Source organism: Rutidosis leptorrhynchoides, chromosome 4, assembly GCF_046630445.1.
Source record: "Rutidosis leptorrhynchoides isolate AG116_Rl617_1_P2 chromosome 4, CSIRO_AGI_Rlap_v1, whole genome shotgun sequence".
Lineage (NCBI taxonomy): Eukaryota > Viridiplantae > Streptophyta > Magnoliopsida > Asterales > Asteraceae > Rutidosis > Rutidosis leptorrhynchoides.
Window position 1 is genome coordinate 585,800,275 of NC_092336.1, and position 60,948 is coordinate 585,861,222.

The 60,948-nt window shown below is 33.7% G+C and overlaps 4 protein-coding genes and 1 pseudogene across 4 annotated transcripts; 4 read left to right on the top strand and 1 right to left on the bottom strand.

The window, feature by feature from the left end:
* Positions 1–1,560: 1,560 nt before the first annotated feature.
* On the top strand, positions 1,561–2,235 carry LOC139842872 (uncharacterized). Its single transcript, XM_071832973.1, has one exon. It carries the CDS (start codon positions 1,561–1,563, stop codon positions 2,233–2,235), a length of 675 nt encoding a protein of 224 aa, XP_071689074.1.
* Positions 2,236–4,457: 2,222 nt separating this feature from the next.
* On the top strand, positions 4,458–5,261 carry LOC139842873 (uncharacterized). The gene has a single exon (XM_071832974.1). It carries the CDS (start codon positions 4,458–4,460, stop codon positions 5,259–5,261), a length of 804 nt encoding a protein of 267 aa, XP_071689075.1.
* Positions 5,262–6,404: 1,143 nt separating this feature from the next.
* Positions 6,405–8,290, top strand: LOC139842874 (uncharacterized). The gene is made up of 5 exons (XM_071832975.1): positions 6,405–7,070; positions 7,181–7,297; positions 7,435–7,592; positions 7,670–7,868; positions 8,037–8,290. The coding sequence occupies exons 1-5, from the start codon at positions 6,405–6,407 to the stop codon at positions 8,190–8,192; spliced, it is 1,296 nt and encodes a 431-aa protein (XP_071689076.1). The 3' UTR covers positions 8,193–8,290.
* A 1,789-nt stretch (positions 8,291–10,079) lies between these two features.
* Positions 10,080–14,213, bottom strand: LOC139842875 (glutamate receptor 2.1-like; annotated as a pseudogene).
* Positions 14,214–49,809: 35,596 nt separating this feature from the next.
* Positions 49,810–53,029, top strand: LOC139845556 (sodium/calcium exchanger NCL2-like). The gene is made up of 9 exons (XM_071835815.1): positions 49,810–50,218; positions 50,351–50,563; positions 50,657–50,835; positions 50,929–51,074; positions 51,184–51,451; positions 51,539–51,684; positions 51,766–52,018; positions 52,250–52,525; positions 52,605–53,029. The coding sequence occupies exons 1-9, from the start codon at positions 49,825–49,827 to the stop codon at positions 52,839–52,841; spliced, it is 2,112 nt and encodes a 703-aa protein (XP_071691916.1). The 5' UTR covers positions 49,810–49,824; the 3' UTR covers positions 52,842–53,029.
* The last annotated feature ends 7,919 nt before the right edge of the window (positions 53,030–60,948 follow it).

Genomic DNA, 60,948 nt, shown 5'->3' on the forward strand with positions numbered 1-60,948 from the left:
ACAGTGGCCAAGTCTTACTTCCCGACGAAGTAAAAATCTGTGAAAGTGAGTTATAGTCCCACTTTTAAAATCTAATATTTTTGGGATGAGAATACATGCAGGTTTTATAAATGATTTACAAAATAGGCACAAGTACGTGAAACTACATTCTATGGTTGAATTATCGAAATCGAATATGCCCTTTTTATTAAGTCTGGTAATCTAAGAATTAGGGAACAGACACCCTAATTGACACGAATCCTAAAGATAGATCTATTGGGCCTAACAAACCCCATCCAAAGTACCGGATGCTTTAGTACTTCGAAATTTATATCATATCCGAAGGGTGTCCCGGAATGATGGGGATATTCTTATATATGCATCTTGTTAATGTCGGTTATCAGGTGTTCACCATATGAATGATTTTTATCTCTATGTATGGGATGTGTATTGAAATATGAAATCTTGTGGTCTATTATTATGATTTGATATATATAGGTTAAACCTATAACTCACCAACATTTTTTGTTGACGTTTAAAGCATGTTTATTCTCAGGTGAATACTAAGAGCTTCCGCTGTTGCATACTAAAATAAGGACAAGATTTGGAGTCCATGTTTGTATGATATTGTGTAAAAACTGCATTCAAGAAACTGATTTCGATGTAACATATTTGTATTGTAAACCATTATGTAATGGTCGTGTGTAAACAGGATATTTTAGATTATCATTATTTGATAATCTACGTAAAGCTTTTTAAACCTTTATTTATGAAATAAAGGTTATGGTTTGTTTTAAAAATGAATGCAGTCTTTGAAAAACGTCTCATATAGAGGTCAAAACCTCGCAACGAAATCAATTAATATGGCACGTTTTTAATCAATAAGAACGGGACATTTCATACATTCCACAAGCCCAAGCCCAACCATCAATTCTTCTCTACTTTCGGACGAACAAGAGACAATTAACAGTAACATTCCCATATCTGATACAAATCCAAATGTCATTCAATCACCTTTACAACCTCACCCTATATCCCCTATAAACCTTATGCCCGACCCACCTCAATCCAACACCGATACCACATCTTCCGACCCTTTCAATCTCGATGACCTTCTCCACATCACCAAGAACAAACCCAAAACCAAACAAAAGCTCATCTCTGGTTTTAAACCCAAATTGATCCCTAAAGAGAAAGAACATCCATTTAAGAGAAGTGTTAAAGATGACATATTGAAGGCCAACAACTCGTCTCGCATATCTACCGATGTCCCACTCCCTAACCCGAAAACCCGACCTAGATCAAACATGCTCTACATCAAACACCTAGCAAGAAGCGGTCAAAAATTACGATTCTCACAACTCTCAAAACGTAGCAAAACACCATCAATAAATGAGGATAACACTTCTGGGCACAACCGTGTTTCTGTCACTATTCCAGGACGATGCTACAACAAAAATTCATCGAGTTCCTCAATTGACAAAAGCATGGACACTAATGATTTTGGAAACAACATCGGTATCCAATGGAACTCTCGGTAATCTCACTCCTTTTCTTTCATTTTTTTATTATCATATTATAATGTGTACGATATCTCTTAACATTCGGGGACTTGGGCAAATGGGTAAAATTACATGGCTTAAACGAATTTGCAACAAAGAAAAACCGACAATACTTGGACTTCAAGAAACTAAAAGTGAACAAACGCAAGACAACATCATCGAATCATTCTGGGGAAACCCCGACTTCAAATTTGTCCAAAAAGACTCGGTTGGTGCATCGGGCGGAATCATCACAATATGGGACTGTAATACTTTCACCTTCGATCACGCTATTGAAGGTGAATTTTTCCTTGCAATTTGCGGTTCTTGGGTGGGTTATGATACTAAGATTGCTTTCATAAATGTCTACGGCCCACATTCCTCGTCCAAAAAGCTAAGACTTTGGTCTGAGTTATCCTCTCTCGTAAACTCTCTCACGATCCCTTTCATCATTTTCGGTGACTTCAACGAAGTCAGGAAAGCTTCCGAACGCATGAACTGTGAGTTTAATCAACAATGGGCCACTAACTTTAATAACTTCATTAACAACTTTGGACTAATAGACATCCCACTTGGCTGGAAAAAATTCACCAGAATCTGCATTAAAAGAATGAAATTCAGTAAACTAGATAGATTCCTCGTATCTGATGACATTTTAAAAATATGGCCAAACATTTCATCTAAAACCCTCGATCGTGATCTCTCCGACCACTGACCCATACTCCTTAGGAACACATACTTCAACTCCGGTCCCAAACCTATCCGTGTCTTTAACACTTGGCTTGATCTTAAAGACGCTGACTCGATCATCACTCGAGCCTAGTCATTACCTATAAATGGAACCCATCCTGACTGTATCTTCCGTAATAAGCTTAAAAACGTCAAATCTGAACTTAAGAAACATAGTGCTCAACTCGATAACCTTGATTCTCAAATTCTAGATCATTTAAATAATATTAACAAATGGGAAGCCCTAGCTGAATCTAGACCTCTATCCGAATCCGAGAAAAACAAATGGCTTGAAGATAAATTCTCACATCTCGAAAAAGAAAAAAAGAAAACAAACATGTTAAAACAAAAGTCAATAATTAAATGGGCCCTCGAAGGAGACGAAAACTCGAAATATTTTCATAACTTTATTAAAAAACGCAACAACAAAAACAATCTTCATGGTTTATCGATTAACGGAACTTGGATTGAAGATCCAAACATCATTAAACACGAAACCTATCTTCAATACAAAAATCTCTTTAAATCCAGTAATCTTAACATCCACTGTCCTCTTGATAATGCACCTCACGTAGATTATATCTCCTCGCAAGACAACCTCTTTTTAGAATCCGAATTCCTTGAAAACGAAATCAGGGATGCTATTCACGACTGCGATTGCTCGAAAGCACCTGGTCCTGACGGTTTCAACATGAAATTCTTCAAAAAATATTGGGATCTTATAAAACACGACCTTATCACAGCACTACATTGGTTCTGGTCCAATTCCGAAATTTCCAAAGGTTGTAATGCATCCTTCTTCACCTTAATACCCAAAAAATCTAACCCAATTGGCCTAAATGAATATCGCCCTATTTGCCTAATAGGGAGTTATTATAAAATTCTAACCAAAATCCTGTCCAACCGCCTCGCCAAAGTCATCCACAAGGTCATTGGGGCGGAGCAAACCGCTTTCCTCAAAGGTCGTAACATCTTAGATAGCGTGTTAATTGCAAACGAAATTATAGATGAACTTAAACGTAAAAAACGCAAAGGTTTGATCTTCAAAGTCGATTTCGAAAAAGCTTTTGACTGCATCGAATGGGATTTCCTATTTAACACCATGCATTAAATGGGATTTGGTCCTAAATGGATCAGTTTCATTCGTGCATGTCTTTCCTCCTCATCTATCTCCATTTTAATCAATGGTTCTCCTACGGTCGAATTCTTCCCCGAAAGAGGTATTCGCCAAGGGGACCCAATCTCGCCTTTCCTGTTCATTATTGTTGCTGAAGGCCTTAACATACTCACTAAACGGGCCTTATCTAGTGGTCATCTTCGTGGAATCAATGTTGGCAATGACAACATTTGCGTCACCCACCTTCAATACGCCGATGACACAATCTTTTTCGGGGAATGGAGTAAAAGAAATGCCAAACACATTTCCAAACTCCTCAAATGCTTTGAGAAAATTTCTGGACTCAAAGTCAATTTTCAAAAAAGCAAACTCTATGGTATCGGAATTCCTCCCCAAGAAATAGAAGAAATGGCCAATTATATTAATTGTTCCTCCGGTACTTTCCCCTTCACATACCTTGGTCTTCCCATTGGTGTGCCTTCATCCCACCCTTTCTCTTGGCAACCAATTGTGGAAAAGTTTGATAAACGACTTTCCGACTGGGCGGCCAAAGCAATCTCGTTCGGAGGACGACTTACCCTCATTAAATCTATTCTAAGTAGCATACCATTATATTATTTCTCCCTCTTCCATGCACCTTCTTCCATCCTTAAACTTCTTGAATCTAAAAGACGCAAATTTTTCTGGGGTGGGTCTTCAACAGAAAATAAAATTAATTGGATAAAATGGGATCAAATTTTACTACCTTATGATAAAGGAGGGTTAAATGTGGGTTCACTCTTCAGCAAAAACATCTCACTACTATGTAAATGGTGGTGGCGCTTCAAAAACGAGAAAAACGCACTTTGGGTTAAAATTATTACTAGTATTTATGGGGGGGAGGGGGGTTGGAATCTAACGTTTCTTGCAGGAATATTTCAGGTCGCACGGTTTGGAAAGAAATCATTAAAGCTGGAAAAATAGCGGATAGCGCGGGCGCCTCATTCTCTTCCTCCATCACAAAATGTCTCGGGAATGGTGTTTCTATCAAATTTTAGAATGACATTTGGTTCGGATCTGAACGATTTAGCACACTTTTCCACAGATTATACATGCTTGAAACAAACAAAGATGCCTCGATCGCTGAAAGAATTACACACCGCAATGGACTTTCTTACGGTAACTGGAGCTGGACAAGGGACCCAACTAGTCGGGCCACAAACGAAATCACAGAATTAAATAGCATAGTATCTTCTGTTTCGTTATCCGATAAACAAGATTCCTGGAAATACAATTTAGACTCCACAGGGATATTCACTACCAAGTCCTTGGCATCTCTGATCAACTCCCTTCGGTTTGGTAATAACGCGTTAAGCTTGTCAACGCCCCGTAACAAACTCCTACCGCAAAAAGTATATATCTTTATATGGAGAGCCATACAAAACAAGATCCCGGTCAGATTTGAAATAGACAAAAGGGGCATTGATCTCGATTCCACTTTATGCCCTTTGTGCGAATTGGAAGTTGAAACCACCGAACATATCCTGTGTTCGTGCCCCAATTCGGCACTCTTATGGAAACTTGTTCTTGATTGGTGGGCCCAAGATGTTTCTCTAATATCCAATCTTAACGAAGCCATCATCAACAATCAGCCATTCGCTCACAACATCCCCGGATCCTCAATTTGGCAAGCAACCAAATGGATTACATGCTACATAATCTGGAAACATAGGAATTTGAAAGTTTTCTCCAAAAAAACGTGGTCCCCGGCCTCGATCTTATCTGAAATACAAACACAAAGTTTTAGCTGGATTTCCAAAAGATCTTACAAAAAGAAAACAATCGAGTGGCACCAATGGCTAATCAACCCCTCCTTCTTTGTCGCGGATACCACACACCGTGTTGGGATTGGCTAATCTTCCGACTACTACCATATGCAGCCACGGATTCCATTTCTTCTATTGAGGGTTTGATTAATCGGGATAGTTTGTGTAACTTTGTTGGCGCTAGATCGTCACTGTTATCCTCTCTATTCTGGCTTGTTTCTTCAAGTTCTTATTCCCTCTTTAGTTTTTATGGTCTTCGTTTGATTTACTTGTAATATAATAGCCTCCTATAATTGTATTTCCGTTATAGATATATTTAGGGCCCTGTAACTCCTTTATTAATAATAATTAATTTTGCTTTTCAAATTTTTTTTTTTCATATTTGGCAATCTATCTGTTTTATCGATTTTAGTCATTATTTTCTTCTACTGTTTTTGGCAATAGACTTCATTTACTTACCAAAACTATACCTTTTTGATAATTATATGAATTAATGATTATTAAATATTAAATACTAATATTAGATTTTTAATAATTAATAGTATAGAAGTAAGTTATTATAATAGATTAATATTTATTTAATAAATATACATCATCAAACAAAACAAATTTTACATATTATCATTCTTTTCTTTCGTGTATATATATATATATATATATATATATATTTTGTTGAAGGTGGATATGAATATGAAAGTTGTCACCTTTTTACCTAGCTTCTATATATACACCAACAAGTAGTGCTATTATGAGTGTCCAAATGATATAATATTCGAAATTTATGGCGGATTTTGAGAGAGATTATAGATCTTAGTGAGCTACAAATGGAAGAGTTGAACTAGCAATTAAATTTGGAGTGTGGAGCGAGGATTTTGGCTACAAATTAGATAATTACTTTAAATTTTGCAAGTAATTACTTTATTACTTAAAAATTTTTGAATTTACCATCAAATTTTCTTTAACTAAATTTAATGAATTCCTGATTTTGATTTTGGTTTTTAATTTTCTCTCTCTACATTTATAGTATAGTTTTATTGTGATCATGTATCTATACATACATGTACATGTAATGTAATATAATCTGCCTTTAATGGTATGGTGATATTGTGTGATCTATACAATTAGATGCACATTTCGGTTTCATTTCAATGTGTAATCTTTTGGATTAAATACCAGTTTTGAAATTTATAAAAAAAGACTTCAATGTGATTTTTTAGATGGCAGTGACCACCCATGGCTCAAGAAGAACATACCTCTAGGTGTAGTAATAGTAGTAGCGGCGGCCCTGGTGGCGGTGGTGTTGGCGGCAGTAACGGTGGTGGTGGTAGTAGTAATCATAGGTCATCCAAGAAGTTGAAACACAAAAAGGTCCCACAAAGAGGTATGGGTGTGGCTCAACTTGAAAAGATTATATCTGAAGAACAACAAAAAAAAGATGTAAATGTTTTGACACCAAATTTATTTACTACTTCTAGTAATTCGGGTTCGAATATGGCTACTACCCCAAAAGTTCCAAACTTTAGGCAGCAGCCATCAGTTTCTTCATGTTCAATTCCATTGCCACCACCTTTGCCACCAAATCATCAACCTTTGGTTTCAAACAAATCTGATAATTCTGGCTCTGTTTTGAAACCAGCGAATTCGACTAGTGGTGGTGGTAATTGGTGTAGATTATGGAATGATAGTGATTATAGTTTTAATGGTGAAAAACATAATCAGAATCAGAATCAGAATCAGAATCAAAATTATCGGTTGGACCACTCTAGATACACAGGTGCAACCTTATCACCAAATCTTGGTGGTGTGCCATACGAATCCAGCGCACCGATATGGCCTCCTGCACCTAATCTAATGCTGCAAAGACCACAACTTTTTCAACAACCTATTTCTTCACCAATGGTAAATCTTTTTGGTTTTCTTGTTTTATCTTTGTCTATGTTATTAGATTTTGGTGGATTTTTTTAATTTAAAAGATGGGATTTTGAGATAAAGTTTGTAAATTCATGTAGGTGAATGTTTCAGCAGCAACTTCATCATCTTCTGTTGCGAATTTTCAGATCGAGCCCCCTTCAAACCAAAACCATTCAGGCAGTAACTTCCAGCCATTGTGGCTAGAGGAAGAAAAGGTGTCTTTTTCTCTTTTATATAACCTTTTGTGACGCGTTGTGTATTTTTTTTTTTATTTCGTTTGTTTATCATATTCATTTTGTATTAGTCCATGATTTTGGTTAGTACAACATTTTTTGATGGTGGTTAATGACAGGTGGTTGGCATGAAAAGGCCATACCCTTTTTCGTTAGAAAATGTGCCGGTTCCACCTTTTCACTGCAAGTTTCCGCCCATTTCAAGATCAGACGAATTAGCTTCTTTTAGCAATGGCGGTACTAGTACTACTATCGAGCCTGCATATCCAGTTTTCAGGTGAATATGTGCAATGATTTGTCTACTACGTACAAAGTTTCTGTTGTTTTAATGGTTTGAATTTGTGACTATTGCAGAGATACTTCTTCAAGCTCAGTCGTCAGACCCGATACTACAAAAAAAAGTTTCGTCAATGAAAACGAAGTTCTGACTCGAGATTTTCTCAAGTTAGCACCTCCTCAAGCATTGCAGCTGAATTCGAGTTCGAAAGAGACATTGCATCTTTCATCTTGTATAACAGAACAGACCCATTATGAAATTTTACCACCTCATAATGTGAGTTTTTTTTTTTTTTTTAAAATTGTATATATATTGTGATTGTGATTGTGATTGTGATGATACTATTTTATTGGTCTACATGTAATTTTGATTTGATGAATTTTTTATTGGTTGACGATTCGCCTTTTTTCATTTTTTTTTTTTTTTTTTTTGTATTTTCCGTAGGGTCAATCAAAAGATTCAACCCGTTTGACTGGAATAGGCGGGTCAAACCCGCAGTCCTTTCTTAGTTTCTTTCCAGCTGCGAAAACGCCAATGGTGCAGCCAGGAACCAGCAATGGTGAAGCAGGGGAAAGTGTTGATCTAAATTTAAAGCTATAGAAGGCTCTCTTTATTTATTGATGTCTTCTTTATATTAAGTTGGCAAGGTAGCTCTATTTTTAGTTATCTGCAAGTGATCATGTTAGAAATGTGATATTCAAAAGACACATAAAACATTGATTAAATTTTCCATCTTTTATTTACAATATATATGAATTTGGATGTTTAGTTAATTCAAGGGTGTGGTTGCATTTGGATATGCTTATTTTCAACTGATTGTATGTTTAAAAGGTTAATAGGTACCAAATGAGTGTTCACAGATTTAGCTATTATTGGCATGGCTTAGGGATGATTCATGAACGAATCGAACCAATATGGATTTTTACGATTTAGCGTAGATTCACTCATTTTGATTTACTGATATTCCTTTTCACCGTTGTTCATATCATGATTAAGACCTTTAGAGTGTTTAGGTTTTCGGTATTAGTGATGTCTGACCAAATCCACGGCCTGAATCCACTGCCACACAAACTCAAACCGCCTTTTAAATGCTTAAATGAGATTTGAGGTGTGCAAATTAATCACTTTTCGAAGTATCAAACTTTTAAAACTAGATTAATGTTGTTTGTATTTAGTTTCTTTATTTTGTAATTTTTGGTTCCAGTTTGACCCAATTCGGTATAGTGTTAGCCCAATGAACGCAGCTAATTGATTGTATGTTTGGTAAAACGAGATGGTAACTGGTTGCTAGTACCTCATAGCTGATGGTTGATAGATGTTAGTTTTTTAGACGTACTTAAGTGTTTGGCAGCTGGTAACTCGTAGTTTTTAGACGTGTTTAGGTGTTTGACAAAGTAACTAAAACTACTAAAAAAATGTAAACTGACATAAAGGCTAGAAGCTTTTTCTCAAATGCTAGTTCTTTTAACCAAAACAAGCGTTTTATTAAATAAGTGTTGTTTCATAAAAGTTAAAAGCTCCTTACCAAAACATAATCCGAATAGAAACTATAAAGAACGAGTAAATACAAATCTAAGGTATCAAACGCCCTTCGTGTTAACTTGAGGTTTAGTGATCTAACTAACTTGGTAAAAGGACTGAGGCCTGAGGGTACCACCATAACAAACTTATGCATGTGGGTCATGGTGCTTTTGTCATATATATAATTCTTGTCTTTATATATGTAGATATTGAGATCTTATCTTCACATTGTAATTCTAGATTGATGATGAAACATGTGACCCACCAACAACAAAAACATACTAGGAATTATTGTATGATGACAGCAGGATATCTTACAAATTGATTTGTTGTACAACCAAATTTGGAGAAACCTTTTATCCTAAGTTAGTATTAATTTCAAACTGGCAATTAACTTCAGTAAGGTATTATCATACAATTATAGAAAAGAATCAACAAACAAGGCTATCCCACATTCCAACTTTAATATAGTACCATATCTTTTCATAATTTTCATTAAATAGTGGACCTCTGATATATATGATACTAACAGTCTAATAAGGTAGGTTTATTTGAAATTACTAAAAAGATTGGAGAATCAGGTAATCAATCTGGGCCCTTAAGATTAAAAAAAGTACATAGTTCATTGTTTTTTATTTATTATTATTAACCTGGGTATCCAACATTTTTTTAAATAGGCTAATCCCAAGGCGACTACCCACTTTGCTAGCAACCCGGAGTCATTGCAGGCGAACATCCGTGGCCATGAGGGAGAATGTGGTTGCATGGAATCGAACCCTTGACCTCCACATTGGAAGGTCAGGGTCTTACGGTCTTACCACTTCACCACCACCCCCGTGGATACATGGTTCATTGTTACCGGTCCATATAACTAGATCATAGATTATAAGAACAACCCGTTAGATTCACCCAATTTGTACTAACGAGCCATAGAATATGAGTTGAAATCATCCATTAAGTTCATTCTCAATAACATTCTTCCCAATTAGACCCACTTTGATACAAACGGGTTGAAATTGCCACCTTAAAAACAGTACACACCACACAAGAAAAGAAGAATAATAGCACTTACTTGACTAGAACTTCTCTGTCAGGTTAACCATTGTTATTTACAAGTTTTCCAAGGGCACACATTTTCAAGTACTTTAACAATTCTAGATCATACATTCACACCTGATTATGCTTTACGAAATCAAGGTGTCTCTTTTGCAATGTCGATTTATAAACCTGCAAAACCATCACAAAATGATTTTAGTTCTTGACAGTCTCAGAAACAGTTTTAAAAAAAGATCATTTAGATAATTTGTGGTAGATAAATGCCGTTTTTGGATATTTCTTTTCCCCTTGAAGCGTTTAATTCCGCTTTGCAAACCTTACTAATCAGCTGTAAAATAGATTAGACCTCAAGAACAAGTCAAAACCAGCTAACCAAGTTTTAACCCCAATTAGATTCACTAGCTAGTCAGCATAATATTAATTGCCATAATATAAACTAATAATAATACTACATACATCTACAGATTAAGTATTACAAAGTATTTTGTATCTCGTATAGTCCTAAAATGATGTTATTTGCTTTCAGTATCAAAACCAAAATTATCTCTTTTTGCATGTTTTCAAACCATAATAATCTCTTTAAGACCTTCATATTTTCATAAGATCATCACAAAATAGCCTAGTGGTTAGGGTCCTGAGTTCGAGGTCTCAGGTTCAAATCTTGTTTAAAATGAATATTTTATGGTGGCCATAGAGTAATATTGCTGGTTGTGTACATCAGAGTATGAGGTCGGATTACTTGCCATACCGAGTAGCCCGAACAGGAAAAAAACCTTTTACCTTTTTACAAAATAATATTTTCTTGAGTCAAATTCTTACAAAAACAACCAAATCATTTCGAAAACCACACCAAGTCTTCCTTTTTTGTAAGAGTAGGTAACCAAAAAAAGCAGAGGGAAATAAAGTTAACAGCTTCAAGAAAAGCAGAGGAAAAATAACATTGTATTTATAATCAAATCAATTGATACTTCTGAACAAATTATACACCACAGAAGATATTATACATTCTTACAACTGAAAACCATATTCTTTGCATTACATTACACTGCAAAAGGCTGTTAGGGTCAGAAAATTTACAAATTTAATGCACCTGTGCAGCTCTCAGCAAATGCTATATCTTTATCACACCAAAAACTAAGTTACTTGCCTATTAGACTAGCATAATTACAAAGAATTTTATGTCAACCCACACGAGAAATACAAACCACCCAACTAACTACCTTCAAATTTTAGTTGCATTTTACATCTTCTGCAACTGTAAGTTAAGTCTATGACCAACCAAAACATGTCCAACATATAAACCCATATGTTCACTATTACTCTAAAACCAATTGGTGATAGAGGGGGTTCTTCTCATAAGCTTATAAGCATACATTTATTTTTCTTTCTACTTCCGATGTGGATTATGGTTTACATTTTATTTTTAACCAATTGTCTCCAATATACCTGATCTGATTCTTCCGCACACTGCAAATTCGTAAAGTACTCCGAAAAATAGCTTTTGCGTGTTTCTGCATAGCTCCTTACTCACATAAGAAAATTATTACTACTGTCAAGATGAACATGAGAAGTCATTGTATTGTGGTTGACCTTTTCTTTTAGATTACAATACACCAATGATTATATGCAACTTTTATGCTTAGGGACCTCAGCATACGTATGAAATTGTACAATTTGCGTTCTAAGAATAAACAAATAAAAAAACTTTTAACCCCACAAATTGGCTGTGCGCATTGGTGTCTTGTTACAAATCATCGGTGTCATCTCGAGTCAACTGATCGATGTTTCGAGTATGCCTAGCACTTTCCACATTGACAACTATGCTCGACGATTGACTTATTTTACGTTTCCAATCTTTGATAAAAGCCAATATCAATTTGGATAAATTTTTGTGTTCTTGATTAGAGCTTTTAAACTCTTTAATGCTGGTTACAATGTAGATAACAAGAGCAACAGTTGATGTACCTCCTGTTAAAACAAATAGTATCCAAAAGCTGTGAGGGCTAAGACTCTCTTCTTCATCCGGTGAAGATTCTTCGTCCACACACTTCTCAGATATAATGTATTTGTCTTCAATATCTTTAAGTTTTCCGCTTTCTGATATGTTCATCAGTGCCTTGTTTGCGTCTAAAAGTCCTGCAAACCCCTTACGAAATGCCTGCAGTTATGATACCAGATCGTGTTAAAATGTCAATAGACCTTACAGTCTTACTTATTCTCTAAAAAAGTCCCCAATTATTTTTTATTAAAAAAAAGACTCCAACTTATAAAAAAGGCTCCAATTTAATAAAAAAGACTCCAACATTATTATTATATAATAAGACTCCAAGTTAATGAAAAAGACTCCAACTTCAGTTTGATATGTATGACCATTTTAACTCCTTTTGGCTAAAGTTATTCTTCTTTATTCTGTTTTGACCCATACGGGTAAAGTTATATTTTTTAAGTCAAGCGACCCATTTTGAATACAGGAAAGTAGTTTTTGACCTGAAAAGTCAAACTGTATCTTGGTTATAAGGGATTTGGTTTTCGAGGACTTAAAATCCGAAGCCTCCAACTTTGAATGTCTCTCCGGTTCTGATAAAACTCTTGCAATATTGAGCTAAAAAGACTTTAGCTGAAGGCACTTCAAGAAAAATAGCAGCTATTTCACCACTGTTCAGACCCTCAGCATATCTATGGTTCGAATTATAGCTTTTGACAGTGGCATTTTTAAAACCGAGAACATCAATCAAATATTCATTTATAAACTATCCATTGCAATAACCTACAGTTGCATTCATGTTTCTAAGCATCTCAACACTGGTTATGGCTGGTTCCAGCCTTTGAGCCTTGAGCATGCTAGCCAAGCTAGCCGTGTAGCTTTGCGTGATGATTAGTGCCACAAATAGCCAAATCACTATTGCCATTCTTGATAAATTGCTATGGAGCTTGTCCCCTGCGAAAGAAATTAGAACATTAGTTTGACCCGTTTGAGATAAAACATAACCAATTAACTGAACTGAAATATGTATGTTACCTTTCAAAGTGAAGAGTGTGGTAAATCCAACCCAAATGATGATTCCGATTTGGGTTATACCGGACCCACGAAGATCTTCGTTATGCTTCCTCTCGATCAACCAAATAATAAAGCTGTTATAGGCTGTAATCACTCTCATCCGATTCTTCTTGATCATATGAACCATACTATGGAACGCGATCGTATTGCAGGTTTATTTTGCTCATCATTTCCTCAAATACCTTGATCGAGAATCCATCGATTACTGTTTCGTTTTTCTCGTTTTTTTCAAAACGCTCACGAACTGTTTAAACAGACTCAGCAGGAACTCCAACCCTCATCCGATTCTCCGAAGTTACGATAAGATTCCTTCGATGTCTTTGAGCGTACGTCGGCTGCACCGGCCACATAAACTGGCCCATATAATCCATTGAATGAGAATAAATAGTTACTCCATAAATGACATCATCATCAACCGTTTCAGAAAACCCTAACCCTTCGGTCCAGTACACACTGTGATATCCCTTTCCTATCGTGTACACAATCTCCACTATAGTCTCCTGAATTGGTTTCCATTTATAGAAGTTTTTCGGTAAGTTTATTTCTAATGATTTCATGGCATTATATCCTCGTACAGCGAAGATTCCGGGTTCATCCTGTTCTTCTTCAGGGTAGTCCGTAACAAACTTTGTACGAAATCTTTTATTAAAATCTTTGAAATCAGGGGTGTTTTCGGGGAAGTAGCTTTTGACTCCAACCATACCCTTTAACGAAGAAATCGTTGTGGAATTAACAGAAAGATCTGTGATTTCGTTAGTTGCGATCCATAGATACCCGTCTCCAGTCATTTCCATCTTCTTGGCTATTTGAAACAGACAAACTCCTAGTTCAAGAGTTGTATGAATCACAAACACTTTATGTTGTTGTTTCTTGAGTACCTCAATCTCTTCATCTAAGGAATACGAACAAGATGTAAGTGGTACGATATGAGTTAGCTCTAAATGTTTTTTTCGGAGGGCTCGAGAGAGATGAGATATGATTGATGATTAATGAAATTAGTCATGCAGTCAACTTCGGTCAATGTTGCTTCTAATCAGGTCCAAGGACTATTTCTGTCATTTGTTGATAGTTAGATTGTCCAGGGTTCATATTGTAATTTATATTAGTTAGAGGACCTGTATTGTATCTTATTTTCTGTTACGATCTGTTAGGGCTTGTTAGAGGTTGTTAGAGTAGCTGTTGATCAATTAGGGTTATATATATGTGATAGGGTTTTCTTTGTAGTCAATCAATTCAATTGAAATGATAATCAATCGTTTTCATATCTCAATTTGTTAAGCTTTTCATGGTATCAGAGCAATTAAGCTTAATCTGAGATCGATTGCTTATTCGTTTTCTTCAATTTTTACTTTGCTTCCGCATAATTCTCTGTTATCTTTCATGGATCCTCAACAAATTTTTCAAAATCCGCTCTATTTGCATCCGTCAGATGGACCTGGATCTCTGTGCGTTCAGGAGAAACTAACTGGAGCTCATAATTACCGTTCATGGCGCAGATCGATGGAGATTGCATTGTCCACAAAGAGAAAGCTTGGATTCGTCACAGGTACTGTTGCTAAATCTGTTGATGATCCAAATAAGGCTGAACTCTGGGATACATGTAATAATATGGTGATTAGTTGGATCATGAGTTCAGTTTTTGAGTCTATTGTTAAATCAATCATGTTTGTTGATACTGCATCTGCTATTTGGAGGCAATTAGAAAAGCGTTTTGCTTTGAGTAATGGATCTAGAAAGTACAAGCTACATAAGGAAACATATTCGTGTGAACAAAATGGACTATCTGTTAGTGAGCACTACACTAAAATGACATGTATTTGGGAAGAAATTGATTCAATGAGTGATTTGCCTAGGGTTGGTAATGTTACTCCTGAATTTGTGAATTTCATGAATGCCTTGAATCAACAGAAGGAAGAACAACACCTGTTTCAGTTTCTTAACGACTTAGATGAATAGTTTAGTGCATTGGGGAGTCAGATGCTTCTTATGAGTCCTCTTCCTAGTGTTGAAGTTGCTTGTTCAATGCTGCAACAAGAAGAATCACAAAGGGAGATGTTTACATCTGTTCAAAGTCATGAAATGACTGCTTTGTATAGTAAGTCAAGTACTGGTAACAATGGTGAGAATTGTAATCTCTGTGGCAACAAAGGGCATTCTCCTGATAAATGCTGGGTGAAAATTGGTTATCCACCTTGGCATTACAAAAGTAGACTTTCTACTAAACAGTCAAAAGGCAAATCTGCAAAGACTCATGTGCCAAGTTATAATGCTACTAAGAAGACTGCTGCTACTACACAGGGTAACAATGTTGTGTTCACCTCTGAGCAGTTTGAACAACTCTTGAAATGCTTACCTCAGATGACTCATAATGAAGCTAATGTTTCTGGCGCCTCTGATGATGAGCTAGAACATCACTTTGCTGCAGGTATTTTGTCTAAAAATACTTCTGAAAGTCAATGGGTACTTGATACAGGAGCTACTGATCACATAACTTCATTGATTAGTAATGTGGATAAGACTAAGTCTTTGGTTTACAAACCATACATAAGATTACCTAATGGTAATACATCTGAGATTTCACATATTGGTCAAGTGAAATTAAGTAATCAAATGGAGTTAAAAGATGTTCTTGTAGTACCATCTTTCAAAATGAGTCTTTTGTCTGTTTCAAAGTTAACTAAAGGCAGCAATTTTATAGTCATCTTCTATACATTGTTCTGTTTGATACAGGACTTGAGAACAATGAAGGTAATGTCATGACCCGTCCTAATCCATCTGGACGAATACATTACATTTGGTTACATCGCGAGGTACTTGACCTCTATATGATACATTTTACAAACATTGCATTCATTTTTAAAAGACAAACTTTCTTTACATCGACAGTTGACGGCATGCATACCATTTCATAATATATCCAACTATAATTGACTTAGTAATAATCTTGATGAACTCGACGACTCGAATGAAACGTCTTTTGAAATATGTCATGAATGACTCCAAGTAATATCTCTAATATGAGCAAATGCACAGCGAAAGATTTCTTTAATACCTGAGAATAAACATGCTTTCAAGTGTCAACCAAAAAGGTTGGTGAGTTCATTAGTTTATTATAAATAATCATTTCATAATTTTAATAGACCACAAGATTTCATATTTCCAATTCTCATAAACATACGTCCCATGCATAGAGACAAAAATCATTCATATGGATTGAACACCTGGTAACCGACCTTAACAAGATGCATATAGAATATCTCCATCATTCTGGGACTCCCTTCGGACATGATAAATTCGAAGTACTAAAGCATACGGTACTTTGGATAGGGCTTGTTGGGCCCAATAGATCTATCTTTAGGATTCGCGTCAATTAGGGTGTCTGTTCCCTAATTCTTAGATTACCAGACTAAAAAGGGGCATATTCGGTTTAATAATTCAACCATAGAATGTAGTTTCGATTACTTGTGTCTATTTTGTAAAACAGTTATAAAAGCAGCGCATGTATTCTCAGTCCCAAAAATATATATTGCGAAAGCATTTAAAAAGGGAGTAATGAAACTCACAATATTGTATTTTGTAGTAAAAATACATATTACGTCATAGAACACGCGTAGGGTTGGCCTCAGATTCACGAACCTATATCATTTGTATATATATATATATATATATATATATATATATATATATATATATATATATATATATATATATATATATATATATATATATATATATATATATATATATATATATATATATATATATATATATATATATATATATTAAAATATATAATGGAAATCACATAAGTCCATCTATTAGTTATATAGTATTTATATATTTAGTGTTGTAGTTTATATATAATTTGTATTAAATTCTATTATATATATTTTATTTGTATATTATGTCTTAAATTACATGTTGTATATGCATTTATTTTGTACATACATAATAGAAAGGTTAACATTTTTAATATATAATTATAGGTAATATTAATATAATTTTACTATAACTATATTTTTATATACAAAATTATTTATTTGTTATAATAATATAGTAATGATAATGATAATGAAATTTTTAAATAAAAAGGTAGTTTTAATAAAAATAAAATTTTTAATAATATTGATACTTTTATTAATTATGATATTGATAATAATAATAACTATAATAATAATAATTTTACTACTAATGATAATAATGATAATAATTTTTAATATTAATAATACTAATAATGATAATTATTTTAATAATGATAATATTAATAATTATACTTATTTTAATAATAATAATAGTGATAATAATATTTATAAACTTGATAGTAATAATAATTATAATAATAATAATAATAAAAATAATAATAATAATAATAATAATAATAATAACAATAATAATAATAATAATAATAATAATAATAATAATAATAATAAAACTACCTTTGAAGTAACAATCTTTTCTAAAAAAAATAAACGCCACTGCCAAGGCTCGAACTCGAGACCTCTCATTCAATAGTTTCCTTCAAAACCACTAACCACTCTTTGCTATCTGATTTAATTCGCCCATTAATTTATTTAGTCTATCAATGTCACAGCCTTCTTCTAAACCCATCTACATCTTCGTAATCATAATCATCCTAATAACGTTTATCATCATCAACTATTATCATACTCAATTCTAATCATAATCATAATCATAATCTTTATGATTTCATCATCATCAACATCACAATATATATAATCATCGTGACATGTCTATTATCACCATCATAATCACTTCATCACTATCTTAATATCATCATACCATATTGTGATTAATTTTATATCAACTACATCATCGTTATCATTCATATTTATACCTGGTTCACTATCATTACACCCATTGTCATTACCATATCATCATAATCAAGTTATTATGAGCATATGTACCCATTTCATCATTCATCATCAGTTTATTCGACCCAAAAGAGAAATGGGATATGGTGTCCCATCTTCTTAAAACGATAACTAAATCTCGACCCTAAGACTATAATTGGCCCCACGACCCAATTAGCAGCCTACATAAATTCGGTCCATCTATTTGATTCTCATGTCTTATTTTAGTTCAATCGATAAGGAAAAGAGAGTGGGTCATGCCAATAATTTCAGTTTAATAAAGGAAATATAATCCACCTTTTTAATTTTATAATCCCAATTGCCTATTCAATATGTCAGCAGGAATAAAGGGTGGGTATTACGGTTCCTCTCATCATACTTTACAGCTCTTATAAACACCATGCTTCATTATCATAATATACGAATCTTATTTTAATAGAAGGAACAGAAAAACGCTGCAGTAGCACATCGTTTTAATGTCTGCAAATGGTTCTGACCAAACATCAGTAACAACAAGATGGATTCAGTTTTTGGAGCTTGTTCGATCAGGATTTGCGAGTAGTAGCAGGTTCACTCGAATGATGATGGTGGTTAATGATGATGGCAGGTCGACGGTGAGGTTATGTTAGTGGTGTTCTAATGGATTCATGATGATGAGGTTGTGGTAGTTTATAAGTGGAAACAGAAAAAAAGAAAAAAATAAAAATAAGATGATGGTGTTTGTGTGACGGTTATGGTTTAATGGTTTGCATAGAGATGGTGGCCACGAGCCCTTGTACTTATGAGTTAATAACGTACCTAACAGAAACACTTGAGGAGAAATTATATGAGCATGATGATGGTAGTTTCGAACACAAGAAGGTGATTTAAATGGGTTAGACGAAGAAGATAAAGAAAGAATTATAGAGAGAGAACTGATGAGAGAGAAGTGATTGCATCGAGATTTCGTGGTGTTGAGTTAATCCGAATAGCAACGATAATGATGATAGTTTATGGTTGGTAGTGTGGTGTTTCATCCGGGTGTAGCAAGAATGATCAAAATATGGTAGTTTATTTGACTAATGCCGATTAACATGATAGCAGTAGATTGGCAATGATGATAAATTGGCGATGGTGTTGTGGTTATGGTTAAGTGGTTATTCCAAAGAGGTTTGGGTTTTGGAATGCTTGTTTGAAACAGAAAACGAAACAATAGTTTGCAAGTGGTGATGATAAGTAAAAACATAAAACATGGATTTAAGCATGCATACCATGATGTTGTCGATGGAAGGTGGCTGTAGATAGTGGTTGCGGAGGTGAGCCAAGGTGGCCGGTTGTGGTGTCGAAGAATGTAAATGCCTAAGTATATGTATAATAAGGTATACATATATATATTCCATAGATGGAGATATAGATTGGATATGATATATAGAATTTGATTAGATAGGATCTCCAATCACCAACAGTGAATCACAATCATAATTCATATCACGGGTGTAATAATCTATCAATTGGTGTCTCATTCAATTTTAAATCACATAAAGTAAAATTTAATACTATATTAATAATAATATAATAATAATTATATATTAATTAAATATAAATAAGAAAAGGAAAACGTGAGATAAGGATGATTCCTTAGATAAATACTGCCGACGGTTTTAATGGGAATTGCTTCGTACACCGTTATTAATCAGTGGCGGATAAAAGTTTGCACAAAAAATTCCCAAATTTTTAAATTAACTATATTTATTTATTTTGATTATTATGATATAAAATTCGATCATTAATTTATTAAATAAAAATTACATCAACTGTCCCTCTCATTTATGGGTGAAATGTAAAAAGTGTTAAAACTTAACAAATAGTTCCTAAATACATTTTTAATAAGCCTAAAATTTATAGAACTCATTTTCGTATCACCGTTTATTTTAAAATTACATAAGTTTGAAATTTAACTTGCTTAATATCAATCAAAAAATCAAACGAGTATTACAATCATTTAATATTTTTTTTTATATATACTTTATTTATATATATATATATATATATATATATATATATGTTTTAAATAATAATTATCATATTTTTATTTTATTTTGCATAAATAAATCTTATTATCAACAACATATAATATTTCAAATTATATTTACAATTATTATTTATATATATATACACATATCTATTTACAAATTATTGTTCGTGAATCGTCGAGAATGGTCGAAAGTCAATTGAATATATGAAACAGTTCAAAATTTTTGAGACTCTACATTACAAACTTTGCTTATCGTGTCGAAAACATATAAAGATTAAGTTTAAATTTGGTCGGAAATTTCCGGGTTGTCACAGTACCTACTCGTTAAAGAAATTTCGTCCCGAAATTTGATTGGGATGGTCATGGCTAACAATAAAAATGTTTTTCATGACTAATATGAGTTGTTAAATAGAGTTTTATCACTATTGAATAATATAGATAAAACGATTTAATCACTCGAAGCGTACGAATGAAGCTATCTCTATATAGTGAATTGAGATAGACAAGTTTCATCATAACTTTTGACTAGTCATGGTTGAATTCCGAAATTCAAGAGATTTAAAAGAAAATCTTGGAAATCTATAAGATCTGATTCTTCGAGATTTAAGGAAATTAGGATCTCTTTAATTAAATGCGATGATCTGTCCCGATTACTACGTCTGATATTTCCATTATAAATTTACCTTTTCCGTTCCATTAGTTTTCACCACTTCTATACTCAACTCCCAAATTCAAAAGATTTTGAAAATGCTTAATCCAGTTCTGATCCTTGTCCTTATCCTTACTATCGCAACAATCATTCTCCTTTTCCAACTTCCACTGGAGGAATCTATTTTCTTCTACTTCGCTCTTGGGGTTATAGTATTTTTAATTCTCCCGTGTCTTTATGTTGAGATAAATATTGACATACACGGTTTGTAATTTATGTGTTGTTGTTAGGCTCTATATTCTCCCTTATATTTCAGAGTTCTTTGTCTTTTTATTCTCTTCTCGACTCTAAGTCAGGCGAATAATGGTCCAGAATTCGTAGATATAGAGTTTCGAATGATTATAATGTTCTAAGCAGGAAGGAACGTAATAGCATGATTTGATTTGGTAAATTACCAGAATCACAGAGGATAGAACTATCAAGAATATATTTTCTTGCTATGTTCAGAGGTTAAGTAGAATGAAAGAGTTATGTAACATGGTACATGATGACGGTAGTATCTGTGAATCATCATGTTTCATTAGAACTTCCAGCATAACTTGCTGTAATATAATCACGTTGGCCAAGCGTCATTATATTATACTAACTCATGCTCAAATTCTTAACACTTCTCCAGAATTCATTCTTAATTTATATTTAGATTTTACAGAATATTGAAAACTAAAACAGTTTCCAATATGATGTAATATAGATAGTACGATGAGGTATGTAATTTCGGATGAGAATATTTATGAAAATATCTTCAGAAATATCGAAGATATTTATGATGATATTTTGGAATTTAAAAGTTCGAAGGTTGATGAAGAAAAATTTTCCGCAAGATTTTAATGTGACTTCGGAGCAAGATATTCTCTAAAGATTTCATCGGATCCAGAATTACCTGGATTCTTTGAATATAGTGTATGATCCTTGTATTTGTCCTTGGTCTCCTTCATGGTTTGGTCAATCCGTTTTTCAGTACCAAATTTTCTATCGAGCGTTCCCAACACTCCATTCTTTATTATCAAACTTTTGGCCGTTTAGACCATCTACAATTTTGCTGTTTCTTCTGCGTTTAATGCTACCGTATTTGAATCATCGATTATCAATCCGAGGTGGTTTCAAGAGAATTGTGTTTTTAGATAATTAAACGCTGATGGTAATATGGTGAAATATAAAAGATTCCCCGGTAACAATGACGAAAGGTAAACTTATATATCAAGGTTATAATAAGGCTTATTCGGTTGAAAGTCGAAGATGATTTGCTGGAGCTGTGACAAAATTGGTTACTTTGGAAAGGGATTGCAAAGTAATTTTCGGTAATAACAACGCTCAAGGAATTAGCACAGCTACGTATTAAACGTTTACTCAGTTTTCGAGAGTTTTCAAGTGCATATCTATATGCATAAATCTTTTTTTTTCCATAGATGAAGTGCGGTTGGTTCATCCTTTCGATTGAGGTGTTTCCAAGAATCATGAAAGGTTTGAACGCAGATTGGAACTGTCAATATACACATGAGATTTAAGATGAAATCAAGTGGCAAACTTGACGAAATATTTAACTGTATTAGATGTAATTTATTTACTATCTTTTAAGTGAAAATGTGTTGTAATTAATATTTCCAACTCTTTTAATACTTTTTAATTGTCCATAATAGTAGTCCATGTGATGACCCGGAAATTTCTGACCAAATTTAAACTTAATCTTTGTATGATTAACATTTTCGACACGATAAGCAAAGTCTGTAAAACTGAATCTCAAAATTTTTGAACTACTTTTATATATTTAAATACCCTTCGGTTATTTTCGACGATTCGAGAACAATTATATGTAAATAGATACATATATACTATAACATGAAAAGGTAACAATGTATTAATTGTTTGATACCGTACATTAAACTTATTGGTTTAAATATCTATTTGAATGTATATGATAAGTTGAAATATTTATTATTAAAATTTATTTATAAATAACTTCCAATGTGTATTTAAAAAAAACTGATTTATATATATTAAAAAGATATATACATATATATAATTTCAAGTTATTTAGTAAACGATAGTAACATTTCAAATTGCTACAGTACCCAAAATGCTACAGTGTTTTTGAAAATCACTATTTGCTACAGTGAAATTGACTTTGCTACAGTAAATTGCTACAGTAAAAATTGACTTTGCTACAGTAACTTTGCTACAGTGGTATATTTTATGGATGATTTAAGACTATATTTTGACAAAGGTACGATTCACGAAACGTAAAGTACAAGTTTTCTCAGCGTACGAAAGGGCGTTCGAAAAACCGGAACCGGGACATAAGTCGAGTGACAACGTACGACTTATCGGAACAAAAATTACAAGTCAACTATGCACGTGAATTTAATATAATATATAATTAATTAATTTAAATTATATATATTATATTTATATTTATTTTATATTATGTCGACAAGCTAGGAGCCAAAATAATGTGAGCTGTCCCTGGTCCTCATGCGAGTCGCATGGCCAGAAGGCCATTTCCATGCGAGTCGCATGACTCCAGATTTCAGGCCACATCTATAAATTTCAGTGTTTTCGCTCGATTTAAATCACACACATACACAAATATATATATACTCCGTAATATTATTTATTATTTATTATTATTATTATTATTATTATTATTATTAAGATTATTATTAATCTTATTATTTTTTTTTTATTATTATTATTAGTGTTATTATTTTTGCGATACAAAAATAATAATGTACAAAAAAATATTACGACGGAGTGATGTCCAAGTAATTTTCAAAACGAGTTTTCGAGCGAGCTAGAGCTAAGGAAAATATGGGTTATTGCCAAGGAAATTATGGGTAATGTTCGGGGGTATTTTTGTGAATCAAACCTCGTGTTTATCATCTCCGATGCATCTACGTGCTTTCCTGCAATATTGTATATCAATATTAAACTGTGAGTTTCATTGATCCCTTTTTATACATATTTTTGGGCTGAGAATACATGCGACTGTTTATAAATACTGAAAATACTAGATTTATATGCGTGAGTTTCATTTGCTCCCTTTTATATATATTTTTGGGACTGAGAATACATGCGCTGTTTTATAAAATGAATACAAAAACTAAAACTGATATGCGTGAGTTTCATAAGATCCCTTTTTCTCTTTACATTTTTGGGCTGAGAATACATGCGCAGTTTTATAAACTGTTTTACTAAATGGATACAAATACTAAAACTGATTTTGTGTGAGTTTCATATGATCCCTTTTACTCAATATATTTTTGGGCTGAGAATATATGCGACTGTTTATAAATACTGAAAATACCAGATTTATATGCGTAAGTTTCATTGATCCCTTTTTAATTGCTTTTGCAATATATATTTTTGGGCAGAGAATACATGCACTTTATTTTAAACGCAATGGATACAAGTACATACTAAATTCTACACTGAGTTTGAACCGAAAATCCCTTAGCTTTGGTAACTAGTAACTGCCAGTTATAAGAACTGGTGGGCGCGAGTAGTAGTATATGGATCCATAGGGCTTGATATCCCCGTCCGAGCTAGAGCACTAGCCTTTTAACGGACGTATGCTATTTGAGAAGCGTACACGTTGGTTTGCGTGTATTATTAAGATGATTATACAAAGGGTACAAATTATATAAGCATTAAAGTTTAGTTACCAGGGTGCTCAATTTTGTAGAACCGATTGATAAACGTTTCGGATGAAACAACTGAAATCTTGTGATCTACCTTTTATGTAAAACCTATTGATAACGTTTTAAATAAAACAACTGAACTTTTGTAATCCACATTGATATACGGATTATGTGTAATATTAAAACTATGAACTCACCAACCTTTGTGTTGACACTTGAAGCATGTTTATTCTCAGGATTCTAGAAGTCTTCCGCTGTTTGCTTAGATGTTAGACAAGCTATGTGCATGGAGTCTTGCATGACATATTTTTCAAGGAAACGTTGCATTCACCAAATCATCACCATGTATCTTATTTTGACTGCATGGTCAATGGAAGTACTGTTGTAAACTATTATTTATGGTGATTGTCTATATGTAGAAATCATTAGATGTCGAAAACCTTTGATTTAAATATTCATTTATGGTGTGCCTTTTCAAAAGAATGCAATGTTTACAAAACGTATCATAGAGGTCAAATACCTCGCAATGAAATCAATGAATGACGTGTTCGTCCATATGGATTTGGACCGATCGTCACAGTCCAATAGTCCAATAGTTCAACCAAAACTAGTATTCTATAAGGATATAGTCATATAGGAACAGTTAGCTAAGAACAGTCAGCTAGGATTTAGTTAGTATAGGTTTAAATTTTACGTAGTTAATTAATTGGTTACTAATAAATTTTATTTTGTTCATTATTTTCTTCATTATGCCACTTGTCAAATCTTGACTTGAATTCTGATCGGTCAAAATCCGAATATGAAATTGAACAAAAATGGTTATTCTGCGATTAACGGATACGTATACTGGTGGATGCAAGTAGGATAGTAAATGGACGTTGAATCAGATTTGAAGAATGTACAATGTAACTTATTAATGTGAAATCTTAAATATTCCTCAGGTATTACCTACCCGTTAAAATATTTTCATCATTAACAGTTTGTACGAAAGAAATTTTAAATCACAATCTTTATGAAAATATATATACATATATATTTTATTCAGATGTAACTCATGGATTTAATGAGTTAATATGATATTAATCTCCTTTGCTTTTCGGTTTGAGCTAGAATAAGTAATCTCTAAAACTATTAGGAACCACATATTCTTTACATAATATTTCTTCAATGAATTTATGGATCAATACTTCATCGTTCATTGTTGTTGGTACTCCTTGGTATCTATGGTGCGTATGATGTTGATGTTCGAGGTATAGATTGTGATGTCGAGACGTGTGATGCGAATGTTGTTGTTGACGGTGGTGATGGTACTGTTAGTGTTGCTGATGGTAGTACTGTTTATGCTGCTGGTGCTGTCGGTACTGCCGATGGTGACGGTGCTGATGTTGATGGCGCTTGTGGTGCTTGTGATGTTTGTAAATCACGCACCATTCTTGTCAGGGTTTCTATCCTTCCATCTATCATTTCTATCCGCCCACTCATCTGATTCGATAGATCTTGATTATCAATTCGAAGTTCCCTAACTTCTTCTAATATTCCCCTTCGATTGGTATTTGGAAGTAGAGGTTGAATATTTTCTGAGATTGCAGTAATGCGTCCTTCGAGGCGGGATATTTTGGCAAGAAGGGTGAAAACAGTGTTGCGCATAGGTTCACTGGTGAGTACATCATTTTCTTCGATGTTAGGTGGTAAGTTTGGTTCACGGTAGGGTTCGCCTTCTTCATTTCTCCATCGATTGAGTAAGTCTCGGACCCACCCCCATCTCCTCCAGAAAGAAAAATAGCTGAATGGTTGAGGCACTTCTTGTTCATTGACTTCGGTGTCTGCTTCAATATACTTCTCGAAATCCCTTCCAGAACTAATGGAATCCAAGCTAGGTATAGGATCCATCTTACACGATCAGTTAGAAGATTTTTGATATAAAATGATTTTCAAATATCGGATGATATTCTAATTACATAGAATACCTAATACCTATATATAGTACAGGAGGTCCCGTAGATTGCGGAGGAAATTAAGGAAACGTGTCAGACAAGGTCTAAGGTGATTGGATATGAATTTGTCTGTACACCATCTATGCAATAATTGTAATAAGACGTGTCGAGACTGAAAACGATGGATAGATATTTTTCTACAAAGAATGATAAGCAAAAATTTTAACATGCAGACCAGGTTCAAGTCTAGACTCATTAATATAACCTACAACTACTAGGTCGAAGTCCAGACTCATTAATGCATCCTAACTAACACTAATGCAAGACCTGGTTCGCTAAGACCACCGCTCTGATACCACATGTCGTGACCCGTCCTAATCCATCTGGACGAATACATTACATTTGGTTACATCGCGATGTACTTGACCTCTATATGATACATTTTACAAACATTGCATTCATTTTTAAAAGACAAACTTTCATTACATCGACAGTTGACGGCATGCATACCATTTCATAATATATCCAACTATAATTGACTTAGTAATAATCTTGATGAACTCAACGACTCGAATGCAACGACTTTTGAAATATGTCATGAATGACTCCAAGTAATATCTCTAATATGAGCAAATGCACAGCGGAAGATTTCTGTAATACCTGAGAATAAACATGCTTTCAAGTGTCAACCAAAAAGGTTGTTGAGTTCATTAGTTTATTATAAATAATCATTTCATAATTTTAATAGACCACAAGATTTCATATTTTCAATTCTCATAAACATACGTCCCATGCATAGAGACAAAAAACATTCATATGGATTGAACACCTGGTAACCGACCTTAAAAAGATGCATATAGAATATCCCTATCATTCCGGGACTCCCTTCGAACATGATAAATTCGAAGTACTAAAGCATCCGGTACTTTGGATGTGGCTTGTTGGGCCCAATAGATCTATCTTTAGGATTCGCGTCAATTAGGGTGTCTGTTCCCTAATTCTTAGATTACCAGACTAAAAAGGGGCATATTCAGTTTAATAATTCAACCATAGAATGTAGTTTCGATTACTTGTGTCTATTTCGTAAAACAGTTATAAAAGCAGCGCATGTATTCTCAGTCCCAAAAATATATATTGCAAAAGCATTTAAAAAGGGAGTAATAAAACTCACAATATTGTATTTTGTAGTAAAAATACATATTACGTCATAGAACACGCGTAGAGTTGGCCTCAGATTCACGAACCTATATCATTTGTGTGTGTATATATATATATATATATATATATATATATATATATATATATATATATATATATATATATATATATATTAAAATATATAATGGAAATCAAATAAGTCCATCTATTAGTTATATAGTATTTATATATTTAGTGTTGTAGTTTATATATAATTTGTATTAAATTCTAATATATATATATATATATATATATATATATATATATATATATATATATATATATATATATATATATATATATATATTTTATTTGTATATTATGTCTTAAATTACATGTTGTATATGCATTCATTTTGTACATACATAATAGAAAGGTTAACATTTTTAATATATAATTATAGGTAATATTAATATAATTTTACTATAACTATATTTTTATATACAAAATTATTTATTTGTTATAATAATATAGTAATGATAATGATAATGAAATTTTTAAATAAAAAGGTAGTTTTAATAAAAATAAAATTTTTAATAATAATGATACTTTTATTAATTATGATATTGATAATAATAATAACTATAATAATAATAATTTTACTACTAATGATAATAATGATAATAATTTTTAACATTAATAATACTAATAATGATAATTATTTTAATAATGATAATATTAATAATTATACTTATTTTAATAATAATAATAATGATAATAATATTTATAAACTTGATAGTAATAATAATAATAATAATAATAATAATAATAATAATAATAATAATAATAATAATAATAATAGTAGTAGTAGTAATAATAAAACTACCTTTGAAGTAACAAGCTTTTCTAAAAAAATATACGCCACTGCCAAGGCTCGAACTCGAGACCTCTCGTTCAATAGTTTCCTTCAAAACCACTAACCACTCTTTGCTATATGATTTAATTCGCCCATTAATTTATTTAGTCTATCAATGTCACAGCCTTCTTCTAAACATATCTACATCTTCGTAATCATAATCATCCTAATAACTTTTATCATCATCAACTATTATCATACTCAATTCTAATCATAATCATAATCATAATCTTTATGATTTCATCATCATCAACATCACAATATATATAATCATCGTGACATGTCTATTATCACCATCATAATCACTTCATCATTATCTTAATATCATCATACCATATTGTGATTAATTTTATATCAACTACATCATCGTTATCATTCATATTTATACCCGGTTCACTATCATTACACCCATTGTCATTACCATATCATCATAATCATGTTATTATGAGCATATGTACCCATTTCATTATTCATCATCAATTTATTCGACCCAAAAGAGAAATGGGATATGGTGTCCCAATTTCTTAAAACGATAACTAAATCTCGACCCTAAGACTATAATTAGTCCCACGACCCAATTAGCAGCCTACATAAATTCGGTCCATCTATTTGATTCTTATGTCTTATTTTAGTTCAATCGATAAGGATAAGAGAGTGGGTCATGCCAATAATTTCGGTTCAATAAAGGAAATATAATCCACCTTTTAAATTTTATAATCCCAATTGCCTATTCAATATGTCAGCAGGAATAAAGGGTGGGTATTACGGTTCCTCTCATCATACTTTACAGCTCTTATAAACACCATGCTTCATTATCATAATATACGAATCTTATTTTAATAGAAGGAACAGAAAAACGCTGCAGTAGCACATCGTTTTAATGTCTGCAAATGGTTCTGACCAAACATCAGTAACAACATGATGGATTCAGTTTTTGGAGCCTGTTCGATCAGGATTTGCGAGTAGTAGCAGGTTCACTCGAATGATGATGGTGGTTAATGATGATGGCGGGTCGACGGTGAGGTTATGTTAGTGGTGTTCTAATGGATTCATGATGATGAGGTTGTGGTAGTTTATAAGTGGAAACAGAAAAAAACAAAGAAACATAAGATGATGGTGTTTGTGTGACGGTTATGGTTTAATGGTTTGCATAGAGATGGTGGCCACGAGCCATTGTACTTATGAGTTAATAACGTACCTAACAGAAACACTTGAGGAGAAATTCTATGAGCATGATGATGGTAGTTTCGAACACAAGAAGGTGATTTAAATGGGTTAGACGAAGAAGATAAAGAAAGAATTATAGAGAGAGAACTGATGAGAGATAGGTGATTGCATCGAGATTTCGTGGTGTTGAGTTAATCCGAATAGCAGCGATTGATACTTTGGCTTCTTTTCCAGGCCGAAACGTTTGGTCAAGAATGGCACCAATTGTAGCGATCCCTGTCTGATGTTCGATATCTGGGACCGCTAAACATGTTGCTTGCAGAAGTAAACATGTGAACAAGAAACCAATAAAAGAAAGAATCAGGTAACTATTAAACTTGTGCATATGAGTTGGATTCTGTTTTATTCTTTTCATTGATTGATTTGATACCTTAAAAGTTAATGTATTTTTATAATACTCTGATATGTAACCAAAAGTCTAACACCTGTTGAACTTGCGGGCATAGCCCAACGGTTCCCTCCATATAGTTTGTGTCATGGGATAGGGAGAGGTCATGGGTTCGATCCTTAGGGATGACATGATTTTCTTTAAACCAATTGAACACCAATAATGGTGGTATATATTGACCCTATAGGGAGGTTTTACCGGATTCGTTCACGAACCCCTACCCGGAACCACTGCCCAAATGGATGTGTTCCCGGGTACCGTCGATCGGGTTCGGGTTTCCGCCCGAACGTGTGTGTTACGTGCAAATGATAAAGGTCGTTGAAAGAAATGATCAAATGATTCCAAAAAAATCGCCGTTCAAAAAAGAAAAAAAAGTCTACCACCTGTCACACATTCACACGTTTTGTGGAAAACTAATATGCAAGAATTTTCAACTAGCTTATATTGTGTGTGCCATTTATATGAAAAGCCTTGAGGTATAAGTATACTGGTAAGCATGATCCACAGTCCTTTTTTTTTTCTCTTTCATTTAATCAATGATTTTAATTTTAATGAAGTGTAAACGGTATTGGATAAGATATAAAAAAGATTCTAGAGGGAAATATTCAAACCTTTGCAAATTCTGACTTTGCAAGGTTTTTATGGTCACTTGTGTCATTTTCAGTATTGACATTGTCAAAAATCAACCTGCAGCAGCAATCATCCTAATTCCTAAATGGTTTTAAATTATTATCTTTTACACCTAAAGATACTGTAAAAGGGTGGTTAAGATAAAAATAAGACCCATATGCAATATTCATATACTAGATACTATAAATAAGTATTGTTGGGGATCAAAATAATTACTGATTCTAGATAGGATAATAACTAAAAAGGAATTTATTTTATACAAACCGGGCCCCTAGTTCAACTCCACAATATAAGAAAATCGATAGAAAATACGTTTTATTCTCAAACTTTATAACAAAATTACACGTATTTATTATTATTTTTTTCAAAATACATCATGTGTTCACACGAACTCATAAATTTTTGTGTGAACTCAGAAAATAGGTTCAGAATAAAAAAAAAATCTAAACTTGCAGTGATAATATATATTACCTAACTGAAACGGTTGTTATTCGAGACTGTTCTGTAACATCCCGCATTTTTCCGTTAAATTATTTTAACGCCCGTCTTTTTCTTTTTAAATAATACCCTTCATATCTAGATTCGTATCCTTTGTTAAGAAACATTTTAAATATTCTCGTTATCGGATTTTTAATATCTCCCGTACTTCCGTGTAATTTAAAATAATTCGTTTGGTCAATTCACGCACCCGCAACCGAACGCGAGGGACTAGTTTCGCCATTGGAGCAAAGATGTGACTAGCTTGACTAGTCAACACCCACCTCCCCATTTTCCTTTTCATTTTCATTTCCATTTTCTTTCTATACTTTCCAATTTTCTCTCAAACACCACTACAAAGAATCATCATCTAAATTCGGATTTGGAAGCTTCAACCAAAACAAAATACATATTTGGAATCCTCTCTTCATCCTCTTCAATTTGATACCAACCTCATCTCATTTGGGTAACTTTCTAAAATCACTAATTTTATGTGTTCTTGAGATTTTTGAGTTATAAAGTTGTTAATTAGTGTCTATGGCTCATTGTGATGTCGTGTATGTAATTTGTATGCTCGATTCGTTGTTTTTGGTGTAACTAGTTCAATATGAAAATTACTTGCTAAATCCTTGATTTTGGATGATCAAATGTTGTTAGATTGTTAAAGTGCATGTTTTAAAAAGTGTTACTAGTATCATTAGCTTCGTTTTGATGTATAGGTTGATTAAGGAAACTCCAAGAACATGATTAATGATTTTGTGAACTTGGATTAGGGTTTGATGATCTTTACATGAACTTTTGATGCGTCAAATGCTATGAGATATTGTTGTTAAGTGTTTTGTTGCAATGTGTGTTTGATTACCTTCGAAACGGCATAACATACATGTAAATTGGTTGCCCGAATCATAAAATGCGTTTTTGGAACTTGAACTTTGATTATGAATGTTTAATTGTGGTTTTTGGTTGTTATAAGTGGAAGTTTGATTGATGATATGTGTTTAGTTGCATTCCTCGTCAAAATACCTTTCCAACGATGTATGATAGGCGTTATAAGTGTTTGCGGGTCAAGAGTTGTGTTAGAATTGGTTTTGGCTCGTGCATAGTTTGAAAGACAGAAAAATAGCTGAACTACAGGTCGCGCGGCGCGCACCCTACCCCGCGCGGCGCGCCAAATGGCCTGGACAGATTCTGACCTCCATGTCCCTTTTAACGTGAAATGTTTGACTAGCTACCGACCTCCGATTCACATGAAACTTGTTTTAATATACTTGTATATGAATAATTAGCATGGAAAATTTGTCCGGGACCCGACCCGAACATGTTGACTTTTTCGTTGACTTTGACCCGACCAAGTTTGACTTTTTGTCAAACTTAACCAATTAATTATGCAATCTTTCTAACATGATTCTATACTTGTATCTTGCATGAAACTTGACAATTTGCTTCACATGCTACATAATCGAGTCGTGTCGAGCCATAGGACTAATTGAACATCTTTGACCCTTCGTGACTATCGTTATTGATACAACCTAATTGTTTAGGTCGAGACTAGCATTGTTCTTTGCACGTTTACTTGTTGAAGTACTATTTCACTCTTGCAATCAAAGGTGAGATCATAGTCCCACTTTTACTCTTTTTGAACTTATATTTGGGATGAGAAAACATAAACGATTCTTTTGAACTAAGTTGTAACGACCCGTCAAAATCGCTATTGACGCGGCACGTTAATCATTGATTCCACAGTGAGGTTTTGACCTCTATATGATACGTTTTGATAAAATATTGCATTCATTAAAATAAGTGACTTTCTAAACATAGAAAGTTATAAACATGTGGGCGAGTGCTTAGGTATAAGCCAAACCCCGAAATACATAAGTCTTTAATTTACAGGTTGACATCACAGTCCAATTATTTATTACACAACGCAGTTTTATTTTGAATGCAATAAACTTTGTACAAAGCATGAGAGACTCCATGCAGGCAACAAGCACATCACAGCGGAAGCATTCTAAGGACCTGAGAATAAAACATGCTAAAAAGTCAACACGAATGTTGGTGAGTTATAGGTTTAATTGCTCGAGTCATAAACATATATAAAGATAGACCACAAGATTTCATCAAAAGTTTATCAATAGATTCTACGTAACAGAGCACCCTGGTAACTAAACTTAACGCTATAGTGATAATTACCCCATTCGTTTTAATACACGCAAACCAACGTGTCTTAAACTCAAATAACATACGTCCGTTAAAAGGCTAGCGCTCTAGCTCGGACGGGGATGTCAAGCCCTATGGATCCATATACAATTATTCGCGCCCACCAGTCCATATCCTATGTACTGGCAGCTACTAGTTACCAAAGCTAAGGGATTTTCGGTTTAACTCAGTGTAGAATTTAGTATGTACTTGTGTCTTATCGCGTTTAAAATAAATTGCATGTATTCTCAGCCCAAAAATATTTAAAGTATTTAAAAAGGGATCTATAACTCACAGTTCAATATTGCGATTCAATATTGTAGGCAAATTGCGTAGACGTAATGATGGTAGACGACTGTATGGTTGGTCTTGGATTCAAGAACAATACCCCGAACAATACCCAATATTTCCTTATTTTAAAACGGTTTGAAACCCGAATTAAAAATACCCTCGAATATACTTTATTATTATTAAACTTAAAATTAAAATTATAATTATAATTATAATTATAAAATTTACGTACATAAATTTTTATGAAATATTTCGTCGAGCAAAACTGACCTTTTATAGTACTTTTCGATTTACTGTAGCTCATGCGATCGCATGAGTTTTCAGTGTTTTTGCCATGCGATCGCATGGCCGCCCTTTCTGTTTATGTTTGCTAGTTCGTCGACATCAAATAGTGTTTACTGTAGCAAATAGTGGTACTGTAGCAAATAGTGTTTTACTGTAGCAATAGTGTTTACTGTAGCAAATAGTGTTTTACTGTAGCAAATAGTGTTTACTGTAGCAAATAGTGTTTTACTGTAGCACATCACGGTTTCACTGTAGCACTGTAGCAAAATACGGTTTCACTGTAGCAAATAATGATTTTCAAAAACACTGTAGCATTTTGAGAAATGTGGCAATTTGAAAACACTGTAACAAATTAGTGTTTAACTGGTTCATCTTAGACGCTTTAGTTAACTTATCTAAATATCAATTGAATTAATAAACGAATGTTACTATCGTTTATTATATATATGTATATATCTTTTTAATATACATAAATCAGTTTTTAAATACACATTGGAAGTTATTTATAAATAAATTTTAATAATAAATATTTCAATTTATCATATACATTCAAATAGATATTTAAACCAATAAGTTTAATGTACGGTATCAAACAATTAATACATTGTTACCTTTTCATGTTATAGTATATATGTATCTATTTACATATAATTGTTCGCGAATCGTCGAAAACAACCGAAGGGTATTTAAATATATAAAAGTAATTCAAAAATTTTGAGATTCAGTTTTACAGACTTTGCTTATCGTGTCGAAAATGTTAATCATACAAAGATTAAGTTTAAATTTAGTCGAAATTTCTGGGTCATCACATAAGTGAACACAAGAACGGGAAAACAAACATTCTACATACGAGTTTAGAACAAAAAGCCTCAATTCGATTATCATTAGTTACACTTGACGGGTGTAAGCGAGAACTTATGTTATATGGCCATATGGGTTGACAACCCTCATCTTTGACGATTCGCTACCGTCTACGGATGAAATATATTTTCGAGAATCAGTGTTTGTTCTAGCACTATGGATGGGGTATACAATGGATGGAATGTTAAGCTTTGATAATTGGGTGCTCGTGAATATTAACTTTTAGAATGTATTACTATTATTTCAACTTTGCAAACCTTGTGGTTCGACTTACTTACTTTTACTCACTTACTTACTTAAACCTATGATTTCACCAACGTTTTCGTTGACAGATTTCTATGTTTTTCTCAGGTCTTGCACGATATGTGATACATGCTTCCGCTCACTATTTGATACTTGCATTGGATTTCGAGTATACATGCATTACTTGGAGCGTCTTTTGACTTTACTTTAAACCGTGTCGCCTAGATTTCAAATGTACTTATAACCTTGTAACTTAACTTTTGGTTGAACAATTCTTGTAAACTTTGAAAACAATCTTTATTTTGAAATGAGGGTGACATATTTTGGTCAAACATTGTCATAAAGACTTATGACCAGGTAATGGGACCCACGTAGTCGACGCCGTCACTTGACGATTTGTCGGGGTCGCTACAAGTGGTATCAGAGCTTTGGTTGTAGGGATTTAGAGTTCATTTGTGTTCACCCCGAGTCATAGGGTACATAGGTGAATCTAGACTACAACCGGCATATAGACTGAAGTAGGAATTACTTGACTATTTGTGCATTTATACTCGAACTCTTCTATCATATCTAACTCGTATTCGATCTTGATCTTACGTTGATAAATTTTGTTGATGCGCCACCTTGACTTTATGAAGTAATGTTAAATGCACATGAGAATCAGGGTAATATAATTTCCGGGATTATATTACGGTGATTCACATGGACGTTCCGACACTATGACATAGAGAATTTAAGGCGAGTCAAGGAAAATTTTCTCTTTATCCTTATTCCATACTCCGGTTAGTATTGTTGAAAATACTAACCAACGATATTCTTGTGTCATGAAGGAACAATGGCTCACCAAGGTCAACACAATACTCCTCTCGAAACTCTAGAACAAGCTCTTCAACGAATGATAACCACCGCCGTGGGTACGGCCGTGGCAGATCACTTTTCCAACAACACCAATCGTGGAGCCGGTAATTCAAGCGAAGGTTGCTCCTACAAGAACTTCATGAAGTACAACCCTCCCACTTTCGATGGAACCGGAGGACCGGTTGTTCTCACCCGATGGTTTGAACAAATGAAGACCGTTTTTAACATAAGCGGTTGTCGAGACCAAGATAAGGTCAAGTTTTCCACCCTCACTTTCACCGGCATTGTTCTCTCGTGGTGGAACAGGTACGTACAATCGGTGGGTATTTATGAAGCCCACACACTCTCATGGACCGAATTAAGAGAAAGAATGATCACCGAATATTTTCTGCGCGACGAGACTCGAAGGCTCGAACAGGGTCTAAGGAATTTAAAAACGGTCGGGAATGACCTCGAAACTTATAATCAACGGTTCACCGAACTAGTCTCAATGTGTCCAAATCTCATGACTCCCGAATCCCTAAGAGTCGAACTTTACATGGATGGCCTCCCTAAGAGCATTCAACACGGGGTAATGGCATCCCAACCCACTAACATACAAGAGGCTTTAACCAAGGCCCGCCAAACTTTAGGAACGGCGAATGAAATGGAAGCACCGGCACCAATGGTCGAGAACCACCCGAGTAACAACAAAAGAAAATGGGAAGCCTCCCAATCAAGCAACCGCAACAATAACAACTTCACCAAAGAGCCCTTTTTCCCCGGCGACAAGAAGGGGTATGCCGGAAAACTACCTTTTTGTAACGAATGCCACAAGCATCACTTTGAAGGATGTGGCAGGTTTCGCCACCGGCGCCAAGGAAGTGGTCACATCGACAAACATTGTGGAAGTGCCACCCCCGTCCCTCGAAAGGGACCCAACACACAAAAGTCGGTCACTTGCTACGCATGTGGCCAAACGGGTCATTTTAGGAATGAATGGCCAAATAAGAAAATCAACCCCAACGCACGCCGTTAAACTTTCAACATCAACGCCTAGGATGCCCGAGACGACGATGGACTAGTCACGGGTATGTTTCTTCTCGAAATTCTCACGTTTCATGTTTATTCGATTCGGTTACCGTTAGACGTTTTATAAACAAGGCTCTGACTCATACTCTTTGCGCTTCACCTTTTTCCCCTAGACACTACTTAGGCAATTTAAGTGACTAACGAAAAATATTGTGTGCCTATAAATTTTATTGGAGGATATACGTTAAGACTTTTGACTTGACACCTATAGAACTAGGGAGCTCGGAACCTATTCGTTAAAAAGAAAATGTTTCCCCATCATCTTGTATAGATTATTGTGAACTGAGTAATTTTCGGTTGGAAACCGATACCCTCTCCCTCGCATCCATGACCTCATGATTTCTTGCATGAATCCCGTGTGTATTCCAAAACGACCTCCGTTCCGGTTATCATCAATTGGGGGTTAAGGGAGACGATGTCTCCTAAGCCATCTTCCGAACTCGTAACGTTAGTTGTAAATCTCTCTTAGTACCGTCGATTTATTTAGGACTCCGTCCGTATTCATGAACCTCCTAAACCACGTATGCAACTTATCTAGACAAATCTGTTATCGTATTTATGGATGACATCTTAACTTATTTAAGTAAAGAAGGAAAACGAACAACATCACCACCTTACGCTCGAACTTTTGAGAAAAGAGCAACTCTATACCAAATTCTCCGAGTGAGAATTTCTGTTGAACGAAGTCCAATTTTCTAGACCATGATGTTAATGGTCAAGGCATTACAATCAATCTCGAAATCAAGCCACATGTAATCAGGAAACTCTACCAACTCGGACTTGTATTCGTAAAAAAAATCTTAGATCTCGTCTGTTATTACCAAAGATTCATTTCTGACTTTTCTCGTGTTACACGACTTTTAAACTCGTTAACTCACTAAGGAAAACTTTAAACCTCTCCGTGTTCGCACCTTGAGCGTGATTCTTCACACCAACATTTCTAGTTAAAAATCGTATAGCAACAGATGGAACTCAAACATGGAAATATTTCTACTTGAACGCCGAAAGGCATACTCTCTCGACTCAAAAATCAACATAACTAAAATTCGTTATTTTGCACGAAGAATTCGAATACTAAATTGTGGATCCAATCAATTTCTCGTCATCCCGTACCACACTACCTACCTCTGTTATTTCACCATCATCGTCTGATATTACTGGAATTTAAGATAACACACAATCCAACGATACTTCACCCTTCTTTGACTTAACGCCCTTGTGTTCCTGATAATCGGTCAACTATTGTTCAACCCCGAACTATACAACTACGTGTACTACCTCGTTTCTCTTTCAGACTTCAACTTTTGACAACTAGAGGCACGTTATGGCAACCTCGAGATGTAAGCTCATCCTATTCTAGGTCCTCATTTCACTCCTATCTTTATCGCTCGCATTTCCGTTTAAGGAAACTCCTTGTAACATTTCTCCATGGATAGAGAAACTCCTTATATTACATTAGTATTCGCCACGAGGGTGAATAGTCCTAACGAACATTTTTCGAACCCAAACTGACTTGTTCAAACATATCTTAAGAGATTCTACACCAACACGGTGTATCTTCGTCATTTATCCTGTATCGAAATACTCGTTTCACTTCTAGTGTTACAAGAAACCTTGGGAACCCGCTTAGACACATGTACCGCGTATCTCCCACAACCGACGAACCGAGCAAACGTACGATTCAATCTTGGAAAGACATGTTACAGACTGGTATTGTCACCTTCAGTAGTTCCTCTTACAACGACAGCTATCACTCGTATATTAACGCAGCGCTTTCCGAAACCCTATATGACCGCTAATGTCATACCCCTGTTCATTTAACCAAAGCATCAACCACCGAAATCTGAACTCCATCAAGAAACAACAATTGAGATCGTTCAAGTCCGAGAAGGGCTCGAGACAACCCATTGTCGCCAGAAGAGTTATGCCGAACTTAGATGAAAACCTCACCAAACACAGTGTGTGACCGCGTAGTATTGAGAAACCGCACTTTGGAAAGGTGTAATTCATTTTGGGAAATCGAGGAAGGTTATATCCGCAATATTGAACCTTTTGAAACCTTGGGGCGTATTGGAACCGCTTCCTATCGTTTAGAACTTCCGACTCAATTAAGTTTCCGTTTACCCTACATTTCGTGTAACAAACTTAGAAACGTGTCCTGTGGAACAGGAACGTGCAATTCTTCTAAATGCACCAACTATTGAAGACAAACTTCTCTTCATAGGAAAACCAGTTGAAACCGGGGATCGTAAAAATCCAAATTCATGAGAACACTCAAGGACGTACCTTCACTTATTCATAGCATTGACATCTCCGGTCTCGAGTGAGAGGCATCGATTATTATTTTCCAACTAAATTTCGGGACGAAATTTCTTTTGAGGTGTGGATAATGTAACATCCCGCATTTTTCCGTTAAATTATTTTAACGCCCGTCTTTTTCTTTTTAAATAATACCCTTCATATCTAGATTCGTATCCTTTGTTAAGTAACATTTTAAATATTCTCGTTATCGGATTTTTAATATCTCCCGTACTTCCGTGTAATTTAAAATAATTCGTTTGGTCAATTCACGCACCCGCAACCGAACGCGAGGGACTAGTTTCGCCATTGGAGCAAAGATGTGACTAGCTTGACTAGTCAACACCCACCTCCCCATTTTCCTTTTCATTTTCATTTCCATTTTCTTTCTATACTTTCCAATTTTCTCTCAAACACCACTACAAAGAATCATCATCTAAATTCGGATTTGGAAGCTTCAACCAAAACAAAATACATATTTGGAATCCTCTCTTCATCCTCTTCAATTTGATACCAACCTCATCTCATTTGGGTAACTTTCTAAAATCACTAATTTTATGTGTTCTTGAGATTTTTGAGTTATAAAGTTGTTAATTAGTGTCTATGGCTCATTGTGATGTCGTGTATGTAATTTGTATGCTCGATTCGTTGTTTTTGGTGTAACTAGTTCAATATGAAAATTACTTGCTAAATCCTTGATTTTGGATGATCAAATGTTGTTAGATTGTTAAAGTGCATGTTTTAAAAAGTGTTACTAGTATCATTAGCTTCGTTTTGATGTATAGGTTGATTAAGGAAACTCCAAGAACATGATTAATGATTTTGTGAACTTGGATTAGGGTTTGATGAGCTTTACATGAACTTTTGATGCGTCAAATGCTATGAGATATTGTTGTTAAGTGTTTTGTTGCAATGTGTGTTTGATTACCTTCGAAACGGCATAACATACATGTAAATTGGTTGCCCGAATCATAAAATGCGTTTTTGGAACTTGAACTTTGATTATGAATGTTTAATTGTGGTTTTTGGTTGTTATAAGTGGAAGTTTGATTGATGATATGTGTTTAGTTGCATTCCTCGTCAAAATACCTTTCCAACGATGTATGATAGGCGTTATAAGTGTTTGCGGGTCAAGAGTTGTGTTAGAATTGGTTTTGGCTCGTGCATAGTTTGAAAGACAGAAAAATAGCTGAACTACAGGTCGCGCGGCGCGCACCCTACCCCGCGCGGCGCGCCAAATGGCCTGGACAGATTCTGACCTCCATGTCCCTTTTAACGTGAAATGTTTGACTAGCTACCGACCTCCGATTCACATGAAACTTGTTTTAATATACTTGTATATGAATAATTAGCATGGAAAATTTGTCCGGGACCCGACCCGAACATGTTGACTTTGACCCGACCAAGTTTGACTTTTTGTCAAACTTAACCAATTAATTATGCAATCTTTCTAACATGATTCTATACTTGTATCTTGCATGAAACTTGACAATTTGCTTCACATGCTACATAATCGAGTCGTGTCGAGCCATAGGACTAATTGAACATCTTTGACCCTTCGTGACTATCGTTATTGATACAACCTAATTGTTTAGGTCGAGACTAGCATTGTTCTTTGCACGTTTACTTGTTGAAGTACTATTTCACTCTTGCAATCAAAGGTGAGATCATAGTCCCACTTTTACTCTTTTTGAACTTATATTTGGGATGAGAAAACATAAACGATTCTTTTGAACTAAGTTGTAACGACCCGTCAAAATCGCTATTGACGCGGCACGTTAATCATTGATTCCACAGTGAGGTTTTGACCTCTATATGATAGGTTTTGATAAAATATTGCATTCATTAAAATAAGTGACTTTCTAAACATAGAAAGTTATAAACATGTGGGCGAGTGCTTAGGTATAAGCAAAACCCCGAAATACATAAGTCTTTAATTTACAGGTTGACATCACAGTCCAATTATTTATTACACAACGCAGTTTTATTTTGAATGCAATAAACTTTGTACAAAGCATGAGAGACTCCATGCAGGCAACAAGCACATCACAGCGGAAGCATTCTAAGGACCTGAGAATAAAACATGCTAAAAAGTCAACACGAATGTTGGTGAGTTATAGGTTTAATTGCTCGAGTCATAAACATATATAAAGATAGACCACAAGATTTCATCAAAAGTTTATCAATAGATTCTACGTAACAGAGCACCCTGGTAACTAAACTTAACGCTATAGTGATAATTACCCCATTCGTTTTAATACACGCAAACCAACGTGTCTTAAACTCAAATAACATACGTCCGTTAAAAGGCTAGCGCTCTAGCTCGGACGGGGATGTCAAGCCCTATGGATCCATATACAATTATTCGCGCCCACCAGTCCATATCCTATGTACTGGCAGCTACTAGTTACCAAAGCTAAGGGATTTTCGGTTTAACTCAGTGTAGAATTTAGTATGTACTTGTGTCTTATCGCGTTTAAAATAAATTGCATGTATTCTCAGCCCAAAAATATTTAAAGTATTTAAAAAGGGATCTATAACTCACAGTTCAATATTGCGATTCAATATTGTAGGCAAATTGCGTAGACGTAATGATGGTAGACGACTGTATGGTTGGTCTTGGATTCAAGAACAATACCCCGAACAATACCCAATATTTCCTTATTCCATACTCCGGTTAGTATTGTTGAAAATACTAACCAACGATATTCTTGTGTCATGAAGGAACAATGGCTCACCAAGGTCAACACAATACTCCTCTCGAAACTCTAGAACAAGCTCTTCAACGAATGATAACCACCGCCGTGGGTACGGCCGTGGCAGATCACTTTTCCAACAATACCAATCGTGGAGCCGGTAATTCAAGCGAAGGTTGCTCCTACAAGAACTTCATGAAGTACAACCCTCCCACTTTCGATGGAACCGGAGGACCGGTTGTTCTCACCCGATGGTTTGAACAAATGAAGACCGTTTTTAACATAAGCGGTTGTCGAGACCAAGATAAGGTCAAGTTTTCCACCCTCACTTTCACCGGCTTTGCTCTCTCGTGGTGGAACAGGTACGTACAATCGGTGGGTATTGATGAAGCCCACACACTCTCATGGACCGAATTAAGAGAAAGAATGATCACCGAATATTTTCTGCGCGACGAGACTCGAAGGCTCGAACAGGGTCTAAGGAATTTAAAAACGGTCGGGAATGACCTCGAAACTTATAATCAACGGTTCACCGAACTAGTCTCAATGTGTCCATTATTACCCGCGGGTTTACCCGTGGGTCACGGGTATCCGCGAGTCACGGGCATGGGCGAAATATTTTTACCCGCGGGCGGGTAAAGGATCTCAACAAGCAAAAAAACAACCCGACAGGCGGGTCGCGGGTATATAGAATTCGTGCCCGTTACCCGCGGGCGCCATCCCTAACCATGCTTCCATATTGCAAGGATAACCGATGTAGACGCTTCCTAGACGACAACTTCAAGATCCTCATCTTCATGCCGTTGACATTATCTCCCAAGAGACAAAACTTGCATCTTCATCGAACATTGTCAAGACCCGACAATCATTGTCATAATAGACAATCATAACTCTAAACAGAATTATCATACCCCGCCATAAAGAGTATCACACTTAGAATATCACATTCCAAGCATTTCACCTCGACACATGTTGTATAACCAGCTGAACAGTTATGGTGCAACTTCCTGTTTGGCTTTCCCTGAAAGTTTCATCAGCTACAACATCAGTTTTCACCACACAACCTGCACTAATGCCAAACCAGTGCCCATGTGCAATTGTGGAACCGCTAACGAACATCCCTTTCCATGGCGGCGCGGACACACCATGAGGATGACGTAACTTCAGAAGAATTCGTCACTCTCCGTAACGACGGAGAAAATGTTAGCATCTTTGGAGCCATTTGCCGGATTAGCTCCACCTGGACAATTGACCCTTACATGCTCAGTCTTCCCGCACTTCCAGCATGTCAGATTCTTTCTAGAGTTTCTCTTCTGCATATCCGAACACAACAGTACTGTGACGATCGCTCCAAATCCATATGGACGAACACGTCATTCATTGATTTCATTGCGAGGTATTTGACCTCTATGTGATACATTTTGTAACATTGTATTCGTTTGAAAAGGTATTTCATAAATGAATATATAAATTCCAGGTTTTTAACATCTGATGATTTCTACGTATAGACAATCACCATTTAATGGTTTACAATAATACATCTGTTGACAATACAGTCAAAATAAGATACATGGTAATGGTTTGGTGAATGCAAGTTTCTTGTATATAGCATGTATGACTCCAAGCACATATCTTGTATCACGTATAAGCAAACAGCGGAAGACTTCTAGAATCCTGAGAATAAACATGCTTCAAGTGTCAACACAAAGGTTGGTGAGTTCATAGTTTTAATATTACACATAATCCGTATATCAATGTGGATTACAAAAGTTCAGTTGTTTTATTCAAAACGTTTATCAATAGGTTTTACATAAAAGGTGGATCACAAGATTTCAGTTGTTTCATCCGAAACGTTTATCAATCGGTTCTACAAAATTGAGCACCCTGGTAACTAAACTTTAATGCTTATATTATTTGTACCCTTTGTATAATCATCTTAATAATACACGCAAACCAACGTGTACGCTTCTCAAATAGCATACGTCCGTTAAAAGGCTAGCGCTCTAGCTCGGACGGGGATATCAAGCCCTATGGATCCATATACCACTACTCGCGCCCACCAGTTCTTATAACTGGCAGTTACTAGTTACCAAAGCTAAGGGATTTTCGGTTCAAACTCAGTGTAGAATTTAGTATGTACTTGTATCCATTGCGTTTAAAATAAAGTGCATATATTCTCAGCCCAAAAATATATTGAGTAAAAGGGATCATATGAAACTCACACTTTATAATTATTGTAAAACAGTTATTAAAGCATTTGCATGTATTCTCAGCCCAAAAATGTAAAGGGTAAAAGGGATCATATGAAACTCACACATATAAATATTGTATATACAATATTGTAGGAAAGCACGTAGACGCATCGGAGATGATAAACACGAGGTTTGATTCACAAAAATACCCCCGAACATTACCCATAATTTCCTTGGCAACCCATATTTTCCTTAGCTCTAGCTCGCTCGGAAACTTGTTTTGAAAATTACTTGGACAGCACTCCGTCGTAATATTTTATGTACATTATTATTTTTGTATCGCAAAAATAATAATACTAATAATAAAAATAATAAGATTAATAATAATCTTATTAATAATAATAATAATAATAATAAATAATTAAAATAAATACGGAGTAATATGTATATTTGTGTATGTTTTTTTTTTCTTTCTTTACTCGGCAGAAAATGTTGCAATTTATAGAACCTGGCCTGAAATCTGGAGTCATGCGACTCGCATGGAAATGGCCTTCTGGCCATGCGACTCGCATGAGGACCAGGGACAGCTCACATTGTTTTGGCTCCTAGCTTGTCGACATAATATAAAATAAATAAAAATATATAAATAATTAATATAATTATTTATATATTATATTTTATTCTTGTGCATAGTAGACTAGATATTTTTGGTCCGTTGCGTCGGGCGTTTCTTCTTGACTCGGGTCCCGGTTCCGGATTTTCAGACGTCCTTGCGTACTATTTTATATCGTGTACTTTGCGTTCCGCAACTTGTACTCTTGTCATTTTTAGACGTTCTTCATCAATAATTTGAACCTTTTTAATTGTATCTTGTACATTTGAGCATTTTGGACCTTTCCGTCTTCAATTCTTCGTTTTCGCCTTTTGTCTTCGCACTTATTAAATATAAACGAATATTACTTGAATATGGAACAATTACAACTAAAATCCTGTCTTTCTTGGGGAATAATGCTATGAAATATATGTTCCTTTTTAGCCTTATCAATAGCCTTAAATTATCCCTTAATTATATCACTCAAAGTGTATCTTAAACTTTCGAGTGTTTTGGTCATTTACTTCTATAAATCATCGTCTCGCTATTTGTTAAAATACATTTTTATAATAGCGTTTTACTGTAGCAAAGTTACTGTAGCAAAGTCAATTTCACTGTAGCAAATAGTGATTTTCGAAAACACTGTAGCATTTTGAGTAATGTGGCAATTTGAAAACACTGTAACAAATTAGTGTTTAACTGGTTCATCTTAAACGCTTTAGTTAACTTATCTAAATATCAATTGAATCAATAAACGAATGTTACTATCGTTTACTAAATAACTTGAAATCATATATATTCAAATAGATATATAAACCAATAAGTTTAATGTACGGTATCATGCAATTAAAACTTTGTTACGTTTTCAAGTTATAGTATATATATGTATCTGTTTACATATAATGGTTCGCGAATCGTTGAGAACAACCGAAGGGTAATTGAATAGTTCAAAATTTTGAGATTCAACTTCATAGGCTTTGCTTATCGTGTCGAAGTCATTAATCATTTAAGATTAAGTTTAAATTTAGTCGAAATTTCCGGGTCATCACAGTACCTACCCGTTAAAGAAATTTCGTCCCGAAATTTGAGTGAGGTCGTCATGGCTAACAATAAAAATGTTTTCATGACGAATATGTGTTGATAAATAGAATTTTTATCACCGTTGAATAATATGGATAAAACAATCCAATTACTCGAAGCGTATGAGAGAAGTTATCGTAATAGAGTGAAATGGAGAATAGAGATTCGTCTTATCTCTTGACGTAGTAACGTTTGATTTCCGGAATTCAAGGAAATTAAAAGAAAATCTTTGAAATATATACAGGATTTGATTCACCGGGATTTAAGGAAATTAGGATCCACTTTAATTAAATGTGGTAACCTGCCCTGGCTACTTTGTCCGGTATTTCCATTATAAATTGACTTCTTCCGTTTCATAATATTCACCACCCTTAAAACTTTCTTCCCCAATTAATACATTAAAAAAAAATTGTGAAAATGCTCAATCCAGTTCTGGTTCTTGACCTAATATTGACGTTTGCCACAATCATCCTTCTTTTCCAGCTCCCACCAGAAGAATCTGTTTATTTCTATTATGCTCTAGGGATTGTTGTATTTATCATTCTCCCGTGTCTTTATATTGCTATACGCATTGATATACACGGTTTATAATTTCAGGTTTGTTATCGGGCTTTATATCTCCCCTTATATTTTAATGTCCCTACTCCTGTCTTCTATAATCATTGTCATTCACAGTTAATACTCCCTCCTATTTGCTGCGATTTATACTCCAATTTCTATTTCGGAGCTTTGTCCCTTCGTTTCTTCTTCTTGCGATTAGGCATCTCTTGTAATGGTCCAGAATTCGTAGGTATAGAGTTTTGGATGGACATAGTTATTGTTCTGAGAAGGTAATCGTAATGGCACGATCTTGATTTGTCAAATTACCAAATTATCCGGAAAAGACCGAATCATCAAGAAAAATATTTTCTTGATATGTTTAGAGGTTAAAAGAGTTATGTAACATGGTTCATGATGAGGGTGGGATCTGTGAACCTTTATCACGTTCCATTAGAAACTCAGCATGACTTACTGTAATATAATCACGTTGATCAAGTGTCATTATATTATATTAACTCATGCTTCAGTTCTCAACACTACTTCAAAACATCCATTTTTTTTTTTTTTTTGAATTTTTCAGATTTTAGAAACTAAAATAGTTTCTTTTATGATGTAACACAGATAGCGTGAAGAGATAAATAATTTCGGATGATAATAGTTATGAAGATATCTTCAGAAATATCGAAGATATTTATAATGAAAGATATGATAATATCTTAGAATTTCTAATATCGAAGGATGATGAAGAATATGTTCCGCAAGAATTTGAAATAAGTAAGGAGCAAGATATTCGCTAAATATTTCATCAAATTTTACTGTAGCAATTCACTGTAGCAAAGGCAATTTCACTGTAGCAAATAGTGATTTTCGAAAACACTGTAGCATTTTGAGTAATGTGGCAATTTGAAAACACTGTAACAAATTAGTGTTTAACTGGTTCATCTTAAACGCTTTAGTTAACTTATCTAAATATCAATTGAATCAATAAACGAATGTTACTATCGTTTACTAAATAACTTGAAATCATATATATTCAAATAGATATATAAACCAATAAGTTTAATGTACGGTATCATGCAATTAAAACTTTGTTACGTTTTCAAGTTATAGTATATATATGTATCTGTTTACATATAATGGTTCGCGAATCGTTGAGAACAACCGAAGGGTAATTGAATAGTTCAAAATTTTGAGATTCAACTTCATAGGCTTTGCTTATCGTGTCGAAGTCATTAATCATTTAAGATTAAGTTTAAATTTAGTCGAAATTTCCGGGTCATCACAAGTACAGTAGCTTCTGATGACGAGACTCCGTTACCTTCCAATCTTTTCTCCTCGGATAGGAGCTTGCTAGTAACATCTTCAAACTTCAACGTTTCTTTCCCGTACATTAGAATAGGTTTCATGTGCTCATAGGATGATGATAAAGATAATATCAACCTCAAAGCTTTATCTTCATCATCCGTTTTAACTCCAATAGCCTCCAGTTCCGAAACAATACCGTTAAGAATACTTAGATGATCTGAAATCTTTGAACCCCCATCCATACGCAGAGTATGAAATTGTTCTTTAAGACACAACCGATTTGAGATGCCTTTGCCCTGGTACAACTGCTCTAGGTTAACCCAAAGCTCCTTTGCCGTTGATAACCCGTGCACATTTGCAAGCACGTTCTTTGCAAGACACAAATGAATCGCACTTGCTGCCCTCAAATCCATATCATCTCATTCTTCTTCATCGAACTTACTGCTAGAATCACTGCCAGGAACAAGGGTGGGTTTACCCTTAAATGCCTTGTGTAAACCAGACTGAATCAACACATCCTTGACTTGAACCTTCCATAAGCCAAAATTGATCCTCCCATCAAATTTCTCTACATCAAACCTCATTGGACTGAACTTCGACATCGTATCCGTATCCTATAAACAACACTTTCTCTGATTTTGCTCACGTTTCGACTGGCCGACAGATGTAGTGGAGTGGCGCACAGGATCCGTTAAATTGGAAAATCCAACACCCGGTCCACTACAAATTCTAGACGCCACTTACTCCGAATCAGAAATAATATTGTCTAACCAGATACCCTATACGATCAATAGAACTAGTTTCTAATGTGGACGATCCACTCTCGTGGCAACCACAGAGCATACTCCGACTCCTATAACCGAGACCCTCGTCAAACCTGACGCTCTGATACCAGTTGTTGAGAAATTACGGTCTCACTAATTCCCACCACCCAGTCCAACAATAATAGTAAAGAAATAAAAACAATACACAACACAAGATTTAACATGAAAACTCCAAAATAGGAGAAAAACAACCGGCCCCCAAAGAGAGAGATACACTATATCACAAATTGTTACAATGATATAGACGACTCTCTTAAGCCAACTACACTCTTCAAAATATTTAACTAATACAACTCTCAAACAAGGGTAAGAAAGAAAGAAATAATCAAATACTTAAAGTGTATTGATTGGTGCAATTTGAAATGAAGACTTAACCCCTCTTTTATAACCAAACAAGTCCCCTCCAACTTTTTCCACCCACCTATGTGGGATAACATCCTTCACAAATACTATGCAACCATATCTAATTTTTCTAACCAAAACTATATCCAACACATATCTCGCCGCAAAAAGCCGTACGGCCCGCCGCAAAAGACCTATTGCGGCGATGTCTCGTCGCAAAAGGCCTTCGTCGTCTGTCCTCTTTTTTCTAGTAGTGAACATACTATTTATTTTTTCCAAGTCATCATTTTATCTAATTGGGAAAGGGATTATTCTATCATCATCATCATCATCATCAAGGTAACAAGTTCTTGAATGTTTCTTATAGTGCCACTTGATTATTTGCTATCGTTTACGGCTTCGAATTAGAAATACCGTTGCCAAGTTGAAAAGTAAATCATTCACGTTTTAATTAGATTAGATAATCATATCAATATTATGGAACTTTAAATCAACTCTTTTCGCCAACTACAACTCCTAGTTGGCTAGATGATGGAAACAATGTGACTATAATCAACGAATGTAATTGTTTACGTCATTTTCTTCATCTAAATCGCGATTTCTTGAGATCTTCCTATAAAGAAAAGCGGGTATAATTCAAGGAGCAGTTTTGAAATTTCAAATAATGCAGAGTACATTGACAGTTGTAGTTTTATACTATAAGACAAGCTGAATTATTTAACAAATATATCATGCAATAAAATTACAAAATGTCATTTTTCACAGCTTGCTCAATTAAAAGATTACAAAAAATGGAGTATTAAACTTGTAAACCACGTATCGTTGACCCTGAATTATTCCAAAGTAAAAGTCATCTTAATATTAAACATTTTCCACGATCTTTCGATCTTCCACGTACTAATCACCCTTTCTTAGATAATCCAATAAATACATAATACCTGAAACTATACAAAAGTTAATAAAGCTCCCAACCTATTTGTTGAATATGATAAAATTCACCATGACAGCCTGCTATTTTTCATTTATTCTTATCGTGTTTGTTGCAAGCGTTACAGGCCGATCGTTATATGATAGTCACTCCGAGTTAGTTTTAGATGGCACTGATGATCCAAGTAAAGAGAGAAACACATCTTTCTTGCATCTCAAAGGAACCGGTGTTGTCGAAGAACAGTGTGAGCAAATGTATGGTTTTTTGCCATGTTCAGAAACTCTTTTAGGCCATATATTCCTTATTGTGGTTTACGAGTACTTATTATACCATGGAGAATCGTATGTTTCGACCGGAGGTAAAAGAATTTTTCAAATTCTTGGTCCTGGGATCTTCGGTGCAAGTGCTTTCCAGGTCCTTGGTTTCCTTCCTGAATCATTCATACTTCTCGGTATGCCCTGTTTTAAAATTAACATCATTAACAAAATTATTGTTTCTTTGTATTTTTTAGGGGCAGCTGCCCCCTGCACCCTTATAGATCCGCCTATTTAGATGACTGATTGGTTTCATTATCTAATTACAGTGTCTGGACTTTCGAACACAAAAGATGTAGCCCAAGAGTATGTTCTGACTGGAGTTGGATTATTGGCCGGATCATCGATACTTGTTCTAACTTTGATATGGGGAACTTGTGTCATTGTTGGGAGTCGAAAATTTACATCAGAATCCGATTTAAGTACTCCTTTATTGAATTCTACCCAAAACCGATACCAAAATATGTTATCATTTTTCACTGGTCAGCCGATCTTCCTCACTTCACTCGAAAATTCATATATTTAATTTCCAAGATTTTGCAATGATGTGTTTTTTTTTTTCTTCTTGTTTTCAGGTTGTGGTGTAGTTACAGATCATGAGACAAGTTATGCAGCCAAAATTATGGTTGTTTCAGTTATACCGTTCATGTTCCTCTTAATCCCGGAACTATTTTTTGGTTCGTTTCAGGGATACATGTTCATGATCCCTCTGTTTGTTTCTTTTATCTTCTTGATTGTGTACTTCATTTACCAGGTATTTACTTATTTCTACTTTGGTGGACTTATTTATGACATGATTAACACTATTTTAATTTTTTAATTTGTATACTTCAATTTACCAATGTAGGTGTTTGAGCCATCAATCCAGAAAAGACGATTAGCGTACGTGAAACATGAACATTTAGTTGTGGACATAATAAACCATTTGCAGGAGCATACTGCTGAACAAGTGCTTACTGAAGATGGTTCACCAAATTTACCTGCTATAAGACGGTTTGTTTCTTGTTCTGTTTTCGTGGTTATGCATCATTTTTAATTTCTTAATTTTTTTTTTATAATTTTTTTTTTTTCATGTGGGCTGAAATGGTATATTGGATTGCAGTCTATTTACGAAGATAGATCAAGATGGCGATAACTACATATCTTTTCCTGAACTAAAACAACTTCTCCAGGATATCAAATTTAGAGAAATAAATTGGAGCAAGGACAAAAAAATGGATGAAATAATGAAAGAATTCGATACAGATGGTAATAGTAAAGTCACAATAGATGAATTTGTCGAAAGATTCACAAAATGGCTCGATGAGATGAAGGATGCAGTAAATAAACGCTCCTATCGCTCAACACGCTCATGGAAGGAGTTAATTCAAGTATACAACTTAGAAACTTGAAATTTTTCATCAAGTAATATTTGTATCTTATATTCTAACATATTTCATGATCATTATTATTTTCAGATTATCCAACCATGGGTTCAGACGAAAAAGAAAGAAGAAGAAATGATGAGAGTCTTAATATCGGAAATTATTAGACATGCCCAAACATTTCCATTAGGAAACTTCTACTACGAAGATGGAACAACAAATGTATCGGCAATAAAAAGGTGAAAATTATGTTTCGAAGTATAACATTAGTTTGAAAGGTGAGTATTTATTCATGTAGATACATTTGTGGTCAATTTTAGGTTGTTTGAAAAGATTGATCTTAATAAAGATCAATTTGTAACACAATCCGAGTTGAAGAGACTGATTATGGATATCAACACAGTGAAGATACCAGAGGATATAGATAAGCTAACGGATAAAATAATGCAAGATCTTGACACAAGTGGAGATAATCAAATCGATGAACATGAGTTCATAAACGGATTTAAAGAATGGCTTAACACATCTAATTACCAAATTGATCCCATATCACCCGGGGCCAATAGTACTGATGTAAGTCACATAATTAGCATCTTTCTTTTGAGAGCATTATAGTTAAGTTTGGGCCCCTTAACCATCCCAAGATAGCCCAGTGTTTGGGAAACGGTCACGGACTCTTCCGGATATGACGCATACATCAGAGTTTGAAAATTTTTGCCCTCTCGGGGAAACCGAAAAGGGAAAACCTCATATTAAAATAGTTAAGTTTGTAAATTTATTCGTTTGATTCAAACAAATATGCAGAGGCCATGGGAAAAATGGATCGATGATGGTGTAGATCGTTCTAACTGGGCTTGGACAAAGGCTATAATGATGTTGGTGCTTGGGATAACCATGTTAGCACTTCTGGCTGAACCGTTGATACATAGTGTTCAAAATGTCTCGAGTTCTGCAAACATTCCTTCATTTTTCGTATCTTTTATTTTCGTCCCATTTGCCACAAATGCAAGAGCTGCAATTTCAGCCATTAAGACTGCAAGTAAAAAGAACGAGCGAACTACTTCTTTGACTTTCTCCGAGGTTCGTTTTTTTATTAGTACCCTTTATTATTATTGGTCTGAATGCACATATTTAATGTTATGTTTTTTATGATATGCAGTTATATGATGGAGTGTTCATGAACAATGTTCTTGGATTTTTTGTTCTTTTGGCGGTTATATATTTCCGAGGGTTGGCATGGGAATTTTCAGAAGAAGTTCTGGTTGTGTTGATTGCTTGTGTCATTATGGGTAGTGCAGCCAGCTTCAGATCAAAGTTCCCCATTTGGACATCGTTTATAGCATACTTGCTCTATCCCTTATCTTTAATCTTAGTTATTGTTTTGAATCGATTTTGAATGGATGAGGAATGTTTAGAAAGCTGTATAAGCATTTAATTATTTCATTTTTTTATTTAAATGGTCGTTTAATTAAGTACAGATAGAATTATTAGTACAAAGAGATAAAATATAGATATTTATGTCTATTATGTTCAAATATTTGCATATAATAATCAAGGTCTGAAACTTGATTCTGTTAACTCTTATTTGATATGTTTGTACTTTTTTGATTTCCATTTAAGTATACATGCATCGATCTGGGTCGTTGTTTGTTAATCACAAAAGGTCACACAAAAACGCTTTGTAAAATGCACAGGTTGAACGTCACCCAGAGTGCATTTTAATGCTTACAGCCTCCTAAAATTGCTTTATTCATATACTTACATTACTATTCTAAATTTTGTTCCTGTAATCAAATTTAGTGCATTACTACTTGCTAATATTTTTAACAATGAACAAAAAAGTGTTTCTGATCAAACCCAGCCTGAGACCGTTTTGGCACACTGCACAGTGCCCAACCCCTAGCCATTTATAGAGTCCAATTTTGAGCCAATGACTACGGAAGTGTACCTTTGTCATTACAGAAGAACATCGAACTGATAGTAGTCTGATTCTGCAATTATAAGGATAACGACATTAACACTTAACAGTTAATCTCACTCACCGCAAGGTGGAAAGATTGAATCTGGTGTTGCTTGAGGAAATGATATGGTCTATGGAGACATCCGGTGCTGGATTTATCGAAATACGAGCTTGGTGAATTCTTGTTCTGTTCATCTGTGCAAACACAAATCAACAGAATCATGACTGCCAACTTATATTAAGATAATCCTTCTAATCGGTGTTCTATAGATAATACCTTCACATTAATGTGATTATGCTACTCCTGATTATGATATGTGCAAAGACAGATAATGTGACGACCCGGAAATTTCCGATCAAATTTAAACTTCATTCTTAGATGAAATCGACAGAATAAGCAAAGTCTGTAAAGTTGAGTCTCATATTTTTTTTTAATTGTTTATATAAGTACATTTGTCCTTCGACTGTTTTCGATGATTCACGAACCATTGTGTAAATATATATATATATATATATATATATATATATATATATATATATATATATACATATATATACGTAATTATAAATAAAAGTGTATATGTGATATTTTGAATTAATAAAATAAACCTTAATCAATCAGAATTAAACATATAAAATAATAATCAATTAAGTATTTATATACAAATCTATACATGATATTATTGTGAATCTATATGTATATGTGTGATTCTACTAATACTTATTAATTGTATATTGTGATATATATATATAGATATATATATATATACATATATATATGTATACGAAATTTATACTTAATTGATGATTACATGTATATTACTATATAATAAAATGTATAATGTTCAATATATGTTATTATATAATATGTAGTTAATAAGTATTATATAAATAATAAAATATAAAATTTATATATTGAATTTATTTATAGAGTTAAAATATATATGTTATATTAATATCATTATTATTTGAACTAGTAGGAAAATTATAATTTTAGTTATATTATGATTCTTATCACTAAAAGTTATCATTTTATTTATTATCATTATTTCTTCTATTATTACTTTTATCATTATTCCTATTATTATTAATATTATTTTGATATCATTATTAATACTATTATATATAAAATGTGGATATAAAATGAATACATTTAATTGGTTATAATATTATTATTATTAATATTATTGTTATCATTATTAATATCATTAGTTACAATATTGTTAATATTTAACATTAAACTTGCTGTTAATAGTGTTATTGTTATTTTTGAAAGTATTATTATTATTATTATTATTATTATTATTATATTTGTATTTATTAGCTATTAATATTAATTATAAATCATAAATAAATACTACAGAATTTTAACATCAATAACTGATTTATTTAATGTAACTACTGGATTAAATAATATATGTAAAAGTAGAATTCGTACCCTATCACAATCTGATTCATATTTGTTTGTTTTTTTCCTTTTGTCTGAGTAAATCACGGATGACACCTTCAATTATAGGTAACAAACGAACATTCTACTTTATGGACTAAATTCATTCAATCTTCTAATAACACTATCAAATATAACCACTACTGCCTTTATCTTACGCGATTAAACAGAAATTTTTAAAGAAAAAGACTTAGTATCTCTGTTTCAAACCAATTATACCAAAAGCTCTAATTCAAATGAAATTGCAAGATATAAAATTGCAGTTACGTTGGAAATCCTCTAATGAAACTACCTGCAAAGTTTCATATTCCAATTTTTAATATCGAATCCAAATTTACGAGTCAAACATAATTTTCCAAAAAGTCAAACTTTTGTTCATCATCAAATTCGAATTCAAATCGATGTTTCTGATTCAATTGAGTTTACAGGAAGATTCTAGGAGTAATTTCAAACCTTTTTCATGTTATAAATTTCACCTAAAATGATCTAAAATTCTAAATTTGATTTACGTTTTCATCGTGTTTTTTTCACAGATTGTTTTCAGCGATTTTTTTTTATTTCTTTTGTTTTAATTAATTGAGTCTTTTAATAAAAGTTTAAGAATAATAACCCAAACGAATTAATGGTTGTTGCAATGGTTTGATCCCTGGACAAATTCCAAGTTGGGTTGAAGAAGATGAACATGGTGACAGTCGAATTACGGGCTATAGAAATTAAAATAGGTTTATAAAACAGAAAAACGGGCTACAGCCCATGGTTCAAGATGTTTGCGTATAAGCGGGAGGTCGCGGGTTCGAATCTCGTTTGTCACAAATTTTTTTTAGAAAGGCCTACATTTGAGGTAGTTATTATATTTTTATTATTTCCTTATTATTATTATTATTGTTATTATTATTATTATTATTATTATTATTATTATTATTATTATTATTATTATTAGTATTATTATTATTATTGTTGATGTTCAAGTATTATTATTATTGTTAACAGTATTTATTATTAATAAGATTAAGATTACCATTATTACTATTAATATTAATTGCTATTAGTATTATCATTATTATTAAAAATTATTACCATTATTATCATAAGTATTATTATTAGTAGTAAAATTATTGTAATTACTATTATTAGCATCTTTACTATCAATGTTAATATTATTATCGTTAGTATTATTGAAATTATTATATAAAGTATTGTTATTATAATTACTAAGCATATTATTATATTTATCATCTTTAACATGTATTATCTAAAATTATCATTGTTATTAAGAATTAGTATTATTATTAAAAAGTATTATTTTTAATATCATTAAACTTTTTATTAAAAACTACTGTTGTTATCATTATAAGATTTATTATTAAAACAATTATTAATATTATCATTAATAAGATCATTACTACTATTATCACCATCATTATTATTATCATAAGTATCATTACTAGTATTATGACAAATATATATTTTTACATAAAAATACATTACACTAATACTAATAATACATATCACTATATTTTTGTTAAAATGAAAGTAACTAAACTATATATAAAATGAAACAACTAATATATAAATATATGTTGTCATCATATATAAACCCTAATATAAATTTTTATTATTAACATTTGTATATGGATATTCATATAAATAACAAATTAAGTATCTCAATACAATATTAACCAAATATATATTAATATAACTATATTAATATTTATATACAAAATGAATACATTTAATTAAATAATGAAGTATATATATAAGTTATTAATATAAAAATTACATCACTAATAATAATATATATATTTATTCGATTACGATTATATATATATTAATGAATACACAAATGATATAGGTTCGTGAATCCTAGGCCAACCCTGTATTGTTCAGTTGTTCAATGTCGCCATATGTATTTTTACTACAAAATACATTAGGTGAGTTTCATTTGCCTTTTTACCCCTTTATATTTTTGGGCTGAGAATACATGCGCAATTTTTATAAATGTTTTACGAAATAGACACAAGTAACCGAAACTACATTATATGGTTGAATTATCGAAATCGAATATGCCCCTTTTTAGTCTGGTAATCTAAGAATTAGGGAACAGACACCCTAATTGACGCGAATCCTAAAGATAGATCTATCGGGCCCAACAAGCCCCATCCAAAGTACCGGATGCTTTAGTACTTCGAAATTTATATCATGTCCGAAGGAGGATCCCGGAATGATGGGGATATTCTTATATGTATATTGTGAATGTCGGTTACCAGGTGTTCAATCCATATGAATGATATTTTTGTCTCTATGCATGGGACGTATGTTTATGAGAAATGGAAATATGAAATCTTGTGGTCTATTAAAAATTATGAAATGATTATTTATGTTAAACTAATGAACTCACCAACCTTTTGGTTGACACTTTAAAGCATGTTTATTCTCAGGTATGAAAGAAATCTTCCGCTGTGCATTTGCTCATTTTATAGATATTACTTGGAGTCATTCATGGCATATTTCAAAAGACGTTGCATTCGAGTCGTCGAGTTCATCAAGATTATTATCAAGTTAATTATAGTTGGATATATTATGAAATGGTATGCATGCCTGTCAACTTTCGATGTAATGAAAGATTGTTTTTTTCAAAAACGAATGCAATGTTTGTAAAATGTATCATATAGAGGTCAAGTACCTCGCGATGTAATCAACTGTTGTGAATCGTTTATAATTGATATGGACTTCGTCCAGATGGATTAGGACGGGTCTTCACAGTTGGTATCAGAGCGGTGGTCTTAGTGAACCAGGTCTTGCATTAGTGTGTCTACCTAATAGTCGTTAGGATGCATTAGTAAGTCTGGACTTCGACCGTGTCTGCATGTCAAAAGTTTTGCTTATCATTTTTGTCGGGAATCATCTGTTTATCATCCTTAGGAAATTACCTGCTTATCATTCTTAGTCTAGACACATTTTACTGCAATGATTGCATAAATAGTGTATAGACAAAATTCGTATCTTAGCGTATCTGCTAATTCATATCTTAACATATCTATTACTGTAGACTTTGCCTGACAACTTCCGTAGATTCCTCCGTAACTTATGGGATTTTAGTATTATATATACATATGTAAATTATGTATTGTAGGGTACTAAACTACATCCTATAATCTAATTCTTATCGAAAATCCTTCATCTGATTGTACGAGATGAACCCCTCAATCAGTTCGAGTCCCTCAGATTTCGATAACTATTCCGATAGTTATTCCGACAGCTATTTCGATATGGATATCCACCTGAGCTCCGAAAGCATGCGTCACTAGAATGAATCTACCAATCATTCATCCTTAATTTATCTGATGAGTTCGTAGTCGACTTAATCAATGGAGACGCGAAGAAGGCGATCCCTTCCATCCCGCACATTCCCCTCTTGGCGAAGAACCTGACACACTTACCGGCAAACTAGTCCAAAACATCATTTTCACTCTCATTTCCATAGTATCTCGTCATGATTATATACTATCTCAAATTCTGGGTCTTATTCATTCGCTCTTTCTTACCGACAATCATCCTGGAGTAATCGAAGAAGTCAACGAAATTCACGCTCGAGTAATCAATTTGGAAAACGTGGTGCAAAATTTACCAGCTTCAACAACATCACCGGCACCAACAGTACCATTAGTAACAGCACCAGTACCATCAACAATTCTTGCCTCAATATCTCATTTTGTACCTCGAGTATAATCATCGTTCTACGTATCGTTCTACATCGATTATCTTCGTTCTTCATGGCGATTAAGTAATCTCTAAATGTTTTAGAGATTATTTATTCTAGTTCCAACCGAAAAGCAAATGAGTTTAATATCATATTAACTCATTAAATCCATGAATACATCTGAAGAAAATATATATGTATATATGTTTTCATAAAGATTGTAATTAAAAATTATCTTGTACAAACTGTTAATGGTGAAAATATTTTAACGGGTAGGTAATACCCGAGGAATATTTAAATTTCACATTAATAAGTTACAATGTACATTCTTCGAATCTGTTTCAACAGTCATATACTATCCTACTTACATCCACCGATATACAAATCCGTTCACCACAGAATAACCATATTCATCCAATTTCATATTTGGATTTTGATTTATCAGAATCCAACAAGTGACATAATAAAGAAAACATTTGACAAAATAAAAGTTGTTAGAAACAAACAAATTAACTATGAGTAATTTTGTTAAGAATCCACGCTAACTGTTCCTAGCTAATTATTCTTAGCTAACTGATTACATTTTATTTATCGCAATTTAATTATCGCAATTTACATTCTCTCAATTTTATTTATCGTCATTTAATTTCTGTTATTTACTTTACGCACATTATTTATCGTCATTTAATTTCTGTTAATTATTTTTACGCACTTTAAATATCGGGACACGTATACAAGGTTTTGACATATCATATCGACACATCTATATATATTATTTGGAATCACCATAGACACTCTATATGCAGTAATGATCGAGTTCTCTATACAGGGTTGAGGTTGATTCTCAAATAATATATATACTTTGAGTTGTGATCGAGTATGAGACATGTACACGGGTCACGATATGAATTAATTAATTTGAATATTATATACTAAACTATGTATGAATTATTGGACTGTTAACTGTGGACTATCGACTGTGGACTGCCAACATTGGATAATTAAAATGAATTAAAATACTGATTATAACATATGAAACTAAACAATTCTTCAAGTTTGCCACTTGATTTCATCTTAAACCTCATTTGTATCTTGACGATTACAATCCGCGTTCAAACCTTTCATGATTCTTGAAAACACCTCAATTGAGAGGATGAACCAACTGCACTTCATCTACTGAAGAAAAGACTTATACATATAGTATTGCACCTGAAAAACTCTCGGAAACTGAGTAAACGTTTAACGCATAGCTGTGCTAATTTCTTTAGTGTTATTATTACCCAAAATAACTTGGCAATCCCTTTTCAAATTAGACAATTTTGTCACATCTTCAACAAGTCAACTTCGACTTTTCACTCGGGTTAGCTTATTATAACCCTGATATATAAGTTGTCTTTCGTCATCGATACCGGGAAACCGTTTATATCTCACCACATTAGCAGTAAATTTACCAACAACTCCGTTGATCTCTGACTTTTCAAAAAAATCACTATATTCAGTGAAACCCTATCATTTACTCATTTACATCTTATAACAAAAATTACTATACCAACCATCGAGAATTAGCAATCAGTATTTTGAAATCTCGCAGCATGTCTACATCAATAGTTATATGTATACATATAACAATTATCTCCTAAAATTACAATCTTTAATTCTGAAATTTTGAAAAGGCACCCAGCTTACGAATCAATACAATGAACTTTAAAAAAGCTGAATGAAGCAGCAAAAACTGTAGGCAACCGTAAACGACCTTAGTCATCGGAAGTTTGATGATAAAGAATAGTATGTTGGAAAAGCTCAGAAAAGTTGGAACTGGAAAACGGATTGAGCTAACCACGAAGGAGACCAAGGACAAATACAAGGACCATACCCTCTATTCAAAGAATCCAGGTAATTCCGGATCCGTTGAAATCTCTAGAGAATATCTTGCTCCGAAGTCATGTTAAAATCTTGCGGAAAATTTTTCTTCATCAACCTTCGAACTTGGAAATTCCAAGATATCATCGTATCTTTCATTATAAATATCCTCCATATTTCTGAAGATATTTTCAGAACTATTCTTATCTGAAATCATTAATCTCTTTGTGCTATCAGTGTTACATCATATAGAAACTGTTAGTTTCTATATTCTGTAAACTTTCGAGCTTAAAATATGAATGTTATTGAAGTAATGTTGGGAACTGAAGCATGAGTTAGTATAATATAATGACACTTGATCAACGTGATTATATTACAGTTAGTCATGCTGAGTTTCTAAATGGAACATGATGATTCACAGATTATAACGTCATCATGTGTCATGTTACATAACTCTTTCATTCTTATTAACTTCTGAACATATCAAGAAAATATATTCTTGATAGTTCTATTCTCAGTGATTCTGGTAATTTGAC

What these genes read in the sequence shown, in the direction of transcription:
- LOC139842873 (XM_071832974.1), top strand. Translation starts at nt 4,458, where the DNA reads ATGCTTGAAACAAACAAAGATGCCTCGATCGCTGAAAGAATTACACAC.
- LOC139842872 (XM_071832973.1), top strand. Translation starts at nt 1,561, where the DNA reads ATGTGTACGATATCTCTTAACATTCGGGGACTTGGGCAAATGGGTAAA.
- LOC139842874 (XM_071832975.1), top strand. Translation starts at nt 6,405, where the DNA reads ATGGCTCAAGAAGAACATACCTCTAGGTGTAGTAATAGTAGTAGCGGC. An exon ending in AACCTATTTCTTCACCAATG is followed by an intron (nt 7,071 to 7,180) that starts GTAAATCTTTTT and finishes AAATTCATGTAG; the next exon opens with GTGAATGTTTCAGCAGCAAC. An exon ending in AAATTTTACCACCTCATAAT is followed by an intron (nt 7,869 to 8,036) that starts GTGAGTTTTTTT and finishes TATTTTCCGTAG; the next exon opens with GGTCAATCAAAAGATTCAAC.
- LOC139845556 (XM_071835815.1), top strand. Translation starts at nt 49,825, where the DNA reads ATGATAAAATTCACCATGACAGCCTGCTATTTTTCATTTATTCTTATC. An exon ending in TTGTGTACTTCATTTACCAG is followed by an intron (nt 50,836 to 50,928) that starts GTATTTACTTAT and finishes TTACCAATGTAG; the next exon opens with GTGTTTGAGCCATCAATCCA. An exon ending in CTTCTTTGACTTTCTCCGAG is followed by an intron (nt 52,526 to 52,604) that starts GTTCGTTTTTTT and finishes TATGATATGCAG; the next exon opens with TTATATGATGGAGTGTTCAT.